Below are 50,842 nucleotides of genomic sequence, written 5' to 3'. Positions count from 1 at the left end.
GATATCTCATCTCCCAATTAACAGAATGAATTGAAATTTGGAACTAGAGGTCCTTCCCCTATGAGGATCTGACACGAACAATTTCGATCAAATGCAATTCAAGATGGCGGCCCTAATGGCAAAAATGTTGTCAAAAACAGGGTTTTTCGCGATTTTCTCGAAAACGGCTCCAACGATTTTGATTGAATTCATACCTAAAATAGTTATCAATAAGCTCTATCAACTGCCACAAGTCCCATATCTGTAAAAATTTCAGGAGCTCCACCCCATCTATGCAAAGTTGGATTTTAGATTCTCAATTATCAGGCTTCAGATAAAATTTAAACAAAAAAAATTTAGTGGAAAAAATTGAGCATGAGAATCTCTACAATTAATGTTCAGTAACATTTTCACCTAAAATTAAGCTCGAATATCGAGAAAATGTGATTATCCAATTGCAAACTGTTGGCAACTTTTGATTCTATTAAATGATTCACTATGAAGAGATAGCAGACCTCGTGTGTATCCAGCGTTATTGACCTGTCACCAGCTGTCTCAGATCTTTGACTTGAGATGCGCGTTTACACTGGCGTCAGGTGATCAATTTTCATAACGGCAAGGAAAGTTGTGCGAGTGCGCCACACCAGATTTTTAGATTTAATTGATTAGGAACTTTCAACTGTTTCTGATGTTTGGAGGTTCGTGCCTCTTGTTCCAATGCCTTATAAATATTGTAACATGTTACAAGAAGAACAACAATTTTTGATTATAAATAAATTGTTAAACCATTTATTATTATTATTTCATTATTGAAAAATCGAAAACCTGAATTTACATATTATCTGAACCAGAATTTTGTTTTTTAAATGCATAATGCATGATTTTGTTAGTGGAAAAAAAAGTAAATTCGTGTGACTTTTGTTGGTGGGGAGTGCCTTGCAGGAAGGTCCCACCGCCTGAATATATAATTTAAGCTGTCAATGGGCCTCACGAATGTCATACTTCAGCGGGACCAATAGTTTAACTTGCCCATCCGATAGCACAGGAGTGATCTGGTTAAAAAAATTTGGTAATGAGAGGGCTTGAATCCGGGATCTCTATGCTGCTATGCAAGCACTGTATCCACTAGACCACGGATCACTCCTTTAAGAAGCAAATCAGATTGGATTTTCAAATGTGCCACCATAAAAACAGGCACAAAATAGCCGCTCCATAAGGAACACGGGTGTCTTGACCTCATTTTTAACTAGGAGGATCCTCCTTGGTTTCTAACGCCAAACGGAGTCGCTCCCAGTGGTAGTGGCTATTGATGGAACTACCATTCAATACAGAGCGCTTGCCCCATATTATGTGCTGTGGATGAGTAGTGTCAAATACCAATCATTAGCCTACCAGGATCACTTTTGGTTGATCAAAGCAGCGTTGAGCGTTCGGTCACTCAGTACTCACATAAAGCCATCTGGACCAAACACATTGTGATACGCATGCGCAGGTAACTTTTCAATTCGATAAGTTCATTGATTGTATTTTTTTGTGATGGCTTTTCAAAAAATCAAGTTTGCTTTTCAGTATCACTATTTGAGTAATTTTAATATTCAGTTTCAGAGTAAACTTTAAACCAAGTTGAATACGAATTTTGATACTTCACATTTGATATTAAGGCCAATCTGTGTTCCAGCAATCTAAAACTTTTAAAAATCATTTCGTTCAAATAGTACGCGCTGAGAAGTGGCTTCAAAAAGGCATCTTTTCACAGTAAATATTTAATTCTTTGATTTTCTTTTGGTTCATTTTGTTGTCATTGTCATTTCTCATTTGATTGTTTTTGAGTTGAATTAGTTTTTGTTGTCAATCAGTCAAATTACTCCAAATTAAAAAAAAATGTTTTTCAAGCTCAAATTTTTGTAAATTGATGAATTTGAATAATGCATTCATAAGAAAGGAATTATGTTTCTGATCAACAAGGAATATTTTGGTATTGGTATACCATGGGATTCTGTTCAAATAGAAGTTTTGTGCTGACAATCTGCATTTTGCAGTTGGTAAGCTAATATTATTTACTGAATATATTAAGTTATAATAATATTTTTTTATAATTTCCATGACAAAGGATTTAATCATCACTTTTAACAATTAGATTTAATCCTTACATAACCTCAATATTTTAACTGTTTCTTGAATTTAATATTCCATTTTTAATATACTCCATATAATTTGTATATGAAATTCATATACTTAATTTTCAGTGAATTTATTATTTTAAAGTTCATACTATTAAAAACTATCAGTTTTTTACGTTTTATATAAGTTAGCCTACATATGTTTATCATGAGTAGGCCTATTAATAGAATTTTTGAGATTTACAAGTTAGAAACTTTACATTATTATCATAGATGCATCCTTAATTGTATATTAAGAAACTAAAGTAGAAAATTCTCAAATTGTGGTGTTGTTGAAGATTCAAAATCAAAGATTGCTAAATATTATATTAGGCTACCAGACCAGGCTGAGAGCCTTTGACACTGAGACACGCGGGGTCCTTGCAAGCTGAGAAAACAGTGAGATAAAACAGTATCAAAAATATTTTCCCGGTGTGTCCCGGTGGTATCCAGGCTGGTCACTTGCGTGAGGCACCAGCCGGACACTTAGACCTGAGGTTCCTTTTGTTATAGCCGAAGCTCAATATAATATTGAATATCAATATTAAACACAACGTTAGATGTGTCAAAACTTATAGCCGGTATTATGACACCAGTCTAATTTGCTAATAGGACATGAAGTGTCTGAGGGATGTGCGTGGAATAAACGGCACTCACGCCTTATTTCTTATCAGAAATATTACACCAGGACCAGTAACCAAGACACTAGATTTTGGTGTCTTGATTGGATCACCACTGGTGGCTCTCTGATGCTTTACTTGTTGCCCAGAGCCTGGGGTTCCACTGTAATACGAGCTTGTAAGCTGTTTTAAATAGTAGTTCTGTGAATAGTAGACCTCACGCAGTATCTCATCCACAAGTACCTGATTGAAACTATAGAGCTTATGGAAATACAGAAATAGACTGGCTTCTCCACACATCTGTGTAATCACTTGTCAGCTGATTTTTATGATGAATAATTCTATAGTCTGATTTTTACTCTAATATTGGCGTATGAAGAAGGCTCCTTTTTCCTTTTATATTATCCTTCAAATGCAAAATTTCCAAAAACCTTGTATATACGTCGACGCGCAATTAAAAAGGAACATACCTGTCAAATTTAATAAATATCTATTACCTCGTTTCGCCGTAAATGCGCAACATATAAACATTTAAACATTAAGAGAAATGCCAAACCGTCGACTTGAATCTTAGACCTCACTTCGCTCGGTCAATTAAGGGTGAAATCAATTGAAAGAAAAATCATTTATTCTTATCAGTTAAATATAGTTTCTGACTGTGATTGTTATAAGTAGAAACTGGTTTTCTTTCTATTTTGAGGGAAGGAAAAAGGTTGATTCTATGTAGATTTATTCACTGTTTCAATATATCAATATTTAATCTTTTTTCATCATCTAATAGCTAAGAATAATAAATATTGGCTATCATTTATAATTTTACTCCCAAAATGTTCATCTGGAAAAGTGCATAGGCTAAGTTCAATACTAAACAGGGAATATATCAATTTTCTCAATCGATCTTTTGTCACCTGGTCATATGGGACATATATATGATTCATATATTTATCTCATATTGATCAGGATTTTAGAGTTTTATTTTACGAAAAGTTTAATGAACGGTGTTTCTGCTTTGAACAGGTTTGTCATCGACAGAAAGATTGTTTATTTCACTGTTATCAAATTATTGTAGCTTCTCTTTTGTTTTTCATAACAAACGTGCTGGCTTGTGCGACGGATAAAAAATGTATTTGAAATGGCTTCATGTTTGGCATTGACTGAGTTATATATTAATACCCAAAATTTTTACTAGTCGGTGTGAGAGCTCGTTCGTTAGGACTGTGAGTAAAGTCCGGCTGTTCTGGTGAAGGGGATAGATTTGTTCTTGTTTTATAATACAGTTTTCCTGTCACAGTTCGGGCAGTTTAAAGAGAATTGTATTATTGAATAAGGGGGGATCTGAACCCACTTCATTAGATCAGTTTTTTTTATTTATTTTTCATTAATAATTAACGTCGCGATTAACCAGTGGATGCCAAATTGGGGGCCATTATCATAAAGGTAGGTGACTACTGAGTCATTGCTTTAATTTTTCCATAACCACAACAAATTTAATCTTCACTAGCAGCCAAGCGAGTAGCCCTTGAAATATTTATCTATTTATTGTTATTTCATAATTGAGGACCTTGCCGGACAAAGGGCACATAAGGCAAAAGCTCATTTTTGGGAAATGGCTTTTGAAGATTTAAGTTTTCTGTTACATAATTATATGAAAAGCAAAGCTTAATGTGAATATTATTCTCCATTTGTTGCAATATTACTAATAATTTAGCAAAAGAAATGTTGTTTATTAAAAATAAGAAAGTCCAATAAAAATAATAATAAAGACACATGTTATGTGCCCTTTTTCCAGCAATCAGTTTTGAAGTGGTGTGTTGTAGACTAAAAATAAAACTAATGATTCAAATAATGTATTTAATTAGTAAATTTCAATAAAAGAATGATATATTCATGTATTATGGTATGATATATGCATTATAGTATTTATATTTATGTAATAGATCTATTAATCGAGTTGTAAATTCATGTGTTGTGAACTAAAAACAAAAATAATGGTCCAAATAATGAATATTTTGGTAAATATTAGTAAAACAATAGTAGAATGATATATGTGACTATAGTATAACATACCGGTATGCATTATTATGATGAATTATGTAATAGACCTATTACTCAAGTTCTCTTCAATCATTTGCTCTAGCCAGTCCTGGTCTTCAATGGGCAGGAATCTCATAAGGCTCCGAACATCTTTTATCTTGGCCTCAGATACTTTGGGAAATGGCACTGTAGTCAGTTTAACCTCAGATAAGGTCTTCTTGTCAACATTTTGTATGAATTTGAATGGTGAATAGATGGGCTCATAGGATTTTGAACAGAGAATGGTACCTTCTGGAATGTACTTGATTATTTCGTTTTTCAACTACTACTTCCATGATGATTTTTTTTAAACTATGAAATAATAATTACATGAGCATAACACATAACGTAACCTACAGTTTACAAGAATCACTATCACAAGCTCACAGATGTCACAGAATAATATCTGCTGAACACGTGAACAGTGAACGAGGGAACTATTTCGAAGAACATCAGCTGTCACCACTTTAATCAAGTTTATGTAAAACATCACAGGAAAAAGATATCTATGTGAAAGTTGGCAAGCATGTACAGGAAATCATAGCGGTTCATTTGAACCGATTGCCGGAAAAAGGGCACATAGGCCTATGTGCCCTATGTCAGGCAAGGTCCTCAATTTATAATTATAATTCTAAATTTTTGTACGAATAATTTATTGTTTTGTTTTAATTATCAAAACCAGTACGATCATTTCTTGTTTTCATTTCCCCACCTTTACATACTCGGTGTAGGCACATATTGCTTACATATTTGGTGGAGGTTTATCCTGCCGTCCATATTTTGTTTACATAATTGGTGGAGGCTCTAAGGGTTTTTAATCCAGCTTTTAAAATTTGGACTTTTCCGGTTACCTCATTGAAGATTCAATTTTGTGGTTGCATTTTTCATTATTAAATAATGATATGTTTTATTTCAGTGAAATTATGGTGAAGTAGTTGAGTTTAAACCTTACGGGGCTCTAGAAACAGTTAGTAGGATGAATTTCGAGGATTTATTGAATTTGAATATTGTGGAACAATAATTGATTACTAATAATGGATTTTAACGGATGGAGAATGATGATTATAATTGAACAGATTAATTTTGAGATTCACGATATTGGAAGATTACGACTATTATTGATTTTGAATTGCAAAAGCTATGACAATTGAAGATTTTGTACGATTGCAAGATTTATTATCAATTCTTATTAGAAAGAATTAGATATTTATGATGACATGAGAAATTAATGATTATTAAGATATGATTGAATAGGATAAATTTATTATTATTGGAGAGATATCGATATTTGAGATATGGAGAATTTATGATTATTGAAACCAGATTAATTGGAAATTTATTATTTATTATTGAATAAAATTGGATTGGAACAGATTAACAATGGAAAAACTTAGACCGTTACTATTACCGAAATTTTTGATGGAAAAGATGAAGAATTTGACATTGATGATTTTTTCAACTATTTTGAAAAGGTTGCCTTAGCGAACGGTTGGGATGAAAAAGATAATTTATTATACTTGCGGTTTTGTTTGAAAGGAAGTGCTGAGAAATATTTTGACGTTATTGAGAATGATTTGACTCAACAGAACAAATTTGAATATATGCCAGTGAAAGAAAAATTGGTTAATTTCTATCGATCTCCTCTCAAATTGTGGAAACTAGAAAAGGAATTAGATACTTGTAGCATGGAATTTGAAGAAGATGGTAGAGATTTTGTAGCACGAGTCTTATCCCTATGTAGAAAAGTAGATTCGAATATGCATGAATCTCGGATTATCAGGATAATTTTAAGAGGTTTGTCTTCAAATATATTTGAAAGAATTATAATGTTATCAAATAGTACTATTGTAGAATTGTATAAAAATATTGAGAAATATGAATTATCATGTCAGTATTTGAATGAGTGGAAATTGGACAGGTGCAAGTAATTAATGATATTATGGAACCCGAATTTGAAGAACTATTGGAAATCGGAAATGAGTTTGAAAATGAGAATTGTTTAGATAATGCTATTATCTCTGATGATTTTGATTCTTGTAATTATTATGTTTCAAATGAAGTGGATGTATATTGTCATGTTAGTAACTTCGAGATTGAAAATGGGTTGGATGAAGTTCTTATTTGTAATGATTGTGATTTGAATGAGGAAGATATAATTTACAAAGAGGATAAAGATAGGGAAATGATTAAGGAAGAGTTATCAGATTTATCGGAAAGTGATTTGGATTTCTCTTTTACGATTGATAACAGGCCGTTTGAACATTTTGTGAACTCTGGTATGCGTAATGATTGTGAATCTAGAGGAGTCAAGATGCATCAGAATGTTAGTCTCGAGAATAATAGGACTAATAGAAAAAGAAGACGTAAGAAATGTAAAGTTTGTGGTAAACATAATCATTTTACGCGGAATTGTTTTTATTAGAGCAAAAATTTAGTAGAAGTCAATCAATATCGAACGCTATCAAAATCGTCGTTTGAAAAACTTCCTTCACAACAGATTCGTTCGGTGAATTACATTGAATTTCCAGAATATGTCACAAAATACTAAAACAAAACTTTATATAGAGAAAAAAATCACAAAATCCCAAAAAGAAAATTTTTGAAAATTATTGAAAATACCTAACTCGAAAACTACTGCCCTAATCGAAAAATTTTATTGGACATAAACGATTGAAATTATCACTACCTACAAGCTCAGTGAAAAAAAAAAATCATAAAATCCCAAAATTTAATTCACCTGTCACATGACTATCATCCCAACGAAAAAAAAAACTCAATATCTAGATTACAGACGACATTATTATGGTATAAATGATTGAAATAAAACTTTTTCCACTTTTCCACACCTTGCTATGACTTTCGTTCATGAAAAAGTTTCATTCTCCTTACATGAATAATTTCTGGAACAATCTTTCCCCGCTTTTCTAATAACACTTCATAGTTTAAATCAGATAACTTCCTTGATACCACAAAAGGCCCATGAAAAGGATTATTGAATTTTTTACAAGTATCAGCCTGATACCTAGGATACGAAACTAGAACTTTATCTCCTTTATTGAAAGCTACTATCTATGTCTTTTATCAAAACTATCTTTTTGTTTTCCTGCACTTCTCTTAATATCTCCGGTAATCTCTCACGGACCTTGCGCATCATCTCTAATAAGTTGATTCTGTAGAGAAGTTACTTCTTCGCTCGTAATGACAAAAGAGAATTCAAAAAATCGTTCTCAATATCGGACAATGATTATATTTTCAATTATCTGACATCGAATGATGTATTAGTCCCAAACAGTTCAGCGTTCTTCATTGAATGACAACTGCAAATCAGCTAAAGGCCTCGTTCTACTAGCAATATTGTCTCATGTAATACTTTCGCTGAGTCTGAGTTCGTTTTCAAACCTCTCCAGAATTATTGTTTCAATAAATATTTCATCGCTATTAACGCTTAACTGGGACACGCTTTCCAAACTATTCAAAATTATGTCATCATATTTCTCTACCGAACTCTCATTAATAACAATTCCATCAGTTTCAATTTTATTAGTCTTCATATCTTTCGGATAATTACAATAATTCAAATCTGACTCTGTATTTTCACCTTCACTGTTCACACAAATCGCTGATAAAATGAGGTTTTTCATTTTATAGTTTTTGTTGGTGACCTTGTATAGTAGCAAAAAATTTTTTTTTTTGAATTTAAAGATGAATTTTAGGTCATTCGCTTGCATTTCTAAAATGGGATAGGATATGTGAAGTAGATATTTTTGAGATATTTGAGGGTTCGTGAGTTTTTTCAATAGGTAGTAAATTTTCGGCTATCATATTATATTTTATTTATCATATATATTTCGGTTTCATATTTTCTTAGCATAGATTTTAGCATTGCGATACTTATAATTTTGTTTAGGGCAAGGGTTCTGAGATATTTCACTTTAGAATTTTGGCCCTTTGGATTTTATATTTCATTATATTAAGGTTATGAATAAGTTTTATTGAAATATTTTCAAGGGTTATTAAAGGTAGATATTTTGTTGATATATTTCATGAATTAAATATTTGAATTTGTTGTCATAAGGTGTTGATAATTAAGGTTTAATGGTGATAGTCATTTTTTTAAGTCATATTTTTTTGAAGTTATGCGCTATATTAAAGTCCCTAAGAGAATTTTTGTAAATATTATTCGTAATTATTTATCATTTCATCATTGTTTATCAGAATTGATTATAATATTTATGGATTTATCAGCCAGTGGTTGAATAATAGGATTATATTTTATTTATTTGATCTGTTTTCGATGGGGTCTTATGATTCAGCCTATAATTATAAGTCCTCGTAAAATTTTATTAAAATATTATTACTGATTATTGTTGCTGGAGGTGAAGTCCATATTTTTCAATGGTAATATAGACCAAACTTATTGTCCATGGGTTATAATAAACGGTTATAGGGGAATTTTTTAGCTATGGATAGCAGAGTTTCAGTTTTATACGTTTATATCTTTGAATTGAATTTCGTTTTATAATTTTTCTCAGTATAAACTAATGATTACTATATTCTTGATTATATTTCATGATAATATTTGAGTTTCATTGTGTCATGGTTCTAATATTAATGGTTTTGAGTAGAAAAATTTTTCTTTTGGCACAATAGGTTGAGTTCAGGGCTTATTATTATGGTGAGTTTTTATTTTCAGAAGTGATTTTTGGTAATCATTGTAGAACCATGTTTTATGATATAGAATCAGTTATTATAGAAGAGGGTTTATTATTCCATGGTTACATATTTATAATTTTAGGGTACAGTTACCTATGAAAATTGGTATTTGGCTGGGTTTTACATTTAATTTCACAGTTGCATTATTGATTTTGTATTGATTTTACAGTTATGATTAACCATGTTATATTTCATAGTCATTATAATATATCTCAGTTATTTCAAATTATGGTTATTCCAGGAAAATGAACAGGAAATATGGTTGATGGATAGTTACCATTTTATGATAACCAAATGGGCATGTTTCATTCACATAATTACATATTTGATTACATGTTACATTTTTGTAATATAACATTATCACTGATATAACTTTCTTTTTTTTTTTCTCGATAAATCATGGTACGTTTTAATATATGGTGCCACGAAAAAGTACAGTAATGTAATTCATTGTTTTGTTATTTTATTTTTGCGTTTGTACTGATGTGACCTACGTTAAGAAAGTGCAATTGTCACGTATTTTTGTTTAGTACACGATCACGAACACGATTTTGTTTAGTTGTCAATCTTGTTATTCATATCCAGGGCAAGGTCGTTCATTTGAGTGACAAACGTTGTTATTGATACTTTTAAACGTTCACTAATAGAAATTCATAATGAAGCTGTTATAAGACAATTATATTTTTGATGGATGAATATTTTATTCACTTTTATTTTGACTTGAATTTATTTCTCAATAAAAATATAACTAGAGTATAAGTTTTTATATTCTGATGATTTATTGTATGATTGTGATTTTGTTTTCATATGACTCATATATTGTTCTGATTTCAGAATTGTTCCAGTATATATATATATATAGGCCTATGCACTTCTAATAAATTGTATCATATCTAGGTTTCTGATTAATAATATATGCTAACCAGCCAGTCCAGTTGTTAATTGTAATATTCACGTCGAGTTTATTAATATTATTGTAAACGTTTCTCTTGATTTTTTTTATTACGATTTATTTGCGGTTGCTTCAAGTAGAGTTTTTTTGTTTGTAAGAGGTTCTGTTACGCATAAACATGTCAATTATGGTACATTTTGCGTCATTTCTCATTCTCACGACTTTTACGGCGCAACTGGAGGCAGTCAGGGTCTTCGCGGGAGTTTTCTACAAGGAGCTACGTCACGCTGTAGCGTATGAATCATCGGTTCCACTAACATACGAGGTAGATTTCCCGGCAGCTCAGCTCGACATCTTGCAGGCGGAAAGGGTGTTCTGGCCTAACTGTCAACAAGAGGATTGCAGTTTAGCGGATGCGGTAGAAGTTTTGTATAATTCTACAAACGGAATTCTTCGCAACAGTCATGCTGCTTTCAACTCTTCAATTCGTTTGGGAACTCAAGCTTCACGAAAGACCAGAGCGATCGATGTTGTCGGCGATTTTCTTCATTTTTGTTGCGCAGTCGCGACGGATGGGGAACTTCATAAGCTGGAATTCAACGAAAAACATGTAGCTGATCACCTCAACGCATTCCAAGGGTTGGTTGCAGACGACCACAAAGATTTAATTCGGATTTCTCGCAACTTGAGGCAGTTTGCTGGAAATTTTTCTCAGCAATTTCACGATGCGTATAGCAAATTAACAGACAGTATGAGATTATTCGTACAACAGAATGTATCGGAGGAGAAAACACTGTTCACAAACCAGTTATTAATTTACATTTTTCACCTCTACTCACATGTAAATATTTTATCACGGCAGGAATTCATAAATACTGCGAAGGAACGCTGTGATAAAAAGCTTTTACCCTTTTCGCTGGTACACCCCAATTTATTACGTTCAGATCTCTTCAGATTGGAGAAAGGATATAAGTCGAAAGGACACCAGTTAGCTATACCTCTATCGGATTTGCAGCGATATTTTGATCTTCCACTTACGACTTGTGTGGTGAAGGAGAACTCCATGGTGCTTAGCTTAAAGTACCGTTGGTCAGCATCGGCGGACAGTTTCAATTGCACAAGTATGTGAGGACACCTATGTATTTCGACGGCCAGATTTGTCAGCTTCAGCAGCAGGATTTCGTTTTGGCGCGGAGACAGGAGGACGGTGAGATTCAGGTCATCTCGGGAGATCATCTCTCTTCTTGTCGGGCACAGGACGATTTCTTATGCTATCTTCCGCGGCTGGTGCATGGAGGACATATGTCATCGAGATGTATGCATCACTTGTTTGCGGCGACAGAGCTGAAGGACATCCAACAATATTGCAGTTTAAGCTGTCGTCCAGCTAAGCAGGAGTTGGAGATCGTCGAATTTTCGCCTTCGGAGTATATCGTCGCGAATATACAGGCCAACACTACAGTCACTTGCGAGGGAGGTTCGTTTCATCATCTTCAACCTATTCCGGGAGCAATGTATGTGGTTTTACCCTGTCATTGCGAGATTTCGGTCGGCGGGAGAATAATGGTGAGAAAGACTTTTCCGTGTGACGCAAATGTTGATAAACAACCTCAGGTTCTCCATTACTTACCTTTGCATTGGGTTAAGTTTAATTCGTTAAAAATTGATGTTTTGCAATGGCTTTTCAAAAAATCAAGTTTGCTTTTCAGTATCACTATTTGAGTAATATTTTAATATTCAGTTTCAGAGTAAACTTTAAACCAAGTTGAATACGAATTTTGATACTTCACATTTGATATTAAGGCCAATCTGTGTTCCAGCAATCTAAAACTTTTAAAAATCATTTCGTTCAAATAGTACGCGCTGAGAAGTGGCTTCAAAAAGGCATCTTTTCACAGTAAATATTTAATTCTTTGATTTTCTTTTGGTTCATTTTGTTGTCATTGTCATTTCTCATTTGATTGTTTTTGAGTTGAATTAGTTTTTGTTGTCAATCAGTCAAATTACTCCAAATTAAAAAAAATGTTTTTCAAGCTCAAATTTTGTAAATTGATGAATTTGAATAATGCATTCATAAGAAAGGAATTATGTTTCTGATCAACAAGGAATATTTTGGTATTGGTATACCATGGGATTCTGTTCAAATAGAAGTTTTGTGCTGACAATCTGCATTTTGCAGTTGGTAAGCTAATATTATTTACTGAATATATTAAGTTATAATAATATTTTTTATAATTTCCATGACAAAGGATTTAATCATCACTTTTAACAATTAGATTTAATCCTTACATAACCTCAATATTTTAACTGTTTCTTGAATTTAATATTCCATTTTTAATATACTCCATATAATTTGTATATGAAATTCATATACTTAATTTTCAGTGAATTTATTATTTTAAAGTTCATACTATTAAAAACTATCAGTTTTTTACGTTTTATATAAGTTAGCCTACATATGTTTATCATGAGTAGGCCTATTAATAGAATTTTGAGATTTACAAGTTAGAAACTTTACATTATTATCATAGATGCATCCTTAATTGTATATTAAGAAACTAAAGTAGAAAATTCTCAAATTGTGGTGTTGTTGAAGATTCAAAATCAAAGATTGCTAAATATTATATTAGGCTACCAGACCAGGCTGAGAGCCTTTGACACTGAGACACGCGGGGTCCTTGCAAGCTGAGAAAACAGTGAGATAAAACAGTATCAAAAATATTTTCCCGGTGTGTCCCGGTGGTATCCAGGCTGGTCACTTGCGTGAGGCACCAGCCGGACACTTAGACCTGAGGTTCCTTTTGTTATAGCCGAAGCTCAATATAATATTGAATATCAATATTAAACACAACGTTAGATGTGTCAAAACTTATAGCCGGTATTATGACACCAGTCTAATTTGCTAATAGGACATGAAGTGTCTGAGGGATGTGCGTGGAATAAACGGCACTCACGCCTTATTTCTTATCAGAAATATTACACCAGGACCAGTAACCAAGACACTAGATTTTGGTGTCTTGATTGGATCACCACTGGTGGCTCTCTGATGCTTTACTTGTTGCCCAGAGCCTGGGGTTCCACTGTAATACGAGCTTGTAAGCTGTTTTAAATAGTAGTTCTGTGAATAGTAGACCTCACGCAGTATCTCATCCACAAGTACCTGATTGAAACTATAGAGCTTATGGAAATACAGAAATAGACTGGCTTCTCCACACATCTGTGTAATCACTTGTCAGCTGATTTTTATGATGAATAATTCTATAGTCTGATTTTTACTCTAATATTGGCGTATGAAGAAGGCTCCTTTTTCCTTTTATATTATCCTTCAAATGCAAAATTTCCAAAAACCTTGTATATACGTCGACGCGCAATTAAAAAGGAACATACCTGTCAAATTTAATAAATATCTATTACCTCGTTTCGCCGTAAATGCCCAACATATAAACATTCAAACATTAAGAGAAATGCCAAACCGTCGACTTGATTCTTAGACCTCACTTCGCTCGGTCAATTAAGGGTGAAATCAATTGAAAGAAAAATCATTTATTCTTATCAGTTAAATATAGTTTCTGACTGTGATTGTTATAAGTAGAAACTGGTTTTCTTTCTATTTTGAGGGAAGGAAAAAGGTTGATTCTATGTAGATTTATTCACTGTTTCAAATATATCAATATTTAATCTTTTTTCATCATCTAATAGCTAAGAATAATAAATATTGGCTATAATTTATAATTTTTACTCCCAAAATGTTCATCTGGAAAAGTGCATAGGCTAAGTTCAATACTAAACAGGGAATATATCAATTTTCTCAATCGATCTTTGACTTTTCATCTTAGAATGTTTTGTATCTAGAATTTGTTATATTTATAAAGATCAAAACAATTTAGTGATTTTGGATTCTATAATATATTAGTCTCTACGTCTTGATTTTAATCACACTATCAATTACCTTATACATTTTTAATTTGACATTTCTTTTCTTTTTTCAGATTTTTGTATTCTGGCGACAAATATTCGACTTTCTTGGGTACATGTGGGGGCCAATCTTTATAAACTTCTTTCAAATTATATTTGTTATATTTGGGTTTTTCGGCGCTTGTCAATATAGAGCAAAATACACAATATCTGTAAGTTTCACACAATTATGTTTATCTTAGTGGGATTAGTAAAAAATGTTCTTATATAGGCCAAAGTAGGCTACTATTTCATCACTCACACTTGTAAATTACCATTCAACATATTTCTGTAGAACATATATAAGTTATACCATTTAGCTCCTAATATGTTATCCAACACTGGTCGAGTACTTGATCTGTTCAATCAATAGTCCGATGATGATGATGATAATAATAATAATAATAATAGTGGTTTTGTGCATAACATAGACATGCCGCCAGGGCATGTTCATAAGACCAACAAGTTCGCAGATGGACAGTCAGAACAGAAAGTGAAACACAAATATTTACACAAAAAAATCAACCAGGCATCAGGCAAGTGCACTATTGGGAAAAGTAGCTACTTACAGTTGCCGTGTCACATTCAAAAAATTCCCTTAATGAGTAAAAGGGATTCTCCTGTAGGAACGTCTCCAGTCTTCTCCTCAAGATTGCCTTAGGTAAACTTCTGGCGGAAACAGGCAGCTTGTTGAGGATGTTTACTAACTGGTAGGCCAAGCTGCTCTGAGTCCTCCCCAATCCACAGTGAGGGAGGTTCAGCCTGTGACTGTTGCTGGTGTCATGCTGATGAAAGTCTCCTCTGATAGGCATGGCATTAAGTCCCCGAGAAGCTGTTATGACAGACCTGAAAATGTAGAGGTTGAAGACCGTCAGAATGCGCCCCCTTACAAATAGTGGCTTGCAATTTGTCAGATAATCAGCCCCACACGGCCGATGAGACAATTAAGAATGCATAGCTACTTTATTAATTAAAATCGCATAACTGTGATGAGGGAATGTCAACAGTCTCAAAATATTTTAAAATGAGAGATTTTTATGTTATTTTAAGAGAAAAAGATGCTTAAAACAAACAATGTTGAAATATTTACTTATAAAGTATTTCATTAGGGCTACTTACCTTTTAGTTGAAAAATAATCCTATAGTAAGTTTACTCTTTTTTATTCTGTATTAAAACTTATTTAATTTACTATGGCATTATTTCTCAGCTAACTTTGAAATAATACTATCTGACATTTGTATATTCTATCTATTGATTTCTCTGTTGAAAGCAATTTTCAGATTTCAAGTAAGATTAGTTGGTTTTATAGAGGAAAGTTAATTTTTGATGAAAACAATAGCTTATTATTATGTTGAAAACTAGGATATGATCACATTGGATACACGTATAAGCAAGTGTACGCGTGGTCATACATGACTAAAAGACCAAAATAGGAACACTTACACTAATGTTTAGAGGATGAAATAACCTTTGCATAATAATACGTTTTTCAAATCAAGTGTAGCATACTTGCTTTTTGTTTCTTGTAATATCGTACTTCTGTTGACAGTACACTGTTTGGACTATTTTCTGGTGTGCCTGGAATGTCTTCATATTCTGCTTCTATCTGAATGTTGGAGGATTAAATAGGGTATGTTGTAATTGATTTACTTATTCTCATCAAAGCCATATTATCAAATATACTATATACTCTTTTCGAATGGTTTGGTCATTTTGAGTAAGATCGCATCCAACATTTTTATGTTCAGACAAGCTCCTTGGACTTTCTTATTTTTTTGTTAATTGAATAAAATATAGAATATTGTTTGTGGAAAGCATCCAATGGCGGCTCTGAGTAAAAAAAACAAGTGGGACACTACCTATTTTCAATTGGATTGAAATAGTGGCCACAGAAGCATCACATAAGTTATTAACACTTCTTGTGGTCACTAGGAAGTCAATCAGATTCCACAATTGTGTACATTGATAGACGGTACTCGAATCATGTCATAAATAAGAAAATTGTAATAATATTTTTGAATAAAAACTGGAAATATGGAACAAAATTAATTATTATTGAATCTTTTCAATTATTAAATTTCCTTCAAAATTACAGGAAGGAGCGCCTCCTTGCTGTAGCCGTCACTGCTAGCAACTAGCCATTAGTTGTAGTTATTGTTAAAGCGTAGTTTAATAATTAAGTCATGAAGCGGCAGTTCTAGGTAGAAAGAACAAGGCGCATTATTCCAAGCTAGGTAGATAGATACAGGTACGTACAGTTACCTACATATACAGAAACCTTATATATAGTAGATCTGTTTAGATAGATCTGTTTTGGCATTAGCTACATGTCAGAAAATTATTAAGCAAATGCTAAAGGTCCATTAGATGATAAGACTAGACTTTACGATACAGTGGTGGACTGATAAGAAGATCCCTAGGTGTTCAGTACGAGGTAGAAGGAGGCAACTGCGCATGTCTAACTGCTATATTCCTAATTATAAAATTACGTCATGCTGAATTGAATTGCAGCCTTTATTTATCTTCATTTCTCTTAATTGCAGACTGTTATTTTTATTTATTTTAATCCTAGGAAGGCGAAGTTAGGGCGCAGCTAGCCCTATCTTTCACTCAACCCTACTTAATGCTGGTGGTTGACTCAAATAAACTCATTAATCAATGAAAAATACACAGCTTTTTGAATTAGTGACCAATCAATAGATTTTAGTGATCAGCGTTGTAATAGTAACGATTTTTCACTAGAATTCAGAGATAAAAATTGTATTGTGTTCTTTATATTCTTAGTTACTTGATAGAATTGTTTTCTGGGCTATTAAATAAACTGTTATTGTCTGTTATTAGGAAAGCGACATTCTTGGCTTGGGGACGGGTGCCGTGAGTTGGTGGGAGAGTAACGGACCCGGTTGCAAAGCTTCGTTTCTCGGAAATCTGACTTCACTAGAAGAGTATCCTTGGAAACCTCCGCGGCCGGATATTGTCACAGGCTGTTTGGTCGAATACCAACATCTTGAAGCAATACAAGCAGCACTTCATGCTGTTCTCGCTGTAAGTACTTTGATGAGATCAATTATTTACATGTCATTGTTTTTATATTGCGGATAATGCCCACATGAGCTTTTTGCTTGTGCGTGGATAATGGAGAGGGTGATGTCAAACGTCCATGTCTATTCATTGGGATTCGAACCCGCGACCAGTTAGCACTAGGAGACTGAAGGATGCAACGCCTTAGTCGTCTCGGCTATTCTGTAAGGGTACCAACAGAACGGTCAGTTCGATATTTAGCTTTCAGTGTAAGTTGCGATCAACCTTCAAGTAACTCAAATATATTGTAAAGCATGGGTATGGACAGTACGGTTACGTCTCGATTTCTGTTCAGCACGATGACATTCATATTTTTCTATCATTCATCATCTTCAGTGTTCTGCCCTGGGGCAGGTCCCTACATGATTCCTTCTTCTCCATTCCTCTCTATTCTTTGCGATTCTCTTCAGCAAGAAGTATTTCCCCTCCTCCGTGACATCATCCACCATCTTCACTCTCTTCCGCCCCAGCACCCTCCCTCCCTCCACAACCCCTTCCATTGCCGCCACAAGGAGGCCGTCACGCCTCAGCAAGTGTCCCACCAGTTTTGCTTTTGTCTCCTTATCACTGCCATAATATTCCTTTCCTCTCCTACTCTACGCAGTACCTCCTCATTCTCTGCACCCTATCCATCCAGCTGATCCTCTCCATCTTTCTCCACACCCACATTTCGAAGGCCTCGAATCTTTTCTCCTTCTGCCTTCTGAGCGTCCAGGTTTCTGCTTCACACAAAGCACTTGGCCATATTCTTCCGCAGTTCTATTTACATCCTGCTACACACCAATCTTTTCATCTGGCTGAATGCCTTCTTTGCTCTTGCAATTCTCACTTTCACTTCTAAATCACACCGCATATCCTCTTTTATCAGACATTCAAGGTACCTGAATGATGCGATGTGATCCCATGTTGATTGTTGCTTTCTTCGGAGTCTTGCTGATCACCTTGTGATCATTTTATCATCACCTTGTGATCATTCTTGTTCTTGTGATCATCTTATCATTAAGAGATGATTAGTGATATCGATCAAGACCGAAATCTAGACCGCGACGTACTCATCCTTCTCCCATCATAGATTGTAATTTGGTTCATTAATTTGCTTCAGGTTCAGGTAATTTGATTTATTAATTGTTTAAAAAATTGATATATTCTGCGATTAAATATCTCAATATTTTTATAAATTAGATTCGAGCAATTCCAAATTCGTACATTATGGTAAAAATCACTCAATTCTAAAGGTGCGTTTTCGTTTGTGCGTAAACTTTCACAGTCGACGACGACAATCATTGTTGACATTCATATTGTCCAAATTTCAAGTGTGCTAAAACAGCTGATCAAATAACTTTTCATTGTTTGTGTTTATTATTCAAGAATCAAAACATTTCTAATAATATCAACATATTGCAATTTAAAAGTATAAAAACTATAAACTCAACCTCCTCCATTAAAACATAATTGAACATAATCGTTCAGGTTATTTAGACAAATTGAAATCCACCCAATCTGAGATCCTCACCCTGTCGTGGTCGACGACTGCATTTACGCACAAAAGAAAAGCCAGCTTAAGGTATAGACTTAATCATACAGGTAATATCAAGAAAATATTCAACTTCACAATTTTTCTGCCTTTCTCCCTCACAAACAGACACACACACAAACAATCTACACACACATACACAGCCTTCTAGTTGTTTGCATTTAATAATATTTTAATATAAATATTTAACACTAACGGTTTACTATTGCCTTTTCACAGATCTTGGGAATTTGTGGTGGCTTCTCACTCAGTCGCTCTCTTTTAGAAGATGATGATGAATGTAAGTTTGGAGAACCTAATTATTCACGTTGATTAATATTTATCTAGTTGTTAGATTTGTTATCTATTCAGGTTAAATTAGTAACATTATTTGGTTGTGAAAAATATATTTGAAACTTACAAAGAAATTCTAAAGTTTTAGAATAATCTATATTCTAATTTAATCAGCTCTCATAAACCTAGCTATATAAACTCACTTCCATTATCTCTTGCTCCAAACTCTGATCTGATCTTAATTGAATTAATTTTATACACTCAAATTTCAAAATGTTGGGAAAGATGTGATTATAATATTACTATGAAATTCATTCTCTTGATATTCTAAAGTAACTTAAGCTTAGTAGTTTGATAAAACCAAAAATTTAAATGAAGCTAACTAGAGCTAAAGTCTTATTTCATACCAATTTCTTACTATCCAAAAGCCAAAGTCTTTTTTCACTGTTCACAATTGATTAAAATTGTGTGTATGTTCATGAATAAGTTAGATGAAATCTTGGTAATGGTTCAAACATTAAATGTTAGTCATGGTTCAAACATTATAAAAAGAAAACCTCTTGGTCATGGTTCAAACATTAAATGTTAGTCATGGTTCAAACACTATAAAAAGAAAACCTATCTGTTGGCCTTGAATATTAAGCTTGATATTGTGTATTCCAGTTGACTATTTGGGCTCTTTGCAATCGAAAAGTCCTCAGCATCTTGCACTTCAGCCTATGTACGTAAATATATCATCGTGGAATTTTGTGTTTAATGTTGTGTGGAATTGTATAAATCAAATGTTTCTGTTATTTTAACTAAGTTTGAAGCTTTATTTGTTTTGTTAATTTTTAGCATTTGTGTAGTAACATGTGACTATTAAATATTGATTTCATTTCTGTACTAAAATTATCACTTTCTTTGTGATATATGACTCAAATATACTTGTGCCTGTTTATGTTCATGTTGATGAAGTATGGTTAGCGGGGTGAATTTTTTAACAACATGTTTGAGATGCCAAAATTTCCAATTGTATCGATGCATAGGTTATATCGCAAGCATCTGGGATAATGAAAAATTTGATACAATGGATTAAAATTTAGCATAGACCGACATTATTTGTCATCCAATTTTTCACTATATTTCAAAAGAAGACGACCGCAAAGCCTGCACATTTCTTACTATCTATCATCAAAAAGTTGAGAGATATTTTTATCCAATATTGTAAAATAGTAGTTCTGTGAACAGTAGACCTCACGCGGTATTCTCATCCTCAAGTACCTGATTGAAACTATAAACCTTATGGAAATACAGCAATAGGCTGGCTTCTCCACACATCTGTGTAATAACTTGTCAGCTGATTTATGATGAATAATTCTATAGTCTGATTTTTACTCTAAAATTGGCGTATGAGGGAGGCTCCTTTTTCCTTTTATATTATCCTTCAAATGCAAAATTTCCAAAAACCTTGTATATACGTCGACGCGCAATTAGAAAAGGAACATACCTGACAAATTTCATGAAAATCTATCACCTCGTTTCGCCGTAAATGCGCAACATATAAACATTTAAACATTAAGAGAAATGCCAAATCGTCGACTTGAATCTTAGACCTCACTTCGCTCGGTCAATAACATAAATGATGAGAGTCCCTTGACTCTCAGTATCACCTCTCGCTTATCATTTTTACTTTGCCAATATGACTCTTCAATTCTGTACCAACAAGAAAAGTGTTACTTAATATTATTTTCAGAGCACTTCATTTTTATACATTTTTATAAAACTTTTATTAGACACAGGAATGTTGTGGAATTTCTTCTAATGTGGAAATGAGTGAAATTGATTTTCATTTCGCCTTACTTACTCCTTGGCGCTACAGTTTATTCAGAGCCTTTACTTCCTTCAAAAAGCCTCTCCATTCGTCTCTATCGGCAGCCTTACGTCTCCATCCCTTGACACCCAGCTTCGTAGTGTCGTCCTCCACCACATCCTCCAGCCAACGCTTTCTCGGACGTCCTCTCAGCCTTCTCCCTCCTGGGTTGCTCTGAAGACCTTTTTTACAACTCTTGAGTCATTCATCCTCTCAACGTGTCCCAGCCAACTCAAACGCCTCAGTTTTATCTCGTCAACAATTTGAAATTTCTGGTACCGATCACGCAGCTCTTGATTTGATCTTATTCGCCATTCACTTTTAACATATACAGAGCCAAATATCTTTCTCAAAACCTTTCACTCCCAAATATTTAATAGATCCTCATCCTTCTTTGTCAAAACCCGTGTCTCTTCTTCATACTAATTTCGCCTTACCATATTTTCTTTTATCTACTTTTCGTCTATTTAGCCAACAACCCTCTCAAACCCCCCCCCCCCCCATTTCATCTAGTTTCAGTATATCACCAAAATTTTATAATGCGCTATCCGTTGAAGTAAGTCGTGGAGTGAGATATCTAATATTGTAGCTAAAGGCTATTGAAAAGCAAAACCGTAACTTACCTAACCTTCCCTTTCAATAAGTGAACCTTTAAAAAAATTGTTTCCTACCTAACCTACCTTTAAAAAAAAAATAAACAGAACCTTTTAGGTTATGTTCATCTAATTTTTACTTTCTTTGCCCTATTACCATAGGTAAGGAAAGTATTGCTTTCCGAAAAAAATTAAGGTACCCCAATTTCTAAATTTCTATACGTTTCAAGGTCCCCTGAGTACATAAAAGTGGTTTTTGGGTATTGGTCTGTGTGTGTGTGTGTGTGTGTGTGTGTGTGTGTGTGTGTGTGTGTGTGTGTGTGTGTGTATGTGTGTCTGTGTACACAATATCTCATCTCCCAATTAACGGAATGACTTGAAATTTGGAACTTAAGGTCCTTACAATATAAGGATCCGACACGAACAATTTCGATCAAATGCAATTTAAGATGGCGGCTAAAATGAAAAAAATTTTGTCAAAAACAGGGTTTTTCGCGATTTTCTCGAAAACGGCTTCAACGATTTTGATTAAATTTATACCTAGTATAGTCATTGATAAGCTCTATCAACTGCCACAAGTCCCATATCTGTAAAAATTTCAGGAGCTCCGCCCCATGTATGTAAAGTTTGATTCTAGATTCCCAATTATCAGGCTTCAGATTCAATTTGAACAAAAAAATTCGAGTAGAAACGATTGAGCATGAAAATCTCTACAATTAAAGTTCAGTAACATTGTCACCTAAAATTGAAAATAAGCTCGAAATTCGAGAAAATCTGATTATCCAATTGCAAACTATTGGCAACTGTTGATTCTATTAAATGATTCACTATGAAGAGCTAGCAGACCTCGTATGTCTCCAGCGTTATTGTACTGTCACCAGCTGACACAGATCTTTGTTCATAAGTAGGCTTGAAATGCGCGTGAACATTAGCGTCAGGTGATCAATTCTCATAACAGAAAGGAAAGTTGTGTGAGTGCGCCACACCAGATTTTTATTTTAGGTAGGTGATCTGAATTCCAGAAGAATTAAGTCCCTTCCTACTGTAGTACCGGTATATGAATACTCTAGTAAACAGAACTTTGTGTTGTACATTATTATCATCATTGATTTTTCTCAAGAAATTCCATTTTTTCTAGCTCCAGTTAGTAAAAGCAAAAAGCCAAATGGACCTCCACCTCTCTACTCGATTGAATACACCCCTCGACACAACAATGAAGATACCGATGACTACAGTTCGCATGAAGTGTTAGAAGGTCAGTACAATCATTCACTCAATTTATCAATTTATTCAATCTTCAATATTTATTCATAAATGGTAAGGCGACTATGGTATCCAGATTCAATTTATATTGCCAAGAAAAAACGAAAATGAAAATAATTCAATACAATAAATCTGCACTGAAGAGTAAAAGGGATTAAGTTACAAAATGTCGATTTTGACTTTTCCACATGTTCTCATTCAGAAAATGTTGCTCTTTTTTGTATAAAGGATTTAAGTCTTTGTAGTATTGCTTTAGAGTTTTTCTCATGGTAAAATGGATACATCTCAGAAAAAATCATTCATGTTTGATATAAATTATACAAGTCAACTCATAACCTTTAAAAAGTGGAATTTAATCTAATAGGTATTGGTAGAAATGATACAAGTCATCTCATATCGTTCAAGAAAAGAAATAGGTTTGATATACCCTTCAAGACGCGGCAATAGGGTATTGACATAAATTATACAAGTCAACTCAAATTAAGATCAAAAAGGGTTAAAATAGTCATAAAATACTTTGATACAAAGGGTTTAAGTCGTGCACATTTTTGTTTACACCTGTAAAAAAATGTCAATATCTGAAACCATTATTGGATTCAGTAAACATATGAAGAAATATGTAGAGCAACGATTTAATACTTTGGATAATGATTCATAAATTTCATACAGATTTTTTTGAACTTTGTTTTTGGTCTCTTGAAAAATCATGAAAACTGACTTTACACCTTTTACTCATCAGTACAGAAATTCTCATAAATATCGGAGTTTGAAATCAAAATTGGTTTGCCATCATTGTCTGTCAAAAACGTGATCATAATGAATGCCCTCATATAAAATCCACTGACTTTAAAAACGTGAATCTGACTATATGAACATAGCTCTCGGAACCGGTAGAATGCGGACAGGCTCCAATTTACGACCATCCCAACGATGACCATGTTCATTGAAGAATATTGATTCAATGCCTAACAGAATTCTGGGTTTATCCCGATTTGAAAGGTAGCAAGTTGTCTCCCTACCTCTAGACAACCTCTTTCCTATTTTAGAAGTTCACATTTTTTCGCTGGTTGCATGTTCTGGTCTTGGTGTTCTGCTTTCTCCCTATTAAAATAGAATAGAATGACCACCTTTTTTCCTGAGTGAGCGAATACCCTTGATCCTCCTCTATGTTCTATATCATCAACACATTTAGAGAAAGAGAATCAGGTATACTTGGAATATATAAAAAGCAATACTGCTTTCACTGAAACTAAAATTCTTTATTGAAATATAAATTTCAAACATGTTTTAAACAGTAAATTAATTTATAAATTTGAGAAATATCATTGAATAGATGTCAAAAATGTCTTCATCATAGGGTATCAATTTTCTTTTTTCATTTTTGTATGTTTATATCAACTCCAAATGACTAGCAGGATGTAACATTACTAGAATTTTTACTTTTTTGTATGTAAAAATAAACTAAATCAAACATAATGGCACCCCGACACATATTCAGAAATAGATGTACATTAACTAGAGCAAACATAGTGATAACCCGACAAATATTCACAAGTAGTAGGGGGTAGGCCAACTTTTCTCATTTTAGCAATTAATTAATCTTTATTATTACTACTTAGTAAACAATTATTGTAGCTTATAATGTTTTATCTAATCGAAATGTCTAATATTCTGAATCAATTCCTCTGGTCGCGTCGTATCCTCGACCAGAGAAATCATTCCGCTGACGCTCAATCATTTCTTGTAAATAATTGCAATTTTGAGCTACTGATAACTCTACAAAAATACTCAGTATTTAATACTCAGTAAAGTATCAGTACTCTGTAAACAATATTGTAGCTTATAATGGTTTTGCAGCTCTGGTTTTGTCGTACCCACGACCGCCAGACGCTCAAGCATTTCTTGTAAATCATTGCTATTTCGTGCTACTGATATCTCTACAAAAATATATTGATGTCTGAATTGTGTGTTGAGATGGTGACAATCGCCTGCCCTCGTCGAGACCAATGACGCCGCGCCGAGTGAAGCGACGTAGCATCAACTCGAGGGGCAGCAGTGGGGGCGGCACCCTGCTCAACCCGCCTCCGCCGCCCCACTACAACAACATCCCGCCCCCGCAGCGCCGCTCCACTCGCTCGTCCACCCGATCCTCGGGCCGCCACCGACACAAAACAGCACATCAGAACCCTGTGACACGTATCATCGATCATCAACAGCAAAAAGGTAAATTACTGTGCAGTATCACTGGCCTAATATATTTATGAATTCGATAGTTTTCTTACTAAGAGGGCAATTTCAACTAATCTGCATTATAGTTATATTTTTTTGATGCTGGTAAGTTAGGTATAGTTCTGTACTGCTGTTTTGCGTTGATGATGCATGTATGTTTTGTATACAGTCGAACCTCTCTATAACGAACCTCCACTTAACGAAATCCTCTAGACAACGAATTTTTACCTGGTCTCATGACATTTTAGAGTTTTTGCTGCTTATTTACCTCTATTTAACGAATTTCGAACCTCTCAACAACAAAGTTTTCTCTTGACTTCAACATACAAAGTGTAGTGTGTATAGGAATCAGACGATCATTTTCAAGGAATTCTTTAGTTTGAGCAGAAAGGTCAATAGACTAAAAATAATGGCAATTCAGGTAGGAAGAAGGAAGAAGATAGAGTGGTAGACAGTCAATAGAGCAATAGAGGGTGAAACACATGTCGGAAATTGAATGCAAGCTACTGGATATTGAATTCCAAGAGCTTTCAAGTTGAAATAAGATTAATATTTTATCCAATTCCCTTTAATATTCTTATTAGTTCATAGAGTATTTCATTATCATTTTCCCATGTCATTTGGGGTGGGCTCTCCGTATCAATTTGCGCCATTCTTCTCTGTCTTTTGTCTTTTGTCGATGGGTTCATTATTGTAGACCAGACAGGTGAACGACTGGACTTTTTCCCCCCATTCTTGCTTTTGTCACTCATTTCAATTCTTTGAACTGACTATGATGATGATTATGATGACTGTGACGAACCTGAGGAGAAGAATCCGTCAGATCAAGAAGTTCTAGAGGTTTTCAAAATTATCAGGCAAGGATTAAAACTGAAAAATAGTGTACCAGACATGTCCGACTGTTTGAATAAATGTGAGTCGTTTATCAAACATGATGTTTTATTCAAATGCAAAATTCAACCGATATTACTCACTTTTCAAATATAAAACAAAAAAATAGGAAATTTGAGTTATTATAGTGAAGATATTGACAAAATAACCGTATTTTGCGTTCCATCTAATAGTAGTGTAAACAATTGAAAAATATTGCTACAGAATATGTACTTTGATTAAACTCTACTAATAGTACAAATCAAGCTTTCTGGAAATAAATTGGTGAGTTTATTTACTTATTACGTTCTACAAATATTCAAAAAATATGTTTTTTATCGACAGCATGAATTTTCAAATTTCCATATTAATATTGGCCTAATAGATACCCTACCTACGTTCGCGATGATATGTTTCATTTACCATATTCATTTATTTACCTCCGTGATACGATATTATAAGATCCATAGGATCGTGGCAGTTTTTTTGACAGTACCTCTCAATAACGAATACCTCTCGACAGCGAATTTTTTCTCGGGATAATCGACTTCGTTATATAGAGGTTCGACTGTATTTTGTATTCATACCTGTGATAGTTTCAAGCTGATATTGTCCGTGCAAACCTTAGGCTGGTCACTAACGATAGGACATGCATAAAATGAATGTCGTCAGACATTGTTGTGCCATCACAGCGGACAGCTTCGAGCAAAATTTCTTGAGGTTAGGTTTTGTATCTCCGATTTTTGTTGTTTATTTTTCTTCGCTTCTCTGAGGTTAAATTATTTTTCTATAATTATAATTTGTAATTTTCCAGTGGTTTTTGTTGTTAATGGTTGTCTATTTTATGTTAAAAACCTCTTGCTGATGTATGTTATACCGTCAGTTGCCAGCCTTAGTTTGCAGCAAGGGGCTTTATGGCCAGTGTTATCTCTTACGAGAATAGGAGCACATTGTTGCCTTTTTTATATGATTCTATCCTAATGATCTACACTCTCTGATCCATCCCCTATCTTTCTCACATACAATAAAATTACAGGATTTCGGGCTTATGTGAAATCTGGCAGCTCTGTACTACATGAGAGTAAATCTGCAATCTAAGGTTTTCACAGGCTATAGTTAAGTTCCACATCACTGTCATGCTGTTAATCAAGACCGCTCTTAGCTTTTAGTTTTTCACTACTATGGGTCTCTTCAGACTTGTAGTAGTTGATTATACAGAGTGAGTCATATGTATGGGAACCCTTCAATACATTGGAGACTGTTGTAGATATAATACTGTAACTTCCAGTTACCAATAACTAAGTTATTAGTCAAATACTCTACTTTTTGACGTACAACTGAATTTCAAACCCTCATGAGGGGGTGACTTAGGGGTTGTTACTCGAATATTTTAAATGTAAACACCCATTGTTTGTTACACCATTTTAAAGGCCTTCTCAAAACTAGAAAGATGACAACAATAAAAATGCTCTATGATACTACTTTTATCCAAAATGGCGGCTGATTAAAATGTATCTTTCTTCAAAAACTCAAACTTCAATCAGCTACCATTTTGAATAAAAGTATCATAGAACATTTCTATTGATGTCATCTTTCTAGTTTTAAGAAGGCCTTTAAAACTATGTATCACACAATGGGTGTTTACGTTCAAAATATTTGAGTTACAACCCCTCATTTCTTCAAAAACTAAAACTTCAATCAGCCGCCATTTTGGATGCAAGTATCAAAGAACATTTTTGTTGATGCCGTCTTTCTTGTTTTAAAAAGGCTTTTAAAATGATGTACCACAAAATGGGTGTTTACATTCAAAATATTCGAGTTACAACCCCTAAGTCACCCCCTTATGAGGGTTTGAAATTCAGTTGTACGTCAAAAGGTAGAGTATTTGACCAATAACTTATCCTGAAATAGTCAATAGTCAAAATTCTTTATTACATATTCTTCAAGAATAGCAATTGTTGTCAAGAATAAAAAAATATATAATTAGATATATTTGAATTGTTTGTATTTACAATTATATTTTTTCACTGCCAGTCTGTGTCTCTAGTTTCAAGAAATTCCCATAGTTCGTACATGGGCCTTCCTTTGAGAAACTCACTAAGTCTTTTTTTCAATGTCACACAATCCAGCCTCTTTATCTTCTCCGGTAGGTGATTCCACAGTTTTCTGCCCACGTATGAAGGTTTCTCTTGGAAGATAGCAGTCCTGTGCCTTGGGAGTACATAGTTGTCTGCCTGCCGAGTGACGTATTTATGAACATCTGTGCCTCTCTGGAGATTTAGTCAGCTAACATGGGTGATGACTTCCATGATGTAGATGTTGGTCACCGTCATGATGCCCAGATGACGGAAGGCATCTCGACATGTCTCTCTTTGTTTGAGACTTGCCAGCACTCTTATAGCCCTCTTCTGATGTGTGAGAACCCTCTTTAGATTGCCCGCAGACGATCCCCCCCACACAATAAGACCATATCTCAGGTGGGACTCTACCAGGGCATGGTATGCTGCTTTTGCCTCTTCCAGTGTTGCAATACACTTCACTCTTCTTACCACATAGATTCCTGAGCCTAGTTTCTTGCATACTGAATCCACATGTGCGTTCCATGATAGGCCCCTGTCTATTGTAATGCCCAAAAATTCAACCTTGCTCTCATCTATGCTGCATGTGTTTGTTAATTGGACCCCTCTTTTACTGAAATTAACTTCAATTGTTTTTGAGGCATTCATAACAACATCTACAGTATTATATCAAGAAGTTACAGTATTATATCTACAACAGTCTCCAATTTATTGAAGGGTTCCCATACAATATGACTCATTCTGTATAATAAATACAATCCTAATAATTACTGATGTATATTGCTTAGTTTGAGTGATAGTATAATGTTGGAATGTGATTGCAGCAGCGGCGGCAGCTTCGTCGCACAGTGTGGACCAGTTGGGGAACAGGGGCTCCCTGTACGGGGGGCACTGCAACCCCCTCTACCAGCAGAGCTCGACGCACTCACTGGACCAAGAGTGCGAGCGACCGCCGTCGGCTCGCTCCACTTACTCCAACTACCATGGCTCGCGCGCCTTCAGCTATGTGGGGGGCATCGCCACGCCCCAAGTGCCCCCGCCACACCCCAACCGCCACTCGTCCGCCTTCCTCAGCGGCGGTCCCCCTGCCTACAATCTGCACAGCAACGTCGACTCCGAAACTGTCATTTAACCGTTCACTAAGCTACTTTATAGTAAGTTACGCAATATGCGGGAGCTACTTAAATTAGGTTTAAATTTAACAGATTTTCGAAAGACTTTCAAAGACTTCGTGCTGCTGAGAATGTCGAAAGACTTCAGACGTAGTTTAAATCAAATCTTTTGACAATCTACCCATCAGTAGAATAATTATTGATCTCCAAGTTCCCAGTGGAATGTTTGTTGAATTTTCGCATAGCAACGTCGACTATTCACGTTGACCTTATTTATTGTCGAATTATGTTGCCTACTTGAAAGTAAGTTACTATATTTATATAATATGTTATAGAAAATGCTGAAATTACTCGAATTACGTACCATCAATCAACACGTGTCCAAATAGGTTTCAGACACAGTTTAAATCAAACCCTTTGACAATCCACTTGTTAGTAAATTAATTATAGAATTTCTTTATTCCAGAGGAATGTTTGACATAATATCTGACAATTATTCTCTGAACCGGTATTTTTTCGTCCAACAATTTGTATAGCAACGTTGAATCTGAAACTATCATTCAATTTTGAATTTTAGAGGTTACATAAATTGCTGATGTACCATGTGTGTAGATAGATTCCAGACTTAGTATAACGCTAAACCATTGACAATTCAGTTATGAGTGCAATAGTAATAATGACTAATCAATATTAATCTCTTTAGATGTTGAAATATCTCATAGGGATTATAATATCTGAATTCAGATGACTTTTCAAAAGAGCTTTACATTACAAATTAATGAATATGAAACAATTTATTTTAAATATTTGAACGAATATGAACCTCACATAGGTATATTATGCTGGGGTGATTCATTATTGATCCCCAGTATTCCAGTGGAATACTTTATAAGAAACACTATCAGATAATATATACCTACCTATATATAAAACTTTAAGAATCATTTTAATCATTGTTTGAACGGAATTAATTATTTTCGTTTGTAAATGCTCATTTGTTTGCAAGATTGATTGATTTCCAATCTGTCTGGCAGACTTTGTTTTATACAAACTAATCAAGCTGTTTTTGTCAGCTAACGCTTTACATTGATATTGTTATATAATAATAATAATCAACTTGTACTTCACAAAACTAATACATAATTTGTACATAATTAGCATAGGCTATAATTATTAAGAGTGTAACTAGCCGACTATATTTTTTAGTCTAAATATTGTAACATTCTTCTTTCTAATAATTGTATTTGGTTGAAAATTTCAAATGTCTTAATGAGGGTTGTTTCTGCTTTCAATAATTTTATTAGTATTGGTGTGATGGTTCATCCTAGTGATGGTTTGGAGTAATGATGGTTGTGAAATGAGCCATTGTACACTAAATTGACATGCCCCAAAAATTGGGTCGTGCGCCTGCTCACTAATATTCTGAATGTCAATATTGGGAACAGCTTTTATTTCATTGGTGTGAGTTGTTCAACTAGACGTTAAATGCTAGAAGCTATTTTTCTTTCCGCGACAAACCTACTTACGAACAAAAACCCATGTAGTCATCATCCTGCAAAAAACTTGGCTACTCTATACGGGTGTTCTTGCTTGGACTGATCGCTGGAACCAAAGCGTCTGAAGCAGAGGCAGTAATTTTTTGGATCCTGCAAGAACCATTTTGCTAAATAACTATTGGAGGTAGTACGGTACTGACTGAAGTAGAATTGGTCCGATTATCTTCTATTTTATCATAATATATATCGTAGGTCTATGTTCACCTACGGAAAAATTGTTACGACTTTTACTTCCTCTAAATGGTAAAGTTTGGCCATCTTCCCTACAACATCGGGAGCGGTAAACCGCCACCGCGCACCGGTCCGAAGACCTCACTAAATCATTCAATCGTAGGCCTCATCTTATTGCCAACCTTACAAATTTAGACTGCACCTGAAGCTTGGCTTAATATGTCCTCGTCTTATTCCCCACCGAACAAATAAGAATGTTACAGTTCACCCTAGCCACTGCTAGCTCCAGTCACTTATTTATATTTAGACCGGTGACAAAAACCGATTTTGCAGAGCCGAACAAAGTGTGCGATGAGCATGAGCTTGAAAAAAGCAAACTCTTTAGGCCCATGTTATACGAGCGCTAATGACGCGAGAAACAGGGCGTTGAATACGTTGAATGTTATACGTGGCGCTACCAACGCGGCGCTAAACACGCAACGCTAACGCGTACCCATGTTATACGAGCGCTAATGCTGCGGCGTTAACGCGGTTTTGGAAACGCTGAACCAAGTTGCTGACAGCGCGTTATCTGCAAGTCGGCCAATAGTTGATCAACGATGAATAGTGTTAGGCTGCATGGATTCATTCATATTTTAGAAACATCTGAAGAATATAATAGGAGTGATAGACGGTGGAGTACACACCCTTTACTTGGCACTCGTAAGATCGTCGGTTGCATCTTTTGATGAACTGCTTGGAGCCGTGTGTGATAGGATACAGAAGAGTGATACAGTTGTTATGAAGAGGAGTATAGAACCTGCAGAGAGGCTGGTAACAACCTTGACGTAGGTTTGTTATTGTCCTTTTGTGTGGGAGTCATTTCCTGCCAGGTCTCATAGATAGCTCCCCAACTTCACTCCAGCACTTAGTCTTCAATTGTCTATTACTGTAGTCACTCGATTTGACAACGTACAAGGGTGGCAGCTTTTCAATAAGGTAAATTAACTTTTCAGTATCAAACATAGCGTTGCCTTGGCAGTTTGCGCTAGCAACGCTCAGCGCCGGGCTAACGCGTACTTGCCGGCGTTGATGACGCTTGAAAGTACCATTGCCCTGTTAACCCGACGCTAAAAACGCCGCGTTATCAGCGCACGTATAACATGGGCCTTAGGAACTACATTTGCAGTGTAGTTATTGTTCCAACTAGCAATTTACAGTGTGTAGTAATTGTGCCTTCTTATGTACCTGAAATGATGAAATTTTTATTGTAATTCTTGTTGGATTTTCATCTGACAAATCAGAAAAATAGGATTCATATATTTAAGGAAAAAAATCATAGATAATAATGTAATGCATTTATCGTAATTACAGTGAGGTTATGAACTTCCATTTGCTTATTCTATTATCATCGTCACGTGTCAGAAAATTCGTTTATAATAATTATTCTAATAAGAAAATTAGAGATTATTGTACAATATAATTTTCCAGAAATTTGAAAACGAAAATTCATAGGATTTATGAACTTTTTCTCACAATTTTATACATACCAGTTTCTTACACTTGATTTTTAGCTTTTCTTGTTCTCCATAGAAGTCTTCCAATCTGTTATTATTCATTATATTTGTTTTCTTCTTTAGTCTACATTTTTTGTCAATTTGGCGTTTTTAATGCAGAATATATGAATAGTTGTGGTCTGATGAGTTGAACCCTACATTTTCGGTGCGGAGTCGGGAGGAAGTTGAGGTGGAGATCGGTGTGTGCTTTTACAAGTCAGCGGATTCAGAATTCCGTTTGCCTGTTAGTCAAAAATGACCAGTGAAACGTTACGTTGATGGTTGGCCTAGCAAGATTGCTCATTACCATTATTAACTAAAATCAGTTTTTAGGAAATACTCCCTTACTTAAATTTGAAGAGTTTCGATCATCATTGTTGAAACAAATTTACATAATTTCAACTTTCAATTATTAAAAATCTACGTGTTAAAATAGAGTAATAAATGTATGAAATAAATTAATTATTCTCCAATCATCGTAATGACAATTTTAAAGTAAATCTTCAAGAGCCACAAATCTTTACAATCCAATTCCTTCATTTTATGAAATTTCTCCAACCATTAAAATTTGAACGTTTTCTTGTATGTTTTCTTACTGCTAGTATACCAAAGATTCTGGAATTCAACAACAGATTTGGATTCGCTAGGAACTGCAGTCTGTCGAATAGTATCTGGATTATTCCAGCAAGAAACATCTCATTATTATTTATTTTCAAGTATTTTGTATGATTGGAGTATTCTAAATATTGTTAAATAATCTATTTATTATCGAGAAGTATCTTCACAAAAATGCATTCATATAAAGTCATAGTACTTATATTTCATTTGAATGTGCATTATTCTTTCATCTTATTCATGTTTCTGAAATGTAAATTTTCAAAGTTCTCAATTTGATATTGAATATCAATAGAAATATTAAGAGATTCAAAGCCTTTGGTTCATTCCTGCATTATCTAGTATAATAATTATAAACTTTTGTTGAACGAAATGGAGGCGTGGAAATAATAGAATAATGTCATCAAGAACAAAAATAATATAGTCTAACTTATTATTAGAAATAAATAAGATTGTAAAAAATGTCAATATTGTAAATAATTACTAGTATTCATTTACTTATAACATCTAATTATAAAATTATGTGATAGCTTTTGATCAATTTATCACATGGAACAAAGAAAACAGTTAAGTTTCCTTGTTTCATTATTAATCACTGATAATGTAAATGTAAGTTTCAATCAGATGTCTCAAATAATTATTATAACTGAGCACAGCGAAATTGAATTATTATTATTATCCGTCCAATATAGAAATACAGTACATGACAACTGTACAATTTAAAGTGCAGTTCCTATAATTTGTGAGCAAATCCCTGCCAGTGCCTCCGTGATATGACGAATTTTTATCAATATTTATATTTATAAGAAAGCAAGAATTTATTTTTCTAGCTCACTTTATCCTAATAGTGTGAAGCAATATTTTGTGAATTAATTTTATAATTACACAATAAACTTCCTGTTGACTTTATAATGCATTTTATTCCCTACCTTCGAACCCTTTCCTTATCTACCTTTGAAGGTTGATAGTGGCAATAGTAGATGACCTTAGTAGAGATAGATAGTAAAAACCATTTCATATTTAGACTGCTATAGAGCCGAATGCCGAATTCATCCATTGAACAAAATTCCGAGGTATTAGATAATGATTTGATACTTTATTAATGAGTAACAATTCTTGATCTTATTAAGACTTATTATAAATCTCTATCTATCTAAATCTCTAATATTAAGACTAAGAAATTTTATTGGAAAACCTTTTCATCAAAGTATGACTCGTCAAAAATAATGGTAAAAGTAGTTTTTGAGTAATAATAACCGTATGAAGTAGTAGACACTGGGATTAATTCCACTTCACTAAAAATGATACTAACTTGAAAAATGCCAATTTTTATGTTTACCATCTTGGTTGCTTAGGACAACATTCAATCAATATCTTTATTGGTAATATCTATCACCTGTATTGGTACCATCAAAACTATAGGATGAGTACAATCATAGCCACCTCTTACAGGTGTATTAGAGGTGGCTATGGTACAATCAATTCATGAATGGGAATGCTCATGGAATATTCTATAATAATTTTTTGCTACGTTATGAGCGTCAATCAAATTCCCGAATGAAAAAGAACAATAATTATCCTTTATGAACAATATTTTAACTTGAGTTGATTTTGGGGATGAATGAATATGAAGAAGCATTTCAGACTGATCAAAATAAGTTTGCCGCTGAATGTTCCAAATCAATTGAGTACTCTCAAATCCCGTAAATTTTATATAATATATAAAAAAATTGAAATTTTCTGGTAACGTATCTACTCTTATCAACTGATCTACTTTTTTGTTGAGTTTCAAAAAGGTTTTGGAAGGCCAAAAGTACACTGACAACCTTGTCTATATGACAACGCTTCTTTCACTTGATTATTCTAGCCAAAAAAGCCATAATTAAACAACAATTTGGTTTAGTAAGTTGTGTTTAATACTAGAAGGCACTTTAACATACTGTATATGTTAATAATCTATAAAAAATATACATACAAAATACAACAAAAATAAATATTAAAGATTACTCTACATTATGTACTAAGTTAATAAAATGCTTTACATAGAATCGCAACTTTCCAGGTCTATGTACAACTTTTGACAACAAATTTATTGAATAACATTATTGGCATCGGAAAACGTTTATAATTAGACATATAGTATCTACTGGCAGGACAATGTTTCATTGCTTATAGTTATTATATAGCCTATCATACAAAACTCTTGAAGCGTTTTCAGATAAAATCATATATTGAGTTATTCAAATTTATGCTTCTACTCCTAGAAGCATAAACACTTCTAGAAGAGAAATAATAATAGTTATTATTTTATTAAGAATGCTAATAATTCTATAAAATATAGTAGCCTATGTTAAAACTAATTTATGATGAATAATAACAATAAAAATGGTATCTATATTCATGAGGATTATCGTGTTTTTAATAGTCCTTGACAGCTTTGAATATCTTTAATAGCTTTGAAAATTCTAGTAATTGGCAGTCAGCAACATAATAGTTTGTCACATCTCACATAACAGTCTATGCTATCTTTCAAGCAGTTGTTATTTTATGACTTGATTAATTAATGCAGTAATACAAGGGAAGTGTTTCCATTAGGAAAGAAACCTCTTTTCCTTATATTTTTCGAGAGTTCAGGCTATTTTAAAGCAACCCATGAATAGGCTATTATTCCTGGTTTAGTACGTTAATATATTAATTAATGGTGTATATTAATGAAGGCGCTTCATGAAGTTTAACTTTGCTGACGAAGGCGTGATATTTTCCTGGTTTTGTCATTCAATTTTGGTGGGGGAGGTCCACGAGCAGCCATTTGACGACTGTACAAACTGCGAAAATACAAAATACACTATAAATAGTTGAACGAAATAGACCATTAATAAACAACATACACCACAACATAAGAAACAAACTACAACATAAACCAATTTGCATCTCTACCCTAGTACCACCCACTCTAAAGACGGAAACAAAATAAAATGTCATCAGAGAAATGTTTATATTCAAATGCCATACAGTTTTCAACAGAAGTCATCATATCCTCTGAATGTATCAACATTTTTGCTTAGGTGTATTTATATAAATTTGTGAAATGCAAATAAAAATGAATATTAAACTAATAGATATAATTTAATTAATGATTAATTATTTATTATTAATATAAAAGAGCTGTGAACGAACTATTGAGAAATTTGTCTGCACTAAAACAATTTAATGACATAAAATAATCATACTAGAAAGCTTATGCTCTCTCCATGTATAATCTATCTATAATAATAATAATAATAAAAAACTCACTTTTTTCTGCTGTAAATTTTCAACTGTTATAAAAATTATCCACGTAATTTTGAATAAAATAATAAATAATTATTCAATTTTTCTATGTTTGGATACAAATCAAAATATAGAATAATTATACAAGAAAGCTTATGCCTTCTCAATAGAATAATAAATAAAGATAGGGAAGGAACATCATGATAAGAGATGAAAAGCAAAAAATGTCGGCTCTGGCATACACGGGTCAAGCATTTTCAAAGTGGACAAATATTTTTATATTTATAAAAGATTGTTTTATATTGGGATGTTGTACTTTTATGTATTTACTTCGAGGAAAAGTATTAAATTTTAAAAATATAAAATCTTTTCAGTTGTATTTATTTAACGTTTTCCAAGGGTACTGAAATCGCTTTCACCGGCCCTGAATGCAATTTCTCGGACATTGGACGAGAAGACGAAACCCCTGTTGAGATACAAAAATCGCATATCTAAAAACTTCAATATAGGTGGAATATATAGTATTAATACTACATTATGTGCACGTATTGACTTACTATCGGTAGGTTTCCGTGCGTATGTAGTCCATTACATGAGAAACTCCCACCTGGAGCTGGTCACTTATCGGAGTAACCCACGGATTGAAATCCATTCTGAATACTGATTTGTTACCAACCAAATCCAGATTACCTGTGAATTCATCAACATTCTATGAGTAAGGTTCGTTTCATCTCAAATAGTACATCAATGAAAATTATTGTGCCTGTTGTTACTTTCTCAATAATTTATATATTTTGCGTATTATTTATACGAGTAAATTAATCGCTTACGCGCGCTATCATGGCCACCTCTAATACAAGGCCCAGGCCTACAATATTGCAACGTCGCAGTGTAGGCCAAGAATCTAATACATGATTGTTGAAAAAGATCAGCTGGTATTTTTTTAAATCTTTTTCACCAATCATGTATTAGATTCTAGACCTACACTGCGGCGTTGCAGATCAAGTAACACAATGTAAAATAAGATAGGCGAAGATAAAATAACAATTAATATCCAGTGTTAAACACTAATATATAACTCCAATTTTAATCAATTTCTTTAAATAAAATCTGAATTGTACTTTAAATTTGTTAACTTGTGCTTGAACAGGTTCTTTTATTGGTAGAGAGTCCCCGAAGGAAGTTCCACCTCGCCTGAATATACTATTAAACAATTTTTAAGAAGATATTTTAAAAGATTTAAGCCTTCAATGGGCCCTACGACTGTCATACTTCAGCCAGGACCGAAAGTTTAACGTGCACATCCAATAACACGGGAGTGACTTGGTCAAAAACCTTTGGTAATGAACAAAGTTAGAAAAAAAGTTAAGAGTACATTACTATCGCACTCTTCAACTTGTTAATGTGAATATTGAAGAAACTGTCTATATCATAGGATAACAGGAAACTGATATTTATATTAAAGAGACCAATACAGAGAATAATTCTAAATGATAGACTACTGAGATCATAATTTTATAAAATTAAAATAACTATTTTTTTCAAAATCTTTATCACAAAAGAAACTTACCAATTTCTGGAGGTAAGATTGTCAGCCTATTGGCTTGAATATGCAGTTCTCTCAGTCTGGTAAGTTGACTTATTTCAGCAGGAAGCTCAATAAGATCGTTTTCGCGTAAAACAAGCTGAAAATGTAAAATTTATTAATATGAATACAAAAACAAATCTTTTGATAAATCCAATTAATTTATCTAATATAGAGTGGACCATTTACTACACAACCAAGTAGCAATAGTTCTAAAAAATAAAAAGTAAATCACAATAAAAACACGTTCTTAATTTCAGTTGCTACCTTCTTGATGGTTATTACACTTATGCTGGATTTAATCTTCGACTTGTCGCTTCAGTTGGTCGATTCTGTGAGGGTTGTTTTGGAGATGTTTTTTTCCAGATGTTCTCAAAGAAAAAACGTTATGGCAAAGGCAAGTCTGAGGATCTAGTAGGACAAAATATTCGTGATATGACGTGTTAGCCAAAGATCTCTTACATCATAACTGTGCTATTCGCCGGGTGCGCGGCTGCAGCCACGAGTCTCGTTCATCAACTCTATGATCATGTTTGTCAATTTTTACTGTTATTTGGGTCTACTGTTCTTTTGCGTGTAACTGCACATCAAACTCGGACTTTTTGTGAATGTAATGGGATCTTATGAACAATTTGTAGGGTTTCTGAACTCCAAAATCATAAATGAAAGTATGACTCATCAGAGTAGAAAACCTTATAAAGATATATGGACACAGGACACGAAATGAAACTTGAAAACCATTGAGTGACCAATACTCTATCTGGTTATTGAAGTTCTATAGAACTTGGACCTTTGTAAAGGGGAAAATCTTCTAGCATGATGGCATTCTACGCATCTCACAAAAGGTTATTTGTTGCGGACACAAACATAGCCTCCTCTGGTAAACAAAATTTCGTGCCGCATTTATGTTTCAGAAATTAGGTTTGCGTAATAAGTGAACCATTCAATCCATTTAAATACACTTCAAAAGATACAGAATCTGTCAATTAATATTGGCCTCATCAATTACTGTGGAAATGTTCTTCGAAAATTGCAGCAATTCTAAAAAACGGCATAATGATATAAACGGTGCCATATATAATTTTGTAGTCCCACTAAAATCTGTAAATAATAAATGAACTATTGTAGAAAAAATATATTTAGAATACTCACAATCTGCAAGTTTTTCAATTGGCCAATTTCAGCGGGGAGAATTTCAAAGTCATTATCACCCAGGTAGAGAGCACGAAGAGTTTCTGTAAAAAATATTCTCCATCAGGCTCAGAAAGAGATCTGAAGATAGTTTATATCTTTCAGTACTTGTGAAAAAAAAAAACAAAAACTGTGATCAATGTTCAGTATAGTCAGTTCAATTCTAAATGAGTCAATAGAATAGTTTTCATCGGTAGCATCTTATAAAGCCACATGGAACATAGTAGTTTTATTAATATAGTCCGGGCGCAAATGTCATTCCGTGGTCATCGTTGGGTAACAGCCCGTGGAAGATGTATCAATTTCTATGTTAGGTCTAGCATAATAAGGATCGTGATGATGATAAGTCGAAATCACAGGCAAACAAGATGGCCGCCAAAATTTTTAGGGTTTTGCTGTATCGCTTGTACTTTAATAACCATTCAAGATATTCAACCGTTTTTTGAACTGTCCATAATAACTGCCATCTTTAATTTTTCAATGATGACGAATATTTTTGTTGTTTCCATGATCAATATTCTTATTCGGCTTGTATAGAAATATACTGGATTGTATGGATTACGAGAAGTAGATGGGCTGAGTTGGAGAGGTTTTGCTAATAGGAAGATGGTTTTGCCAACTCCAATTCCATACAAAAGTACTAGAGAATACACTTTCGGAAAATTGGTATTTGAAAAGTAACAGCGAATGAAGAAACGAACGAAGAGATTGAGGCCATTTTCAAGTATCTATTTGTGGTAGACATGAAAAATCGATTTTATAGTTCTAGCATGTTACCTCATGCGTATGGAAAAACGCACCAGAAATCATGCGGGGTTTTCTTTGGAGGGCGCTGGAGAACACATTTTTTGATGTATAGCACATGAATATATATAGTTTAAAGCTGAAGAGCCGATCTAAATTTCATAGATTTGAAATTTCTCTGTATTCCTGCACAAAAAAAAAGCTATAATGGAAAGAAATTTGGAAACATTTAGAAAACATTTTTTGGGCTTTTGAAGGTTATAATTAATGAAATATGCGTTTTAGAGGGAAATTTTATAAAACAAAATTTGCAGAGAAAGATTTTTAAAATATTTTCGTTCAAAAAACGGTTGAATATCTTGAACAGTTACAAGCGATATAACAAAACCCTGAAAATTTTGGAGGCCATCTTGTTTTCGAGGTGTTTACCTGTGATTTCGACTTATCATCATCACGATCCTTATTATGCTAGAAGCTAGACCTAACGAAGAAATTGAGACATCTTCCACGGCTGTTACCCAAAAATGACCACAGAGTGCATTTTTCATGACATTTGCGCCCGGACTAATACGTGAATTTCAGTAGTAAACAAACATTGACACAGAACACAATATTATGAATTTGAACAATTTTTTAATCCACAAAGCACAGCGACTGCACTTGGAGGGGGACTAGTAGATAATGATTAACTTTATCTGTTTTACTTGATAGTTGTCTAGGTCGGAGACTGTGTGTACCAGATAGCACCCTAGATTATCAATTTGTAAATCTGAATTTAAACGTGCACTCTAATAAATTATGAAAATTAATTCTCGATTTACATCTAGGTAACTTTTCTAATTTTGATAATAACAACAATACAAGAAGTTTTGGATACACAATCCACTCTTGGAGTTCCTCTCGGGATTATTATCTTACACTCTTTCGAAATTATTCCAAACTATGATAGTTATTACCCATTTGAAACACTCTCATCTAAGCTATCAGTTTACTTACCCAGCATAAAAAAGTTTCCAGGGAGACTATTCTCGTTCAGATTGTTGTAAGTTAGATCGAGAACTTCAAGAACAGGAAAGGCTCCAAAACCTCGTGGCAATGAATTCAATCGGTTCATGCTGAAAATACGGTTCATACATTCAATTGGTTCATACGTAAATCTGTAGTAATATAGGCAACTACATTTATTATATTGAAAAGTCAAATTGTTTCATTTTTATAGCTTTATGGACAGATGTATAAGTAACTACCATAATCTAATTGAGAATTAATATGTACTTCTAAAAATGTTTTACTGAAAAATAGTTACATTCCATAATACATTGTATTAGCCTACATAGATACATTCTCATTTGTATTATATATCTGGACCTTTTATTATAGACTTAAAATAGGAATTAAAACTACTTATTTATTTATGCATTGTGTAAGATGCATTTATGTGGAACTTCGTTTGCAAATTTCCCACCAAACTATAATTATTTGAACACCTCAATGAAACAATGATTGTTACCCAACATTGAATATCCTGAGCTTCGGCATTGATGAAAGTGAGACAGGTAGTTCTTCAATCTGGTTATTAAATAGATTTAGAATTTCCAAATTCACCAGATTAGCCAACCCAGGTGGAACAACTGCAAAAAATTGACAAGTTGAAGAACAATATTAAGTTTTTTTACAGTTGAATTGAACAGTTTGAGAGAAAAATATTTACATTATGATTACCCAGATAAAAAACTACAAAAAGTTAAATATATACGCCTCATTTTTAATTGAAAAGTCAAAAATATTTAGAAATGATTTTTTATAGAAGGTATGGGCACAGAAAACAACATAAGCTACTGTATTCTGTGGTGTGGTGAACTAATCTATGAAATGAATGCTCTCACTTGGTTTATGTTAAACCATCAGTCTCATTTGTTACCTTGCATACTATGTATTCAATTTACACCATGTATACAAACATAAAATATTGGAACAAAGAAAAAGTATCAAGTTTAGCATGGTATTTGTCTGTTAAGGTGTCTTGTAAGTGCAATTTCATCAGGATAAAATGAGAATCAATTGTAATTTTTGCTTGACATTAATTGTTGCTTTGAATAAAATATAGTGATGGCTAACGAATGGTCTCCCATCTAAAACTATTATCATTTTAAAACGACGTTTTGACACGGCGTCAACTCAATATAAAAATACTTTTAAAATGCAATACGATTGCCGATTTGTCTACAATAAGAGAATATTTACATGCAAGAAATCTCCATATTGGGTTGCACCAGGTAGTCTTGAATCAGCAGATCCCAGATTAAGATTGATCAAGTTTGGTGCAAACCTACAACATAATAATATATATCTATATAATAATAGGTATAATAGTCCGGGCAATCAATGGTCAAGGGTAAAGAGGGAAATGTTTGGAAGACAATTTTTGATCCCGCAGCTCTGTTTAGAGTAGTAAGGGTACGAACAGAACGATCAGGGCAATAATAAGTAGATTACAGCTGGCTACATCTAAATCAATGACTGTGGTGAGGTCCACGTCATAATGACAGTATTTCATTAATATTGGTGTTACAATATATTAATATTGGTGGCATTGCACAGCTAAAGTGGCATCGATCTTCACCGCGACTGACTCGTTCTGGAGGTGAACATATCAAAAGTCCCCATCCCTATCCAAAACCCACTGTGCTAAGGGAATGGAGGTGGTTTAAAGTACCATTGTTTCTTTTACACATATATCTCAAATACTATGCGTCTCACGTACATGACTACTCTATACAAAAGTACAGCTTACAAAATTCCCTACAACTTTCATTTGTCAATGTTCTGTATGTCTTTTATAGTTTTTGAGATATCACCTACTTAATGTGTGACAATTTATATGGTTGGCTGTAATTTTGGGTTATGCGACAAGGTGTCACCCCGTCTGCTTGTCACCTCGAAATTTTGAGCACAGGCGACAGCTTATCCTCTAGCGAAAATATATCGCCACTATGAACTTGTTCCCCCGTCAGCATGTCACCTACTGGAATAGCAGGTTCCATCCTGTCGGAACCGTACACGACAGAGTATCACCTGGCTCGCTTGCGTCAATTGGTCACACTGTCAGCATATCACCTTCTTAAATACCAGGTTGTATCATATTATAATTAATGTCCTATCACATTTTATCATATATCCATCGATTAGGAAGTCATTCCAATAGAAAGCCAGAGAATTTTCGCCTCATAATTTATATCTTGTTTCCGTTTTTCAATAGCTCAAATCAAGACATCCATAACGGTCAAGTCATACGTTTTTCAATGTACAATAATCTTAATTTTCCAGCTAATCTCGTTCCCAAGCTTGAGCTTGCTCTTTTAGGTAAGTAGTTCCTAATGTTTCATTATGTAGAATAATTTCATTATTGAATTGTACAGTTTATTGCTTTCTTTAGTGATGATTTGTCTTGTAGTTAGTTAACTACGTGGGTTTTGAGACGCTGAAGATTTCAAGAAATCCAAGTTTAAGCCACTTTTCAATTAAACGGAATGGTTGAATTTGAATTTCAGACAAATAAGCTTAAAGAGAAAAAAATTTCTCACAATTCTAGTCTAATTGGATGTTTTTTCTTGTATTAATCTCCAGTTAGTGGGTGCCAAGTAGACTCAGTAGTCCCAAGTAGTGCCAAGTTGCGTACCCCTTTCAAACTTTGAAATTGAATGAGAACATTACTCTTGGCAATTCTTCTGCATGACTCCCACTGGAATCTTAGGTGACATCCTGTCGTTGCCGTGCACGACAGAGTATCACCTGATCGCTCGCATCAACTTGTCCCCCCGTCAGCATGTCACCTCCTTAGAGAGGAGACAAGTTGTTGGCGTCAACCGGTCACCTCCAAGAACGGGTTTCAGAGGTGACATCCTGACCGGGGGACAAGTTGTCTGTCGGGGTGAAACCCATATTTTGCATGGAATAGTCATGTTCATAAGACGCATTGATTTCGAGATGAATGCGAAAAACAAAAATTGTAAACTACAAACCACCCCCACCCCGTTAGCAAAGTGATATGTTTGATGTTCACCTATAGTTTGCGTAAAATAAGTTGAGACTTGGCCCTCAATCCGAAGAAATTACAGGGTTGCCAAATCGTATAAAATTGCAACTTTCTCGAATTTCCAATTTAGCGTCAGAATTGGATGTAGAGTAGGCCTATCATCCCCGATATCCTTGTAGTACCAAAAAAGCTTCAGGGTTGAAGGATTAAAAGGAAATTTAACTTTTATGATAAAATTGGAAACATCGCGAAGGTTTGTTTTTCTTTTGAATATCACTTCTCTCAGGATCATGGGGCGTCGTAATGCGCAATAATTTTATATCAAATTAACGGGGAGAATGTCTCCTTTCTATAGAAGTCTGGATAATTTTTATCCGACTTATAATTATTTTTTAAAAGATTAAGTTCGTCAATGTCGAGACATTTCGAGCAGAAAACATGAAATTTTTGACATGCTAGAAACTGTTTTGTTTCAAAAGATAAGTGATGAAAGCGAGAAAGTTTCTCAGAAATAATTGAAATTATTTTTCCAACTGTCAAACGTACTCGGAAGTGCGTATTTTGGCCTCTCAGGAGTTTCAAAGTCAAGGATAGCGGCTGAATGGTATGCCACCATGCTATCAATAGCTGTGATCAAAAAAAAAAAAAAAAAAAAAAAACAGAACGATTGAAAAATTCAGTAACTGCAAGCCACATGATTATAAATAGTGAATACGACAACCTCGCCTCGAATAATCCAAGCAGTGTTTCATTACAGCTTTTCTAGAGGCAATCAGCTGCTTGCGTTTGAAATAATTCAAATATCTTGTAAATTGCCAGCCTTCAGCATACAATTTGGTACACAATGCATACCATGCAACCGCTCTCCTACCTTTAAAATTCCTTGGAGACAAAAATACGCTCTTCCGACTACTTTTGCCAATTGGAAAAATAATTTCAATTATTTCTGAGAAACTTTCTCGCTTTCACCAACTACTTATCTTTTGAAACAAAAAAGTTTCTAGCATGTCGAAATTCCATCTTTTCTGCTCGAAATGCCTCGACATTGACGAACATATTCATTAATTAAAAAATAACTATAAGTCGGATAAAAATAATCCAGACTTCAATAGAAAGGAGACATTCTCCCCGTTAATTTGATATAAAAATTATTACGCATTACGACGCCCCATGATTCTGAGAGAAATTATATTCAAAATAAAAACAAATTTTCGCGATGTTTCCAATTTTATCATAAAAGTTAAATTTTCTTTTAATCCTTCAACCCTGAAACTTTTTTATTACTAATAGGATATCGGAGATGATATTCTACATCCGATTCTGACGTTGAATCGGAAATTTGAAAAAGTTGCAGTTTTACACGAATTGGCAACCCTGTAATTTCTTCGGATGGAGGGCCAAGTCTCAACTTATTTTACCCAAACTATAGACAGGGATGTGGGCTCAAAAATTGTCTTTCAAACATTTCCCTCTATAACCCCTCGTTGACTGGAATAATAAGTAGTAAAAATATGTACTATTTCACAGGTATGGTCTGACAAGTTGATCGCTGGTTTTTCGGTACAAAGGCGGGCGGAGTTTGAAGGGAGCCAATTGCACATGCCTGACTCAATATGCACATGCCTGCCTGTATAGGAATACATGCCCTTGTATTCCTAATTAAAAATTTGGGCTTGCAAAGCTGACTGACCCAAATTGCTATAATGAGGGCCACGTTATAACAACAGTATTTGATGAACATTGGTATTGCTAACCTTTTCTATCATTTGACAAAGCAGATAGCGCTATCCTTTTCTAGCTCCGAAATGCTGCCAGATCGTTTTTAACAATGTAGAAATATAATTAATTAAAAAAATATTGGATTTAAATTTTATAAGTTAATTATTAAATAATTTAAAAATATATTTTCTTGACGAATAAAATATAATTGATGAATTTTAAACAAGAATCAACAGTTGTTATTACAATAGATATACTTTAGTCCGAGAGATTACTTTTAACATGGCTCTCACTCGAAGACATGGTTCTGGACGCGACACCACGCGTTATCGTCACATCTCCAAGTGGGCACCTGCGTTGAGCATATCCTGTGAGGTGTATCATACGATCTACTACTCGGCGGCACTGCCATGTCGTTAGGCGAGAATCACGGAGGAGTTTAGCCTGTATTGAGTGGAACCACCACTTTACAGTTCCGGCGGTACGTGGACTGGGCAAGCCTGGACGTATCCTCTATCTCGTCTATAGACCAGGAAAAATACTCGTGGTTCCTAATTGTATACGTAGGCGCCCATAAGGGGTCGCGAGCGTTTCGGAAAGAAGGACCAGTGAGAGGATTTTTCGACATGCTATGATGCTACTTCCAGAGAAGGAGGCGTACACTCGAAGACAGAGAGGCCCGATACTCTTTCCTTCACTAATCTCTCACACTACCTAACAGCATTCTCCCTACTTTTGTCTCAGAATCCAATATTGCGCGCAGCATGCTTACTACACTGCACTGCTCTATCCATGCTACAAACTGCGGAAAGAGAAACTGGTTTTCCCTCTTCATGTTAATAGTAGGTAATACCTCTCAGAATATAGTATCAACTATCTTCCAAGGCAGAGAATCGGCAACGCTGTTCCCCTATCTTTCTCCACTGTTATTATAACGTAGACCTCACTATAGAAAAATTCATCTGGTTGATCAATGTTATAGTAGTATCTTAATGTTGTGGGAGGTGAAAGGGCTCAATCAGTTTAGGAATCAACTTGTGAGACCGTGACTGTAGTATTGATTGGATATTGTTTGTAAGTAAATCTCTCACCACTCAGCTTGTTGTGGCTCAGGCTCAATCTCGTGATATTCAACATATTAACTGGAACAGAGAAATAGGTAACATGTTACTATCTTGTAATTCATCCTCTAATAACATTATGCATTTGTTGTGTACAGACAATTTTACTTCATAAAATACATCGGCAATTATAAAAGCCGATATATTACTTATGTGGAACTGATGTAACCAGGGAATTGTTTCAAGTTCTGTTTTAGCACTACTAACATCCTGGATGACTCTGTAACTAGATGTTCAACAGGCTGCCGGCTGCGGTGAAGTGCCTGGATGACAGCAGCTTCAGAAGCAAACTCAAGTCCTGGCTTGTCGGCAGAGCGTACTACTCGCTGAACGAGTATTTCGAGGACTATTTGGGCGACATCATCTAGACCCACCTGTGATGCAGTCAATCCAGCCCTGCTCGTCAAAGATAAAGACATCAAGTATCAAGTAAGTAGGTGTATAATTTATTCGTTGTCTTACTTACTATACACTATTATTGGAGATTGTAAATCAAGATGTCTGAAGGTTTGATCATTTACCTAATTAACATGAAAGTCTTTAATGGCGCTTACGTCATTTTTTTGCCATGGCAAACCTAACCTATTCCAAACTTAAAAGAAGTTTTTATACTTAATTTTATTGGTTGCTCATATGAAGAATTACATTTAGTGGAATATTCCAGAAGTAATGGATTGCGATATTGCACAAAACAGATAATGAATGCTAACAGTTGATATATAAGTATATAACTGCACCAGGACCAGGAGATGAGCTGACTGTCATTTGTCATCTCCTGTTCAAGGGATTTTAAATCATATTAGAGATCATCCTACAAAAATTGAGAATCTTGCATTCTAATTATTGAAATTGAGTTTGTTGGTTCAGAACTACCTATAATTTTTAACACAGATAAGCATTTACAATGTTAGTACCCAGTAGATAGCTATGGTAGGCTACCGTACTAAAAACTTGGACTTGTTAAAATTTCTCTTTTTTCCAGCAATTTTTTTTTAAATGTTGATATTGATAAGCAGGTACTCAGCCAATAATAATTTAGTAAATTAAATTGGTAGGCAAAGGTAATGATCCCCTCAAAAAAAATATAGTTTATGATAAGTTTACCTTTGTAATGGGTGGCATTGCGACATTCTTAATGTCATCAAAAAATTTAAATGACAATTTATCAACAATAATTATGAATCAACTTTATCAACTTTGGGAATTAAAATATCAATATCTATTAAGTTTTACCCACCCGATGGAATAAGGTTATGTTCAACATCAACACTATCAAGTACAATAGTAACATTTCAGTCTAAAATTTTTATTCAGCATCTTCATATTGAAAAATTTTATGCCAAATTATCCTAGATTAGTAGATAATTATCAAAATTAAAACTACTTTCCAAAATATAAACATTAAAGTTATGGTAACCTACGCAAACAAGCAGGACTTGAAAAAGCAAGTTTCCTTATTTGGTAAAAGAAATGTTAGATGGAAATAACCTAGTACTCACATAGTCCAGGCATTTCTTCGAAACTTGAAATATTTTTATCAGCCAGATCAAGTTCTGGATTTTTTATTTCCTTTGCTTCGTCGATCACTTTTTTAGCTTTCGACATTTTGGCGTTTGTCGGTAAACAAGAGACTGGAGCATCATTCATCGTGATAACAGCTTGCTTCTCCTTATTACAACCACAATCACAACTAAAAGCTTCGACAGTTGTTCAGTAGGTAGCAGCACTTCCCAAGTCACAACGCCTGCACAAAACCCTAAATGTTTTGAAGGACCATATTTGGACCTGATTAATTTTATAAAGGAGGCCAACTTGACAAAATAAATTTTTACTATACCGTACTCTTTAACACTACGATTAGAATAAGTTAATGTATAGCCCACCGTAAAAACTATTCAAGATATCACATAAATCTACTATAGTGAGGTCCACGTTATAATGGCAGAATATGATTAACATTAGTGTTGCTATCCTTGTCTGTCATTCCACAAAGCAGATAGCACTATCCCTTTCTAGCTCTGCAATGTTGCCAAATGTGTCTTCAACGATGTAGAAGTATAATTAATTTTTAAGGCAGAGAATCGGCAATACTGTTTTTCTATCTTTATCTACTGCCATTATAACGTGGACCTCACTATAGACATAGACGGCTATTCACGTCGGTACAGGCGCATTATTCCCAACTGTAAAAATGCAACTTTTATACCACCCTCATCCCTCTATCTATAGCAAAAGAGGTACCTAGGAATGGTGACTAGGGGACTTTTGATATGTTCACCTCCTATAACTAGACTATTCTCAATAGAGCTGCAAAGTCAAAAATTGAAGAAAATTCAATGCTCTATAAGCTCATAATATATCATGGGGTTTTTCATTTATAATTGAAAAATTATGAGGCCAGAAAGAGCAAAAAATTGGAGGCTGACGTGCTTTTTTGAAAAATGTTACACCTTGAGACTCGAATACCTCGAAAAGTAGGAAACGTCAAATTTTTTACCGATTGTAGGACATTTTGTACACCTGTCCCACTTAGCCTTTCCATATCACCATTACATTCTTAATAGGTATTTATGTATTAAGAGCGTAATGCGCGACTTTATCGCTCGCGCAAAACAGTTATCACACGACTAAGTTAAGTCCTTAGGATATATAGATTTTGATTTTTATACGAGAAACCAAAAAATTGTACCTTTAAACCACCCCCACCCCCTTAGCACAAGGTGTAGGGGTGGGGACTTTTGATATGTTTACCTCCTCGCTACCCTAAACGAACTGCGGGTTAAAAAATTGTCTTCCAAACATTTCCCTCTATACCCTTTTTTGATTATTCATTGCCTGGACTATAAGTATTTTAACAAGGTTTGTGCAGTTGTAGAAATTTTTTAATGTAATTTGCGCATAAAGCTTCTTTATCGCTCTTGCAAAATTATCACGCTCTGCTTCACGTCGTGTGATAACTGTTTTGCGCGAGCGATAAAGTCGCGCATTACGCTCTTAATACATAAATACCTATTAAGAATGTAATGGTGATATGGAAAGGCTAAGTGGGACAGGTGACTTCTTTGTATTACCTTGGCTCTACAAGAATAAAATAAAGGTATTTTTTCGTTAGGGCTACTCTTGAATAAAAATAAAAATCTAAGTACCCTTTTTTAAAATTATTGTTTACTCACAACATGATTTTTGGGTGTTGGTCTATGAGTGTGTGTGTGTGTGTGTGTGTCCTTATACCATGAGGATCCACCAATAAGAAATTCAATAAAATTCATTACAAGATGGCGGGAAAAATGGCAGATAATTACTAAGAAACCATGGTTTTTCACGGTTTTCTCGAAAACGGCTCATACCATGGATAGATATTTATATCTATCTGTGTGAGAAAATGGATTTTGTTAAATTTATATCACAATTTTCTCAAAAATGACTTGACCGATTTTTTTCAAATTCATACCCTGTATTGTTATTTATCAGCTCTAACAACTGGCATAAGTCTCCTTCCTGGGAAACTAACAGGGGGTCCATCCCATCTTTGTAACCACCTTTGAACTTTGTAACCTCCTTCTCGTGCATGAAGTAGGTAGGTAGAGCAAATTATTCAAAAGAACACAAATAGTCGAGATATTTCATCTGTAGAACAGCTGTTTTGGCAACTTTTAAAAAATTATCGAATTTCACAATATTTACACAAAGGAATATGTACTCTGAAAACAATGATAATTATATATACAGTAGTATGATTGTAGTTTTAAATATGTAGCCGCCAATCGTCATTATGTTGTTCCCCTGAATTATTGTCGTTTAAGAATGAGGCTTACAGTTCAATGAGCGAGGAAAGTTGTGTGAGTGTACCACACCAGATTTTGTGCAACTTTTCAGGCTGCCGGAATTCCAAACTCTTTGGTGGGTGGATGGGGGGTGTGGTGTAATGCACTTCCTGCTTCACCCCTCCACAAAAACACACAATTAACTGTCTTGGGGACAATGTATAGACTATTCAATCGCCTCTATGTTCTTACCAATTAA

At 34.2% G+C, this 50,842-nt stretch overlaps 2 protein-coding genes across 3 annotated transcripts; one reads left to right on the top strand and one right to left on the bottom strand.

Moving 5' to 3' along the window:
• The first annotated feature begins 12,338 nt into the window (after positions 1-12,338).
• LOC111055024 (sodium/potassium-transporting ATPase subunit beta-1-interacting protein) lies at positions 12,339-31,053 on the top strand. 2 transcript variants are annotated; one of them, XM_022342168.2, is made up of 8 exons: positions 12,339-12,618; positions 14,426-14,563; positions 15,941-16,021; positions 17,233-17,436; positions 19,226-19,286; positions 22,863-22,979; positions 24,962-25,210; positions 28,989-31,053. In XM_022342168.2, exons 1-8 carry the CDS (start codon positions 12,565-12,567, stop codon positions 29,294-29,296), a joined length of 1,212 nt encoding a protein of 403 aa, XP_022197860.1. In that variant the 5' UTR covers positions 12,339-12,564; the 3' UTR covers positions 29,297-31,053. The 2 variants fall into 2 exon arrangements, with proteins under 2 accessions (XP_022197860.1, XP_022197861.1); XM_022342169.2 differs by having other exon boundaries at positions 12,368-12,618; positions 28,992-31,053.
• Positions 31,054-33,380: 2,327 nt separating this feature from the next.
• LOC111055023 (ras suppressor protein 1) lies at positions 33,381-48,558 on the bottom strand. Its single transcript, XM_022342167.2, has 8 exons — positions 48,319-48,558; positions 46,790-46,840; positions 41,454-41,574; positions 40,940-41,058; positions 39,161-39,243; positions 37,994-38,108; positions 36,981-37,113; positions 33,381-35,978 (listed from the first exon to the last, which is right to left on the bottom strand). The coding sequence occupies exons 1-8, from the start codon at positions 48,464-48,466 to the stop codon at positions 35,885-35,887; spliced, it is 864 nt and encodes a 287-aa protein (XP_022197859.2). The 5' UTR covers positions 48,467-48,558; the 3' UTR covers positions 33,381-35,884.
• Positions 48,559-50,842: the final 2,284 nt, after the last annotated feature.

This window comes from Nilaparvata lugens, chromosome 1, assembly GCF_014356525.2.
Source record: "Nilaparvata lugens isolate BPH chromosome 1, ASM1435652v1, whole genome shotgun sequence".
Taxonomy (NCBI): domain Eukaryota; kingdom Metazoa; phylum Arthropoda; class Insecta; order Hemiptera; family Delphacidae; genus Nilaparvata; species Nilaparvata lugens.
Note: the sequence above shows the minus strand (reverse complement) of the source record. Positions and strands in the feature narration are given on the sequence as shown.

What these genes read in the sequence shown, in the direction of transcription:
- LOC111055024 (XM_022342168.2), top strand. Translation starts at nt 12,565, where the DNA reads ATGGGATTCTGTTCAAATAGAAGTTTTGTGCTGACAATCTGCATTTTG. An exon ending in TTTAGAAGATGATGATGAAT is followed by an intron (nt 19,287 to 22,862) that starts GTAAGTTTGGAG and finishes CATTTTTTCTAG; the next exon opens with CTCCAGTTAGTAAAAGCAAA. An exon ending in TTCGCATGAAGTGTTAGAAG is followed by an intron (nt 22,980 to 24,961) that starts GTCAGTACAATC and finishes TTGTGTGTTGAG; the next exon opens with ATGGTGACAATCGCCTGCCC.
- LOC111055023 (XM_022342167.2), bottom strand. Translation starts at nt 48,466, where the DNA reads ATGAATGATGCTCCAGTCTCTTGTTTACCGACAAACGCCAAAATGTCG. An exon ending in CGAAGAAATGCCTGGACTAT is followed by an intron (nt 46,841 to 48,318) that starts GTGAGTACTAGG and finishes TCTCTGTTCCAG; the next exon opens with TTAATATGTTGAATATCACG. An exon ending in CGCACGGAAACCTACCGATA is followed by an intron (nt 35,979 to 36,980) that starts GTAAGTCAATAC and finishes GTATTTTCGCAG; the next exon opens with TTTGTACAGTCGTCAAATGG.